Genomic DNA, 66,368 nt, shown 5'->3' on the forward strand with positions numbered 1-66,368 from the left:
ATGCCGGGCAACGCAGGGGAGTGCTCAGGACGGGTGAGGGTCTGAAACCTGGGCACCTCTCAAATGCCAATTCATGCCCACAGGCCTCAGCAGCTAGATCCTCCAGTGTGTGGAGCTCGGCTGGCCTGCTTTTGGCCCAGGACGGTGGGTGGATGGGCCGCCCTAAGCAGGGGCTCCCAGGCATCTCCCCAACCTCAGGCTTCTCACAGTCTGATGTTGCTCATTCCTGGGAAACACAGAGATCTTCCCTTGGGATGGAGGGAGAAGGAAACAGAAGGAAATGAAGATTAGCAGACTTGAGGCTGCATTTGTTTTGAAATGACACGGTTTTTAAAGTCAGTGACTAGCAGTAAGGAGAATTCAAGAAGGGGCTGTGTCAGACCTCAGCCTATGGCGGTTCTTCTCTCCCGGTAGGTATGGAATTCTGAGGGTGGCACTGTCCTCCTGTGTCGTACTCCAGGGCCCGCCCTGCGGAGGCCAGAGCCCCTCCATACCCCTCTGTCTTGAGACCACTCCCCTGGGATTCACAGGCCTTCCTTAAACCACGTCTAGCTTCTCTGGGCTTCTGGAAACCACAGGAGTGGGGGTCTGGAACCAAGGTTTCAGCTCTGAATTCCAGGCCCAACTAGGAAATGACCAACAGATCTTCTGGATTCCACATGAAGGTCTGAGTGGACTGCCTGTGGTGGCCTCTACATGGCATGGCCCTGGGGCACAGCTGCTCTGCAGCAGAGAGAGGTGACACACCCTTGGACCTCCCCTCCCCGGCTCAGCTGGCTGGCCGAGTCCCCCCAGGCCACCAGCAAGCCTGTGACAAGAATTCTGAGGCCAGCTGCCCTGAGTCAGACTGTTTTTCAGAACATGTTCGTCCACAAGAGCCAGCCCTCAAAAACGTCTTTAGTGTCTAAGCGGAACGTTGGGTGAGAACAAAATAAGCACAAAAGTGTCAGGCACTTTCTGCTTAGAAATCGGTGACAAGTCCATGACCCTGTGACCCCATTAAGGACCTTTCCTGTGATTTGTCCAGGACAGCACCTCCCGCCCCACCATGGGCCCGGGACATGCATCGTGTAGTGAATGTGGTGTTTGGGCAACGCGGGGGCTAAGTGGCAAGTGACCACCCTTCTCCTGGGGCCTTGGGTGGGGCTGGCCCAGCTGACCTCCTGGGGAAGGGGCTAGGCCACAGTGTCCATCCCTAGGGGCTGAAACGGGAGCAGAGGGGCCTTTTGGAGCCTGGTCCAGGGTCCCAGGGCTGTTCTTCCCACAGGCCCCGCCTTGGGGGCATGTTATTCCAGTTTACAAAAGCGGGGACAGGGTGGGGGGAGTGCAGAAAATGGAGAGGCAGGAGAAAGGCGTCTGCTGTTTTGTCTGTTTTTCGAGCCTTCTTGTCCCGGGGTTCCTGGCTGAGTCAGAGTTCTTCGAAGGCAAAGCGGAGCTCTTTTGAGGTCTCCCCAGAGGAGGCCCTGGGGGGGCTGCAGTCTCTGCAAGGATGTGCTGGCCCTGGGGACAAAGGAAATCAATTCTGGGTTCCCCTAGCAGCTAAGTGATCCGCGGCCCCAAAGCGATTTTCACAGCCCGAGATGCCCAATTGTATTTTCCAGCTCATTAACCCTGAGCACAAAGCGCCGTGTCCCCAGGCCCCAGCCCGGCTTCCACTCCAGAGCCCAGGCAGACTGGGATTCCACCCGTCCCTCCCCGCCTGGAGACCAAGCTGCCCATTGTCCCCGAAGGTACCGCCTGTTTATTCAGTCCCTTTGAACACTTCTCACACACTGTGGGCAAGCCTGGGAGAGCCCTGCTTCCCCCTGACACCCCCAGCCATGGTTAAAGGAGCCAGGCACCACAGCAGAGACTGGGATGCAAACTTCTCTAGTGAAGGTGCTGGGGTGCTCCAGGCGGGGCTGGGAGAAAGCCTTCCGGTGGGGAGCAGTGGCCCAGGAAGACCCCTCTGTCTCTCCCTCAGGTGGGGTTTGGAGTGTCTGCCTTCCCAACCCATACTACTGACCTGGCACCCATTCGTGGCGCATTCATCCATGGTCCTTGAGGGCAGGTCCCTTTAACAGTGAGATGGCTGGGGGTAGGGGGAAGCCTGGTACCTGGCAGCAACCAGTTTGGGCCACTTCTTCCTGCAGCGCCAGGAAAAGCAGTAAGGCCTCGAACTATGGAGGTCTGCCTTCTGCCTTCCCTCTCCCCAAAGGTGGAGGCTGCCTCAGGACTCCTGGCTGGGACACCAAGCTCCAGGCTGTCACTTTCTCCACGTGGCCATCATCCCTCTGCCCAAGTGCCATCGACAGACGTCCATGAACTTCCCAGAGTCCTCATAGTAGGTTTGCAGGTGACTTGGAGGTAAGAGGGGACCCGGAGCACCCCAGTCCCTCCACGTGCTTCCGGAATAAAACCCCGACTCACAGCCCAGGACCCACCCTCTCTCCCCAGGTCCCACCTTTCCCCCATGCCCACACTCCAACATAGGGCCTCCTGCTGCCCTGCATCTTCCTCTTTCCCTGCTGCTCCTACAAGTCCCTCCTCAGCCAGAGGGTCCTGACAAAGGGCTCTTCCCCAGAGAGACCTTCCATGTGCTTTGCGTTTTCCAAAAATGGCCAGAATAACACACGCTCTTTCATCCCCTAGACCAGTGATGGGCAACCTTTTGAGCTTGGTGTGTCACACTTCGCCAAAAAACTGAGCATAACTCAGGTAGTGTGTCACTTTGAGGAAAAAACATTATTTCGCGATATTTATAGTTTAAATAACATAAATGTTTCATCCTCGGCATGCGGCCGCCTCAGTGGCCGCGTGTCATCAGAAATGGCACTGACACGCGTGTCAGAGGTTCGCCATCACTGCCCTAGACTCTGGGTGGGCCGTTGTAACTCCTGGGAGGATGCTGATGGAGAGACACTAACAGCTTCTCAGGCTTCCATCTGGCTCGCTCCGAGCACCCTGGCTTCTCTTCTTGGAGCACTGAGGACCCTCCCTGGAGTCCCGTGGCCCCTCCTCTGAGCACCATGGCCCTGGCCTCTGCCCTCAACACCTCTCTTTTTCCAGCTTTCCCTTTCCTCCTCCCAAGTCAAGGCCTGTACAAAGGCTGCCTGCATGGCTCGCCCCCAGAATGGACCCTTAGCACTGCCTTGCTGGCCTCCCTATGCTTTCTGCTCCGAGTGATGCAAATGCACCAAAAATTGTAACTACATGGAGAAATAGAAAAGACTTTTTTAAAAATCTCTTTAAAAGATAACTGACCATTTAAACAAATGACATCGATCAGTGTGGGATTTATAACACATAGAAGTAAAAAGTCCGACAATAGCATCAGGCTCGGGAGGGAGAAATGGAGATCCCAGATACTATTGTAGAGTTCTTGTACTATATACAAAGTGGGATGATATCACTGGCAGGTATGTTGTGATAAACTGAAGATGTATACTGTCAACCCTAAAGCAGCCACTAAAATAATAATAAAAGAACTAAAGCTAAATAAGTCAACAACAAAGGAGATATGTTAAAGTAAAAAAATATTCAATTGATCAAAAAAAGAGAAAAGACTGAACGGAGAACAGATGGGAATTTATAAAATAATTAGTAAGGTCATGGGTTTAAACCTAACCATATCAATAAGCACACAAATGTAAATAGTCTAAATACCCAATTTTTAGAGAGAGAGGAGGGAGAGGGAGAGAGAGAGAAACATTGATGTGAGAGAGAAACATCCATTGGTTGCCTCCCACATGAACTTCGACCCAGGAAAGAACCCATTACCTGGATATGTGTCTTGACTAGGAATTGAACTATCGACCATTTGGTGCAAGGGATGGCTCTCAACCAACTGAGCCACACCAGCCAGGGCATGAAGAACTCTTTAAAGATAAAGACACAACTATGTTTAAAGTAAAAACACTAAAAAGAGAAACCATGCTAACGTGGTCAAAAGGAAACTGGAGTCTCTATTCTAATGTTAGACAAAGTTGACTTCAGAACCAAGAAATTAAAGCAATAAAGACTACTTTATGTTGATAAAGGAGTCAGTTTGTCAAGAGGGCCTAACATTCTTAAACATTTATGAACCTAATAATGAATGAAGTAAAAACAAATAGAACCATAAAGAGAAATAGACAAATTCACAGTTACTATTAAAGATTTCAATACCCCTCTCTCAATAACTGATGGAACAAGTAGGCAGAAAATCAGCAATGATACAGTGACAGGTGCATATCGACCAACTTGACCCAAGTGACACTTACTGACCCCCCCCCCCCCCAAGCAGGACAACAGAACATTGACTAATACAGGCTATATTTGGGGCCATAACACAAGTCTCAATAAATGTAAAAGGACTTATGTGAGACAAAGTGTGTTCTCTGACATGGAAGTAAACTGAAAATCAATACAGAAACATCCCGGGAAAATTCCCAAGTAAATACACTTTAATCCAGGGTCAAAGAGGAAATCAAAGGGGAAATTCATATTTGGAATTGAGTGAAAATGAAAACATATCAAAACTGTGGGATGCCACTAAAGCAGTACTTAGGGGGAAATTCATAGTACTGAATGTTATATTAGAAAAGAAGAAAGGGTTTGCTGTCATTTCAGGGGCACACCTGGGATGGGGATGGGCACCAGCCTGAGCATCTACAAGCCTCAAGAAGGACCAGCTGTGCCCAGCCTCCTGTCCACACAACACACCTGGCTGGCCTGCTCCTGGGCCCTGCTCTTTGTCCCACCTGGTAGCCAGGGACAGTGTGTAGGCTCCCTTTACACATGGGACATGGGTTTTTGAGCCCAAAGCCACCATATGACAGAAGTGGGGTCCCTTCTCACCCCTACCACCCCGTGCCCCACCTCCCCTCCCAGGGTCTCTTCTGGCCATCCCCCCATCCCCAGGGGCTGGAGATACTGGTGTGCTGGAGGCTGTTTGTGCTGAGCATTGGGTCTGTGTTCTCATGACCAACCCGCCTCTTTTCCCCCCAGGGACTCTGCCCCACCTGCATCCTTCCTCCCTCCTCTACTTCCCTGTGGTGCCATGCCAGAGAGAGGCTTGGTCAGCACCGGCCCAGCCTTGCTCTCTTCAGGAGAGTCAGACACTAATTCAGACACCCACAAGGAAGGGCAAGCCTGATGAAGGTGGGCACCCATGCCTGGCCCTGACACCCCATCCTTCCCTTTTGCCAGCCAGGCCACAGCTCAGGCACCCACTCACCCACCCAGACACCACCTTCCCAGAGTCCTGAGCGGATGTGGGGCAGGCTGGGCAGCTGGCTGTCATCCTTATTAAAATTCTTCTTCAAACACTCCCGTGAGTGGCCTGCTAAAGATAAACTACCAGGAGGGAGACCTTCAAAGAAAATGCTTTAATGATGCAATTATCTTCAATCAACTCAGAACATCTTTATTACATTAGTAAGGGGCAATCCATCTTGGAATATAGAAAGAGCTGATCCTGCAGCAGACACCAGGCCTGGCCCTGGAGCCGGTCTGAGGGCCCCTTTCAGCCTTGCTTCTACATTTGCATGGAGAAAAAAAAACTTTCTAATTGAATTTTTCTGGCTGAGCTAGACGGTTACACTGTCCCCCAAAGCTGGATTTCATTAAAGCAACTTTAGTTTCTCAAAAAATAAATATAAATGGATTTAGGTTGCTGTTTCTGTGTTCTGGGATATTAACAAGATAGGAAGTCGTTACCCGCTAAACCCATCTCATGATTTATTCTAAAACTCAAGGAGAGATTGCGGAGTGACGCCTCCTCTGTAGCACTCAGGAAGGTTTTAAACCAAAGATTGGACCAGTTTTGGAAAAAGAATCCGAGTAAGCACAGGTTTCTCTTCCGAGCCAGGTCCCCGGTCTCACGACGATTTCCCGAGCAAAAGCGGGGCGAAAGAGACAGAAGGTGAACCCAACACCCAGAGGCAGACTCCGCGTTCCTGACCAGGCGCCCCTCCAGGGTCCCCAGCCCGGCGTCGGAGGCGGGTAGGAGGTTGAGCCCAGTCGCCTCCCCCGAGGTCCCCACCGGCTGCTCCTAGAACCCGGCCGCGGGACAGGCAGTGGGAGGGGCGGCCCCTGACCCCGAGGACGCTCTGCCGCTACAGGTGCAGGAAAAGCACTCAGAGGCAAGGGCACCTCGGCCCTACTTCAAGGCGGTGGAATGGAGGAAGCCCAGTTCCCGGTCTGCGTGAGGGGTCCGTCAAATGGGCCCCCAGGGTGAGCAGAGAGCGCCTGGGCCCAAGTGGGCACGTGCCGAGGGTTCCAGCTTGGGGTTGGGGTGCAGCGGGAAGAACAGCCGGCGAGCGACGGAGAGACGACGAGGCGGGAGGCGCCTGGCGCCACGCTCTTCGCTGCGCAGGATCTGCGCGCGGTCAAGGGCGGGTGCTCGGACCACGACTTCGCCCCGTCGCGCCCGCTGTCCACTCTTCGGAGTGGGGAGGCTGGGGTCAGCTCCGGGTGCTCCCGGGGAGTCTCAGCAGCCCCCAGGACAGGAGGAGCGTGGGCCGGGCACGCAGCGCTCCGGGAGAAGGCGGCGGGCACAGCGAGAGCGCCGGGGCGCGCCAGGAGGGCTCCGGCCCGGGATGGACGCGCGGGTGCCAGGCGGCGGCCCCGCCCCCCCATCCTTTCCGCCCCCGGGGTCAGCAAAGCCAATGGACGCCTGGGCCATGCGACAGCGGCCAAGGCGATTGGACAGCGGCTCATGAAAAGGACACCGCCTTTTTATAGGGTACGGAGGGCGGGGTCGCCTCCGAGTCCCAGGCAGCCTGCCCCCGCGACGCGCCGGCCGGGCCCCGCAAGCCCCGCGCCCGCTGGCTTGCGCATGGCCCCGGCGTCGCTCGGCATGAACTCCCCTGGGCTCAGGACGTGTGGCGGGGACCGCGCGGGGCCCGGCCCGCTGCCCTTCAGTGTCGAGTCGCTGCTGGAGGCGCAGCACCGGCTGGGCCCGGAGCCCGCGGAGCCCCGGGAGGAGAGGCCGCGGGGCGCTGCGGAGTCCCGGGCCAGGTTCCCGCCGGCCGCCCGCTCGTCCTCCCCACGTAAGTGTCCCGTCGCACGGTCCCGGGCCGCGAGAGAGCCCGTCTGGGGCAGCTCGAAGGACCAGGGCGGGAGGGGCGCTGTCGCTTCTAACTTGGGAAAGTAACCAGCCACTACCCGCCCTGCCTTAGGGCCAAGAGAGAAGCCAGCCCACCCGGGCCCTCGGGCGCGCGCACGCCCCGCAGCCGTTCCCGCGCCCCACACAGTTAGCCTCTCGCTCTACCTGGGAGCGGAGGGGGCACCCCAAAGCCCTGAGGCTTCTTGGAGCCCCGGCCGTCCCCAGGACGGTGAACTTCCGCTTTGCCAAGCCCTCATCTCTGCGCTCCTCGCCGTTATTGAGGCGGCCTCCAGCACAAGCTTCTCGCCTCTCCAAGTGGGCAGAGTTCCCCTCCTCCCTGGGGTGCGGGGCCGTGGATTTGGGGAGCAAGAGCCCGAGTCCACAGTGGCCCGCCCCTACACGCACCGTCTCCCCGGTGCCTTGCTTATCTTACCCCCGTGGCATTTGGGGTCTCGTCGCCTCTGTGGGCGCGATCACAGAGCCGGGGAGGGGATCCAAGAGCGTCGGAAAGGGGAGCGCACAGCCGGCGTCTGAGTACCCAATGTGTGCTTCTCTTTCCTCCCAGGCGCCCCCAGTCCTCCACCCTGCACCCTCCGAAAACACAAGAACAACCGCAAGCCACGGACGCCCTTCACCACCGCCCAGCTGCTGGCGCTGGAGCGCAAGTTCCGCCAGAAGCAGTACCTGTCCATCGCCGAGCGGGCCGAGTTCTCCAGCAGCCTGAGCCTCACCGAGACGCAGGTGAAGATCTGGTTTCAGAACCGCCGGGCCAAGGCCAAGCGGCTGCAGGAGGCCGAGCTGGAGAAGCTGAAACTGGAGGCCAAGCCGCTGCTGCCCGCGTTCGCGCTGCCCTTCCCCCTGGGCACCCACCTTCAAGGCTCCCCGGGCGCTTATGGCGGTGCTGCGGGCACCCTGCCTCAGGTGCCAGGACTCTTCGCAGCGCCTATCACCGCTTACGGCGTGTATTACCTCTCCTAGGGGACTTGGGCACACGCCCTGCCAGGTGGTGGCCTGGGGGGCCGCAGGGGAGGGAGGCGCAGGACCAGGCGAGCTGCGCACCCCAGTCCTCCAGGAAAACCCCCTGCGTCCCGTTGGTCTTTTTTTGTTTTGCTTTTCAGGTTTTTGTTGTTGCTGATACAATGTTATAATTGATGCCTCAAGCCTATTTGTGGGTATCTGACAGCTATTTAAGGACTTTAAAAAAATCATGTTCATTCTAGACACTTCCCTGAAAGACAGTGAACATAGTTTCATACGTTGTCCTCGAAATGGGCCGGGTCGAGCTTCCTATTTTGTACAAGGCAGCCAATAAAGTATTCTGAAGTTTCCTCGGTGAGACCTCCCTCCCACGCCCCTGCTTCGGTAACGGGCTCCTCTCAGAAGGATTCGCCAGACTGTCTTGGGGCAGCAAGAAACGGATTCCCGCAAAAGAAATGAAAACAGTTTGGTGCCAGGACTGCTGAAATGAAGGGCACTGATTACTAACTAGGTGCGTTACCATCGTGGCAGAATGGAAACTTGCACTCGTAGTTTAGGGGATTTTTTCTGTATTTTTTATTAGAGCCTGGGGTAAGGTGCTGTCTGTGGACTGTGTGTCTGTGTATGTGTGGGATGTGGGGGTGTGTAGGGGTGTGTCCACGCAGAGAGGCAGGATGGCCACGGAGCTGCAGATGGGCATGGAGAGCATGCCCTGCCCGCTGGGCTCCCCAGGGATCCTAGACTGGTGCTAGGCTGGGGAGGAGGAGGAGTTGCTAAGGCTCAGGGTCCATACAAAGGGCATTGGCTAACTCGGCCAGGATGGCCAGGGACCTGCTGGTCATCCTGCTCTGCTTCTTTGCAACACGCTGTCAGTTCAGGTCTCCATGGCCCGAGGGAGGAAGGTGCCGGTCTGACCCTTCCTGAGGCTTCTCCCAGCTGCCTCAGCTCTACTAGGCTCTGCACTGAGACTGTCAAGGTGCCTGGGGCGGGTGGGAGCCCCCTGGACCCTTCAGCCTGATCCTCGCTGTGGGCAGCCCCCTCCCGCCTTCACCCTGCCTCCCAGGACCCGGAGGTGACCAGAGGGAGGGGAGGCCGGGCCCCTTTCCCTAGGTCGCTGGTGCTGCTCTCCCTGGGCCTGCCCGCTCAGTTTTACTCACTCAGGGGGCTGCTGAGGTGCTGCCCCATAGGGAACAGCCACGGAGAAGTGGAGAAGTCCCAGAAGTAGTGATGACAGTGCACTAAATTGCCTATGACTGGCCATTATTCTCCCTGTGTTTCTGGAAAATGATAATTCACGATGGATTTTAAATGGAAACTAACCCAATTCTTGAAGTAGAAGCTGCTGGAAATGAAGGCTGATAATGAGAGAGGCATCACATTCCACACTGCCATCCCTCCCAGGCCTGTGCCCATGGGGCTGAGCTGTTTAAACTCAGAGCCCAACTCCAGACAGGGTCTTCAAGGACAGACCCACCCTGTAAATACACCAGAGAAGGCGGTGGGCCGTGGCACAAAGGGAGCTTGAGAGGGGCTGAAGGGCCTGAGAGCCATGACCCATGACCTGACCTGACCTGACCCATGTGCCTTATGCCTCACAGAGCATAGTCGTTGCTTTTTAAGGCTACTCAGAACCTTGACCCTCTTCTCACATCTGAGTTTTGTGTTTTTTTTAAGTATACTTGTATTGATTTCAGAAAGGGAGAAGAGAGAGAGAGAGACATCAGTGATGATAATCATTGATCAGCTGCCTCCTGCACACTGGGGATCCAGCTGCAACCTGGGCATGTGCCCTTGACTGGAGTCGAACCTGGGACCCTTCAGTCTGCAGGTCGATGCTCTAGCCACTGAGCCAAACCAGCTAGAGCACATTAGAGGTTCTTAAAAGCACCCCAACCCTACGAGAGAGGAGGCCTCTGGAGGGAGGCTCTGCAGGCGGTCCCCATTCTGCCAGGTCTACCCCCATAGCCCGTATTTGATCAAAAGAGAGCTGACCCAATCGGGCCAAGCAACAGTGCTAGAGCATAAGGACTTGTTATAACTGGGCTCTTCAGCTCTCAACTGAACTGCTCTTTTAAAAACAAGATACATTTAAGAAAAGAAAAAAAAAAGAGAGCTGACCCATTGTTTCTGTCCACGGGCTACCTTCAGCATAGGTCTGTGTTCCACATGCCTGCCCAAACCTGCTTCTCCCTGCTGTGGCTCCCCATGCCCCTGCGGCGTGCTCTCTCCTTAGCCACCTGGTGACCATCGATGAGAGGACTGCAGACTCTCATCTGCTCTGTTCCTGCCAGGAAGACACCAGCCAGGCACTCGAGCTCTGTGCCAGCCCCTTCCCTCTGCCTGTGGCTGTCCTTCCTTGGGGAGGCTGACCGCCCTGCCCCAGGCGCCACCTGTCAGTCTTCTCTGTCATTGCCCTCTAAACAGGTTTGCTCAGAGCTCAGTAGAGGATGACCCAGGATCTCTCCAATAGGCACAAGTTCTCACTGATGGCACCCTGCCCACTCACCCCTCCAGAGGTGCCAAGACTTCATAAATCTTCCTGAGAACTGCCCTGGCCAGGTGGAGCGTTATCCCGCACACCAAAAGGTTGCAGGTTCAATCTCTGGTCAATGTTTCTCTCTCTCTCTCTCTCTCTCTCTCTCTCTCTCTCTAAAAACAAAACAAAAAACAACAACAAAGAAACATATCCTCAGATGAGGATAAAAAATAATTATAATAAATAAGTCTTTCTGAACGTAATTACTGCTCATTTCCCTGCTTAGTTCAACCATATAGAAATGATGACTAGAGACCATAAATAAAAAATATATGCTTTATAAAGAACATCTGCAGGATGGTCCCTTCAGAGGGAGGGGGGTGGGAGCAAAGTCAGTGCCGAAATCTGTGGTCTCTCTGCTGATACTGTTAACTGGCGTCACCCCGCCATTCCCCAAAGGACCGAGACATGAAGGGTGGCAAAGGCCCGCTCTCTGGCTCAGTCGTCACTGGTGCTTATTTCTGTTCTTGGTACTTTTAAATCCTCGCGATGCACCTTGACCAAAACAGACGGTGGAAGGTATTCTGAAATGGAAGAAATCTTCAGACTAAAGAGTCATACCTTTTACCAACTAACAGCCCAATTCCTAGAGCAGTCTTTTCCTCTTCTTCCAGAATGCTCTTTCCCTCATGGAACATTCCTAATGGCGGCTCTTCCTTCCTGCACACTCTGCTCTGGGGCCCTGGGGCAGCTCCTTACTGCAGCTGGCCAGTGCCTCTGACCGGCTTCCTATGGGGACCGGCTCCCAGCAAGCTCTCCAGAGCTGACTTCCTGTCACCCTCCCTGCACTGAAACCCTAACTGCCCACTGGCATCTGGACTCATTCACTGGCCAAAGTCCAGGCAGCTGTGCGAAGGCAGCGAAGGGACACGAGTCCTTTTCACATCAGTCTGGATTCCTTGGCGATTTTTTTCATTTGTCCAACATTTCCCCCAAATTAGATCTGAACTCAAGTTTAACCCAATGGAAGTGCAGTTACACTAGAAAGACGGACTCACAGTTGTAACCTAAGCAATTACAAATGAGCTTCTCTCCATCCAGAAGGAAAGGGGGCGGTGCTCCGCATTCCTGCGCTGCGGGGCTTCCAAGAGCAGTAAGCCAGACACTAAGTTACCCTCGAGAACGAAACAGCCAGACTCCCAACTCCCATAGAAGCTCACAGAGGAGCAGCATCTCTCTCTCCCAGCACGTTCACAACCTCAGAGACGCAGCTACTGACCTGTGGCGGCAGGTCCGCTTCTCACCCACGGGTTCTGGGGGTGGCGTCACGTGGTCAGAGCAGACTTCCATGGTGTCCCCATCATCCCCCACGGCTTCTGTTGGCACTTGCACGGCAGCCATGGGAGTGGATGAGCTGTGGGAAGCAGAGGGGCTTACAGGGCTCAGCCGTGCTTTGGGGCAGCTCAGTCCCGTCTACCGCAGAAATTAATTCACCAGAAAGAGACTATTTCTTTTCCTGCAGACATTTTATAACTATTTTGGCATTGTGTAATTTTTAGGCTACCAGAATAAGGAGAAGGATTATAGCAAGGTCAAAAGTGAACATTATGATGCCACTTTTTTTTTTTAAATATTTTTTTAAATATATTTTATTGATTTTTTACAGAGAGGAAGAGAGAGGGACAGAGAGTTAGAAACATCGATGAGAGAGATTCATCGATCAGCTGCCTCTTGCACACCCCCTACTGGGGATGTGCCCGCAACCAAGGTACATGCCCTTGACCGGAATCGAACCTGGGACCTTTCAGTCCGAAGGCCGACGCTCTATCCACTGAGCCAAACCGGTTTTGGCAATGATGCCACTTTTTATAAATTTAGGTATAACAATTTCACTTTGCCTTTAAAAAAATTTTTGTTGTTGTTAATCCTCACCAGAGGCTATTTTCCATTGGTTTTTAGAGAGACTGGAAGGGAGGGGAAGAGACAGAGAAACATCGATGTGAGAGACATATATCGATTATGTGTGTATATACTCAAAAGGCTTCTCTGATTTCCAGGGGTGGCCACACATACCCTTTGGTTTTCTTTGGTTTATCAAACCGGAAGTCCCCAGGGTAGAGGTGATGTCTCACCAGGTGGTCCTTCCTGTCTTTGCTGGTCTTGAACTTCTCTGTGCAGCCTTCCACCAAGCACTGATACTAAAACAGAAATGGTGTCCCGCCATCCACAGGGATGGGGGCTGGAGAGGGAAGGTGCCCCTGGTCCTGCCCCACCCAAGAGCTGAGAGCTCTGACCCTTAGGCAGACAGCTCCAGTCCAAGCCCCTGATATGACTGCATCACCCACCATTTCCTGCCGCTCAGACAGGATCTGGAACAAGGAATCGTGCCACTCCAGGATGTGGATGTCCAGCAGATGTCCCGAGGGGAAGGCCCGCTTGCAAAAGGAGCACACGTTTCTGTGCAGAGTGTGGTAGTGATGCTCATAATCCTCCAGGGTGTCGAATACCTGGCAGCAGCCGGCCATCTGACAGGTGAACTCAGGCACCCTGGCAAAGGAAACCACTGCTGGCTGACAAAAAAACATTAGGCTGTTCACAACTTCCCTTTAAGTGGTCTGATAAAGCTCGGAATGTTTCTTTCCCAATTCCAAATCTTGCTTTCTTTTTTATAGCTTTTCTTTTACTTTCTTTTTAAAAAAATTATTTATTGATTTTTAGAGAGAGAGAAAGGGAGAGGGAGAAAGAAACATCAATTTGTTGTTACACTTACTTACGCATTCATTGGTTGATTCTTGTACGTGTCCTGACCAGGTTCCCCGAAACCTTGGCCCATAGGGACGATGCTCTAACCAACTGAGCTACCCCGCCAGGGCCCAAATCTTTCTTTGTTGAGAAGTTAATTTTCAAAGACCAGCCAGGTAGTGGAGAACTCAACAAAGCGGGGCTAGGACGGTGGTTCAAGCAGAGAGCGCGGTGACAGGTCACCAGGGAGGGGCAGGACTGGGGGCCCGGGAAGGGGACAAAGTGGGGGGCGAGGAGAGGCGGCGCTGGGCGCAGAGCAGCTCACCTGGGCCTCTCGGGAACCCCGGCCACCCCCGTAAGCACGTCCTGGAGGTAGAGGTGCCGCTGCACGTCCCCTTCCTGCAGAACACGGTGGGCGCACAACTGAAGGTCCCGCCCACCGGGCTACGACCCGCCCCGCCTTAGCCCCGCCCCCGCCCGACAGCTGTAGGCCCCACCCCGCGGAGCCATAGGCCCCGCCCAGGCCCCGCCCAGGCCCCGGCCCCACAGCTGTAAGCCCTGCCCCTAGCTCGACTGACGCACCTCAAAGAACTCATGCTCCCGCGGGAAGCGTACCAGGCGCGCCGCAAAGCGGAAAGGCGCGGCCCCGGCCGCGGGGTCTCGCTCCACGGGCAGCGGCTCAGCCGCCCCGGGCCCCGCCACCAGGCGGGCGTGCAACGCGGGCGGCAGCTGCATCGTCCAGTTCCCCGCGTAGCCACAACCTGTCGGCCACCGTCCGCGAGCTGGCCGGGGCCGGACGTGACGTTGAGCGCCACTTCCGCTTCCGGCTCAGGCTGCGCGGCGGATTTCGGCGGGTGTGGGCAGTGGCGCGGCGCTGGCGGTGAGTGCAGACGGGCGCCCAGGGGCCGTGCGCGGCGGGGCTGCCCTCGGACCCGACCCCAGCCCGTGCGGAGCAGAAGCCGCGCTTTGGGGCAGCTCAGTCCCGGAGCGAACGCCACGGTCCTTCCCAGATCCTAGTGGTGCAGGGTTCCTCTTGCAGAGGCTCACACCCCGGTCCCTCCCGGGCCGCTGCCGGTACCCGCGCCCGCACGGCTTTGTCTCTGGCTTCGGCGGCCTCTGGGTCATTGTCTCCAAACCAGTCACCAAAGAGGGTCCCCAGGAGACTCAGGCTTTACTGGAAGTCTTTGTCTAAAGGCCTTCAGTGGCTTCCATTACCTTGGTCCTGTGTCCTTCTCGCGGCTGGTCTGGCCCTGCACGCTCCGCCTGCCTTTCCGTCTCCTGCAGCCGCTCAGCTCCTGAGCTCACGGTGCAGAAATCGAAGGAAGTCAAGCAGTTACCCGATTAAAACGTGATAGATAGACACATGAGGGACGCAGGTGTACATGAGACTTACTGTGGAGGGTGGACCAGGTGCTCACAGACTCTGGCTCAGGATGTTTCAGCATCGAGCACAACGTGCGCATGTATACGAGCAAGGGCAAGCGGGGCTGCTTTTCTTTAAGCAATTGAAAATATGTAATAAAACTTGGTCATTTCATTCTGGAAGTGAAGGTTGTGGCTACATCGCCAGCTGGTCATTCACGTGCCCAGGAAGAGCACTGGACAAACCCAGACTTTTCATCACTTAATACTTTTTCTGTCTCTGAAAAAGCATTAGGGTTATTGAGGTTTTTCACAAGTTTTCAAGTGTTTTTCAAGCCCTACTCCTGTGGCTCAGTTGGTTGAGCGTTGTTCCATGCACCCAGAGGTCATTGGTTGATTTCGGGTCAGGGCATATATACCCGAGTTCTGGCTTGATCCCCAGTAGGGGGCATGCAGGAGCCAGTCGATGTTTATCTCTCTAAAAAAAAAAAAAAAACATTAAAAAATGTTTTTTCAAGCCAATTTGAGAAATTAGCTTTGAACTCTCAACAGAGACTCACTTTCCTCCGTGTTCACCAGTGTGCGTGAAGTAGGCGTCTTAGCCCACTAAGGCGGCGGCTCACGCGTGTGGAGGAGGTAGATTTTGTTCCCGCACAGAAGTCTGTCCATTTGTTCTGACTGGAGAGAACTCTGGAGTGTCACAGAGGTCAAGTGAGCCATTGCAATTAAATGTTCTTCCGAGTTGCATTTAGTATGGATGCTGCTGATGTTTAGCATCCTGGCCTCTTGTGCCTTCCAGTCACCATGACAACCAGGGGTCCCTCAGGGGCCCTGCCTCCAGGTGAGAGCCCCCATTCTTGCAGGAATTGTTCCCAAATCCACAGAGAACAGTGGGCACCTCAGACATGGGGACAGGAAGATAGTTTTTAAATAAACAATCATGATCTTCAGAAGAGCTCTCTCAACCTGCTTGTGTCTGGGGGAGGTGTGTGTGCTTGCCGTGGTAAACACAATGTCCTTGCCATTTACATGGCCAAAGGATCCTGCGTCCTGCACTTACAAGGACAACCCGCAGAAACCACATGGAATGTGGGGAAACTAGGTCGCCAGGGGGAAGTTCTGTTGTCTTCTCTGTTTGCTGGGTTTGCAGCGCCTGGTTCATGGCCCTCTGGGAGTAATGAGGTAGCAGTGGTTTAGGGCGTCAGTGAGTCAGATCCAGTTTCCCTACTGTAGAACCAGCCATTTCTCAGGTAAAATGCACATTTGCAGTTGGTTGGCCTTTTGCAGTAACGGTGACATTTGACCTGCTTTTTAAATAACTTACTGTGTGCAGGCTTTACAGGAACTGCATTTCATCTCTGCAGTAGCTCAGGGAGAGTATACCGCTCACCCCTCCTTGGAGGGAGCTGGGTCAGGACAGGCTCAGCCAGGCCCCGCAGCCTGCGCCCTGCTGCTGCTTGCTCCCTTCACGCTGCAGCTGTAGTTACTGTCAGCGCCTCTTGTAGCAGCTCCTGCGCTGGCAACCTGGGTTCCAGCTCGTGCTGACTCTTCTGCCCTCACGTTTGGAGACATCTGCACCTGGCCAGTGTTTGGTGCTTACAATTTGTGAACTGTAATTACATCCGGAGAACTTGTTTTCCACCCCCCAAGATCACAGTTACAATTAGTATTCATTGGTAATTAGCTGTGGAGTGTGGGCTGGGTCGGCTCTGCTTGGTGTTTTGTTTGACTTATGGTGTCTTCACTGCAGCTGTCAGCACAGTGGCTCCTAACCTCTTTTGGGTCACAGAGCCTTTGAGGATCTATTGAAAAAGCCTCTCAGGAAATTCACAGAGAGACTTGACTGTCCTTGATAACAGTTCTTTTGTTCATGGATCTGAAGTTAAGAACTTTACGTGGGTAGACTGAAATGTTTATGTGAAGCATGTAAAATTTGCTCATTTTTATTTTTTTAATCTATAGTTAATTACCGCTGTGTGTTTATTCACTCCCCCCCCTTTTTTTTTTCACAGAGAGGAAGGGAGAGGGAGAGAGAGCCAGAAACATCGAAGAGAGAGAAACATCAATCAGCTGCCTCCTGCACACACCTCCTGGGGATGTGCCCGCAACCAAGGCACATGCCCCCAACTGGAATCGAACCCGGGACCCCTGAGTCCTCAGGCCGATGCTCTATCTACCAAGCCACACCAGTCAGGGTATTCACTCCCTTTTATCAGCACTGTTGATGGTGATGGCTAACTGGGCCAGTCATCAGTGGGAGAACAAGCCGCCATGCAGGCCACTACTGTCCCCTTGGGGATATCTCAGTTATGACTTTGATGCCAGAGGGTTCTGTATCTAATGGTGAGACCCTGGGACATCTGGTTGCCAGGGTAGACTGAGCTGAAGTAGAATCCCACCCAACTCAAATGCACAGGAAATGTGTAGCAATTTTCCCCAAAGCTGCTGCATATATAGGCAAGCTTGGGCAAGAGGAGGAAATGTCCTAGGTACCAGAGTGCAGAGAGCACGCAAACCTGAAACAGCGCAGGATTTGAGAACCAGGTGTGGGCCTCGTGGACTGGAACAGCTTGAATACCCAAGCTGGGACAGGGGGCAGTAGTTTAGGCCTGTGTAGATCAGGTCCCCTGGGTCTGCCCAGCCGAGACAAGAAAATTGTCTGCCAGCCACTGGCCCAGAGCCCTGGGTGGTGATGTCACCCAGGGTGAAGGAGGGCCCAGGCCTTGGAGTCTACACTGTCTGCACCTGCAGGCTCGGAGCTGAGGAGTGGGCCTACAATCTGGCTGGAGTGTGGATTGCCAAAGGGAGCCTGTCCACTGGAGACTGTGCCTGTAAGAAATGACAAACCCTAGCAGGGAGCGCCACCTGCAGGGAGAGGAGAACTCCAGTGAGACCTACGGGGAGTAGACAGCCGGCTGTAGGTGGTTATGGTGGCCTACAAGGGGCATCGTGTGGCCCACATGGTGGTTTTGTTTCTCATAGACCTGACATTGGCCAAAATTGGTTGCTTTAAAAATTTCTTATTAATAGGGTTTGTTTTATAAATAGCTTTCATCCTATCTTTAGGAGAACATACTGTGATGTCTCAGGGCCAAAACTATGAGTGAGTTTCGGATTCACCACGATGTCAATGAGCTGCTCAGCTTGCTGCGTGTCCATGGAGGGGATGGGGCCGAGGTTTACATTGATCTCCTGCAGAAGAACAGGACCCCATACGTCACAACCACTGTGTCTGCACACAGTGCCAAGGTGAGTGCCCGTCCCCGCGCTGCTCTGTCACTGGTGAAGACAGCCCGTCCCCGTGCTGGGCACAGAGCCCACCTTCCTGGCTCCTGGGTGGCCCTAGCAGTGCCAGTGATGATGTCCGACAACATGGCAAGTGCTTTCCATGGTCCAAGTGTCTGCTCAGCTCAGTGCTTCTGCTGACCCCGTGGCCACACTGAAATCTCTTTAAAGTGTATTGTTTTTCTTTATTCAAAAAATATATGATTCAGAATTATAGATCTGCAGTAAAAGGTAACTTTGAAATCTTTTAAAAAACACATTAAGAAGCTTCAGTTATTTAGCCAGCTTAATAGTGGCACAAGGATAATTAGAAAAATTCACTGAGTCCTGGCCAGTGTAGCTCAATGGTTAGAACGTCGGCCAGACACTTAAAGGGTCGTGGGTTCGATTCCTGGTCAAGGGGGCGGGACATACCCGGGTTGCAGGTTTGATCCCTGACCCCGGTTGGGGAATATGCAGGAAGCAACCAATTAGTGTGTCTCTCACATTGATATTTCTCTCTTTCCCTCTCCCCCTCCCTCCTTCCTGCCTTTCCACTCTCTAAAAATCCATGGAAAAAATATCTTTGGTGAGGATTAACAAAGAAAAGAAAAAAGAAAGATTCACTGAGCACATTAATTTAGGAACACACATTACGTTTAATCTATTTCAAAGGGAACATTAAAAACCAGTGAGAAAACTTAACCCCTGAACCAGTACATGATGATAAATTCAAGAGGGAACAGAGGAAAATTGAGGCATAAGCTACCAGGGGAAAAATTCATGGTTATTCTGTGACATAAGGCTTGGGAAAGGGAACCTTGGAGGAAAATGGTTTCACAAATTATTTGAGGAGTCTTCTTAGTTTTATTTCAGCAATATACGATTATTATTTAGCCTACCTAATTTTACTCCATTTGGTTTTTTGTGTTCAATTTTCTGGAAGTTCTTAGTGATTGTCACTAAATCACTTGTGTTTGTTCTTTTGAGGTTAAAATAGCAGAATTTTCTCGTACTCCAGAAGACTTTCTGAAGAAATATGATGAACTGAAATCGAAAAACACAAGGAACCTTGACCCACTGGTGTACCTGTTGTCAAAGCTCACGGAGGACAAAGAGGTAACTCTGTCGTGCTCAGGGTCAGGCACATCAGGGAAGGCGCGTGGGGAGCTTGCCTTGTGGGCAGTTCCGGCGAGTGTTGTAAGCACACAGGTTTGCACGGTAGAGATAACGCCTCATGAGCCTGCTATCGCGGGCGCCCCTCCTGTTGCTCTGCCTGCCTGTCAGAATGAAAATAGCTCAGAGTGGTAGACAGAAACACGGGAAGTACTGACAGTAGTTACTTCGGGGGCGGAGCTTTTTTGTTGTTGTCTTGTGCCATGTTTTTTGTTAGTTTGAAGTTGTGTACTTGATGCTAAGAAAAGCACATATCGAGCTGCGGGAGCCATGGCACATGGGAGCGCTCAGGAATGCATTAGGTCCTTCCTCCTGCTTCCCAAGCTCAGGGTCTATTCAGGGGTGCAGGCGCACCCTCCAGTGCCAAGGACAGGTAGGGGGCCAGTCGTGTGTAGAGAAAAGGCAGTGCCCCTGGGAATGGAGTTTGGGAATTGGCTGTTAAAGCAGCTGTCGTGTCCCTCCTTGTGAGTAGAAGACTTGAACCTGGTGGCAGGAAGCATTGGGAGAGCAGACTGCAGCTTGAGGACTGACGGGAGCCCCTGCTCTCACGCTTCATGTGGTCATTGGGGCTGGGAAAGAAGGGGGTGGGGTGTCGGTGCCAGGCAGAGTGCGGACGTGTGCGGCCCCTTGTCATTCAGGGTTCTGTGTGTGCAGACTCTGCAGTACTTACAGCAGAATGCGAGGGAAAGAGCCGAGCTGGCAGCCACGGTGACTGCCAGCAGCACCACCAGCTTCAGCGCCCCTGCCACGGCCTCCAGGATCTCCATGCAGGAGCTCGAGGAGCTGAGGAAGCAGCTGGGCAGCGTGGCCACGGGCTCCACGTTGCAGCAGGTACGGTGACCCGCCGCCCACACGCCCACACGCCCACACTCACTGCAGCGGGGCAGGGAGCGCCAGCAGGGGGTGCACATCTCCTGTCATCTGTTAAAGATGAATCTGAACACGGAGACGCTGATCGGGACTAGCGGTGTGTGGACAGGATCCTGGGCACGGTGAACGCTCAGGAAGGTTCTGTCCCACCCAGGCAGTTGACTTCGCCTGCTGCAAGGCACTTGTGTGGGTTCAGCCAATGCAATTTCCATTTCCCTCTGCTAATTTTTAACCATTTGTTCTTTTTAAATTTACACTTTATAGACACTTCTCTCTAGATCGTTTTCTTCTATACTTACTGCCCTTTCGTGCTTCTGAGTTTATGTACTGCCCTCTTCTTTTGATGTAAGTCGTCTGCTCACAGCATTGCCTCTGGCCTTCAAGCCCCACAGAGCTGTGTCCCCGTGAGGGTCTGAGCTTAGTATGTGCTTGTTGAGCACAGCAGCTGTGAAGGGGACAGTGGCCAGCACTGGTGGGCATGTGCTGGTGCAGCACCTCACAAAGCCCTCACACCGACACCCCGTGTGACAGATGAGGAAACTGGGTTTGCACCTGCCTTTCTCACTCCTAAGCCAGTGCTTCTGAAAGCCACCTCCATGGCCCTGGTCATCTTCTGGCGGCCAGTCCCTCAGGAGGACACTGCCCTGTGCATGTGCCTGGAGCCAGCCTTTCCTAGTGTGGCCCTCTCCATCTGTCCCTTGTACCCAAGGGCTCAGATGGGGCACCCCTTCTCCAACCATCTGTCGCTGGGGCCATGTCTTCACCCAGCAGCTCATGTCTAGCCTCTGAACTGCCAGGAGAAAGCACAGGTGTTTCCGGGGGTCAGCCTGCCCTGGTGAGGTGCCCTCACTGCCCGTGCTCCTTAATATGTGGGCCCTGCACAGACCGACACCCTGTCAAGGGCCTGGGTCTCCATCTCTTTTGCCCCCAGCCCCTGCATGGTGACGGGCTGGGAGTCATTTCATTTATACACGTACTTATCGAACCCTCGTGCTCAGTGATGTTAGTTTTAATTGTACTAAAAGTATATCTTTGTTCTTCGCTTTTAAAAAAATTCTCACCAGTCTCTGGAACTTACAAGAAAGATGCTTCGAGACAAGCAGAACAAAAAAAATTCAGGCCAGCGCCTCCCCGTCTTCCCTGCCTGGGTGTACGAGAGGCCCACGCTGATCGGGGATTTTCTGACCGGCTCAGGCCTAAGCACGGACACAGCTGTGCCTATAGGTATGTGAAGCACTTACTTCTAACTGCCTGTGTGGTGACTCCATGGACAGGTGGCCACGGTGCTCAGAGCCCATCCTGTGCCCACAGGTAGACAAGTGGTGTGGTGTGTGTGCTGCCAGCATGTTTGTAACCTGCAGATGTGGTGCCGTGTGATCGTGCTGCCGGGCCGTGGTCTCGGGGACCCCAGGGTGGCTTGTGTATGGGCAGCAGGGGTGATTCTCAGGGACACCTTTCTCCTGGTGCTGCCTCTAGCTCCCCATCTGTCCCAACAGGTGTCAGGGAGGACACTGAGGGTCCTTCTGGGGCTGGGAGCTGCCTGGGCCCTGAGGCATTTGGTGGCAGCCCTACTCAATGGCCTGGGACTGACCTCAAGTCCGTTGGGTGGTATCCCGTTGTGTGTTTATGATAGAAATTGTGTTTTAAGGTCTTTAAGGAAACCTCCCTTTTATCCCAGAGCAACCAGACTTACCGAGTTGTAATAAACGCTGCACGCAGACCCCATGGGACGTGCTTTTCAGATTCCTGACTGTCCTTTTAAGTGCAGGCAGGTCCCTGCGTGTAGAGGTTTCTGCCTGCCTAGTGCTTTCAGGCTCCAATGGGCTCCCAGCCTGCCGAACGGTCAGCGCTGTTCCTCCTGGTGGTTTGGAATCTCAGCCTTTGGTGCCCCGATGGGATCAGTTGAAGCCAAATGAACAGCTAGTTCTTATATCGTAGTTATTTGAGGAAATTACAGAGGAGAACGAGTGAGAGCGTGACTTTCAGCAGGTAGATTAGGTCAGGAGAGAGGCAGTGGGAACGGGGAGCTCTGAGTCAAGGCGTGTGGCCCCAGCTGGTGTTTGCAACCCACAGGCTCCCTGCCCCTGGCCGCCCAGGAGTCGGCTGTCGTGGAGGACCTGCTCTACGTGCTGGTAGGTGTGGATGGCAGATACATCACCGCCCAGCCCCTCACCGGGAGACAGAGCCGGACCTTCCTCGTGGACCCCAACCTGGACCAGTCCATCAGGGAGCTGGTGAACAGGATCCTCCCAGTGGCTGCCAGCTACTCCACTGTGACCAGGTAGGCGCTGGACACCGGCCTTCTCGGGCACACTTGGCCCGGAGCGTGTGCCAACCAGCTTCACTCCTGGCACGATGTGAAGGGCCTGGGGACAGGTGCAGGGAGCCCAGTCTGGGCCTGAGAGCAAGCACAGAATGTCTAACCTCATCTGCAAACGTAGCTCGCAGCTTCTCGGGTGCTGGATACTTCCTTTCCTCGTAGGTTCATCGAGGAGAAGTCCTCCTTCGAATACGGGCAGGTGAACCACGCGCTGGCGGCTGCCATGAGGACCCTGGTGAAGGAGTACCTGATCCTGGTGACGCAGCTGGAGCAGCTGCAGAGGCAAGGCCTCTTGTCGCTGCAGAAGCTCTGGTTCTATGTGCAGCCGGCCATGCGCACCGTGGACATCCTGGCCTCCCTCGGTACGTCTCCCCCAGGCTGGGAGAGCCTTGGGGGCGGGGCGGGGTGCATGCAGGCGGATCCTGTGGTGGACCACTGAGATGTGAGATGAGATGGGTAGTGTCGCAGGAGGGACCCCTGGGCCAGCTTGCTCGTCATTCGTGTCTTGCTTTTGTCACCGTGGTTGTGAGGCCAAAGCTGTGGAGCTTCAGGTTTTACTGATTCGCGGGAGGAAACTGGAAGCTCTGGTAAACTTTATGTGCAACTACAACTTTGGGATGTATCCCATAAAGAGCACCTGTCCCAGGAGGAGGTTGGAGGCGAGGCTCTGCGTGGCCTCCCCTTTCTCTGCACTGAGCACCTCTTCCCCTTGCAGCCACCTCGGTGGATAAAGGTGAGTGTGTTGGGGGGTCCACCCTGAGCCTCCTCCACGACCGGAGCTTCAACTACACAGGTGACAGCCAGGCGCAGGAGCTGTGCCTGTACCTCACCAAGGCCGCCAGCGTGCCCTATTTTGAGATCCTGGAGAAGTGGATCTACAGGGGGATCATCAATGACCCGTACAGGTGGGGCTGGGACGTGGGGTTGGGGATGTGGAGGGCGGGCAGGAGGTTCTTCAGCTTATTCTATTGTGTGGTGCACATGAAGGACCCAGATTGGCCTCTGAGCTGCCTTTGTGTGGGCTCCTCAGTGTGACGGATATAAATGCATACGACGAAATATGTCAGCTCACAGAGTTCTGTTAGGTTGAGATTTATTTGTCAGAACATTTTACACTCGATTTTAGCCAAAAGGCTGAGAAGTGTATTTGTCAAAATACCTTTTTTTTTTTTTTAATCCTCACCTAAGGATATTTTTTCCATTGATTTTTTTTAGAGAGAGAGGAAGGGGGAGTGAGAGAGAGAGAAAAACATTAATTGGTTGCCTCTCGCATGTGTCTGAACAGGGGCCTGGGACAAACCTGCAACCGAGGTACATGCCTTGGCCTGGAATCAAATCCAAGACCCTTAGGCCCATAGACTGATGCTCTGAGCACTGAACCAGATGGTCCAGGACTTGTCAAAATATCTTTTTTTAAGAAATATATATTTTATTGATTTTTTACAGAGAGGAAGGGAGAGGGATAGAGAGAAACATCTATGAGAGAGAAACATCGATTCAGCTGCCTCCTGCATACTCCTGGGGATGTGCCCGCAACCAAGGTACATGCACTTGACCGGAATTGAACCTGGGACCCTTCAGCCCGCAGGCCGATGCTCTATCCACTGAGCCAAACCAGTTAGGGCTTGTCAAAATACCTTAAAAATAGACTTGTGGTCTAAGAATAGTCTCTCTACTAATGACCCAAATAAAAGCTGGTGCGATGGGCTGAGTAAGGAATGTGATTTTGAGGTCCTGGTGCGTAGATGATATTTGAGACGGGATGTGAGGTGTCTGGGCTCTGGTGGACAGGAAAGCGTCCCCAACATGTCCTGTTACCACATGCATGGTGGGAGGAAGGGCTGGTTCCGTTGAGAGGCAAATCAGCCTCCCAACCTGCTCTTGACCCCAGCTCTCTCTGGCCCCAGGTCACCTCGCTACCCCAAGTGAGGTTGGCAGGTTTGATTAATTCACAGTTGAGAATTAACGGTAGTGAGACTGTGCTTGGCCTCTGTGGTTGGCCTCCATGGTTGTGACCCAAGATGCCTTCCTGCTTTCAGCGAGTTCATGGTCGAGGAGCACGAGCTGCGGAAAGAGAAGATCCAGGAGGACTACAACGACAGGTACTGGGACCAGCGGTACACTGTGGTGCAGCGACAGATCCCGTCCTTCCTACAGAAGATGGCGGGCAAGGTGCTCAGCACAGGTGATGCCTGGGGTGGGGGAGGGGGAACAGCAGGCCTCAAGAGGGGCCCATCCTCCCGGACATGCCGAGTGTCCTCTGTGATTGTGTCCTGGGGGTGGGCAGGGGTGGGCAGGCAGGCGCTGGGCTGTGCAGGCTGTGTCTGATTCCTGTGGTCTGATTGACTGCATTTGTTCCCCGAGCCTCAGAGGTTGTCTCAATAGGTGCCTCTCCTTCCTCATAGCTATTGCACTTTTAGAACTCTGCTGCTATTAAAGGAAAACTTTCTCACAACACTGACTCCAGACTTACACACCAACACCCAGGTCCCGAGTTCTCTGTGGGCAGCAGCTGGGTGTCCTGCAATCTGACTCAGTCCTGACACTACCTGAGGTACTGCAGGCCCCATAGGTTAAGGGCTCAGTCCCTCAAGACCAGGCGTCCTCAGACTACGGCCTGCGGGCCACATGCGGGTGTTTTTGCCGTTTTGTTTTTTTACTTCAAAATAAGATATGTGCAGTGTGCATAGGAATTTGTTCATAGTTTTTTTTAAACTATAGTCCGGCCGAAACCGGTTTGGCTCAGTGGATAGAGTGTCGGCCTGCGGACTGGAAGGTCCCGGGTTCGATTCCGGTCAGGGGCATGTACCTTGGTTGCGGGCACATCCCTGGTAGGGGGTGTGCAGGAGGCAGCTGATCAATGTTTCTCTCTCATTGACGTTTCTAGCTCTCTATCCCTCTCCCTTCCTCCCTGTAAAAATCAATAAAATATAAAAAAATAATAATAATAAAAAATAGAAAAAATAAATAAACTATAGTCCGGCCCTCCAACGGTCTGAGGGACAGTGAACTGGCCCCTGTTTAAAAAGTTTGAGGACCCCTGCTCAAGACTGTCCCACTTCAGATACCAGCCATGAGTCCCAGGCCACCAAGTTGACTACAAATTGGGGATTCCCATGATCCCTCCTCACGTTTGATAATTTGATAGAGCGGCTTACAGAGCTCAGGGAAACAATTTAGCAACTCAGTTTCTGGTTTATTATAAAGGATTTGATAAAGGATTCAGATGAACAGCCAGGTGAAGAGGTTTGTGGGGTGAAATCTAGAAGGATCCCCAGTACAGGAGCATCTGTCCCCAGAGAGCTGGGGTGCACCACCTCCTGGCAGGTGGACATGTTCACCAACCCGGAAGCTCTTCAAACCCCTTTGCTTAGGGTTGTGCTGAAGGTTCCATCCTATGGGCACAATTGGGTAAATCAGTGGCCACTGGTGATTAGCTCAATTCCAGCCCCTGGCCCCTCCCCAGACATAAGGGCGAGGCTGAAAGTTCCAGCCTTCTCATCACCTGGCTGGTTCCTCTGGCCACCAGCCTCACCGTCAGCTCTCTGGGGGGGCCTGCCAAGAGTCACCCCATTAGCATAAACTCAGGTATGGGTGGAGGGGCTTCCGAATCACAAGGTTACACGGGTTTTAGGAACTCAGTGCTGGAAACGGGCGAAAACCAAGTATTGGTGGTTATATCACAATATTGCACACATTACAGGGAAAACCATCAAGGACACAGGCCCACTGGGTTCTTAGTCACCCCACTGGGGCAGGAGCCTTATTTAGAGACGTGAATGGGGAGTGACTGAAGACGGGCTGGCAGCAGGGTCTGGGCGTTTGGTGAGCGCGGGGCTGTCTGGGACGGGTTGGAAGATGATTTAGAAGCTGGTTCTCAGGGCTTCTTGAGATTGCTTCCATGCTCTCGATTCAAGAAATCAGATGTAAACAGTCACGGCAAACCACTGCTTCTGACCTCGGCTGGTGACCGTGGTGTCGCCACTATGGCTAGAGCAGGCTCAGAGTTGTCCTCACAGTCCATTCTGTGTCCAGTCCTCTAGCTTGTGTGTGGCCACAACTTGTATGTACAACAGAATTCTTAATTTTACCTCCATCTCTTTTCAGGAAAGTATCTCAATGTGGTCAGAGAGTGTGGTCATGATGTCACCTGCCCAGTAGCCAAAGAGGTCATCTATACACTGAAGGAGCGAGCATATGTGGAGCAGATTGAGAAGGCATTCAACTACGCCAGCAAAGTCCTGCTGGACTTCCTGATGGAGGAGCAGGACCTCGTGGCGCACCTGAGGTGTGCGCTTCCGCCGTGTTAGCGCGGGCACATGTGCAGAAGGTTTGGCTAAGACACGGAGCTCCCAGCAGTTCCATCTGTCGTTTTACAAATGGGCACACGGCCAGGTCATCTCCAGTCTTACTGCCTGACACCTGTGGACACGTCCTTCCCAGCCTGCTCCCTTCCCGGGGTCCCCAGGTCCCTCCTTGGCTCCCACAGTGACCCCTCTGCACCCCCCTCGTTGGCCTGCACTGACCCCTTTCTGGCAGCTATCCTGCAGGTCCTGGCACAGTGGTCTTGTGCCCCTGCCTGAGAGAGCTGCTTGTTGCAGCTCATCATAAGTGACCACAGTCATGGCGCTTTGTATGCATGTGGCCGGAGCCCTTTGCATGTGGCTTTTTCTTGTCCGTCACCTGCCACGTTTCTCCAGAGTTTGGGCTGGTCTGCATGCCCCGTGGTCTCACTGATGTCTGCCTGTCTCCTCTCCAAGGTCCATCAAGCGCTACTTCCTGATGGACCAGGGGGACTTCTTTGTGCACTTCATGGACCTCACAGAGGAAGAGCTGAAGAAGCCAGTGGATGACATCACGCCCACACGCCTGGAGGCGCTGCTGGAGCTGGCCCTGCGCATGAGCACCGCCAACACAGACCCCTTCAAGGACGACCTCAAGGTGGGCCTTTACCTGAGAAAGATGGTTGAAATAAAGCCCCGGAGCCTGGCCAGTGTGGCTCAGTGATTGAGTGTCGACCCATGAACCAGGAGGTCATGGTTCCATTCCCGGTCAGGACACATGCCCGGGTTGTGGGCTTGATCCCCAGTAGGGGGCGTGCGGGAGAAAGCTGATAGATGATTCTCTCTCATCACTGATGTTTCTATTCCTCTCTCCCTCATCTGAGACGATCCTGTTTTTCCCCCTTCATTGTGTATTAAACTGATTTCTGTGGGTTGAACCATCCTTGCATTTTAAGTCCCACTTGGTCATGGTGTGTAACCCTCTCACTGTGCAGCTGGATTCAGTCTGCAGTGTTAGGGATGTGTGCGTCCCTGGTCTTCAGAGACTGGCCTGGAGTGTTCCTGTGGTGTGTGTGGCTTGGTTCCCAGGTAACACTGGCCTCAGATTGAGCTGGAAGTGTTCCCTCTTCTTCAGTGTTTGGAAGTGTCAGGAGGATTGGTGTTAGTTCTTTAAACATTTGGTAGAATTTTCCATTGACGACGTCGCAGTCTCCTTGCTGGCTGCAGGTCTGTGCAGAGTGTCTGTTGCTTCTCAGGTCAGGTTGGTCATTTGTGTACCTAGCATTGGTGCTAGAACTAGCTTTCATGATCCTTTTCATTTCTGTAAGGTTGACATTTCTGTAATGTCCCTGCTTTCATTTCTCAGTTTCTCATTTGAGTCTTCTCTCCCCCTTTTTTAGTTAATGTGGTTACAAGTTTGTTAATTTTATTGATCTTTCAAAGAACCAATTTTTGGTTTCAGTTTCTCTGGATTCTTGTTTTGCTTGTTTTTCTTTTTAGAGAGAGAGAAGCCTGGATTTGTTGTTCCACTTATTCATGCACTCATTGGCCGATTCTTGTATGTGCCCTGACTAGGGATGGAACCTACGGCTTTGGTTAATCAGGATGATGCTCTAATCACTGAACTATCCGGCCAGAGTGAAAGTGGTTTTATTTTTGAAGCAGTATTTATTGAATGGTTGGTATTTTTAAGCCAGCCTCCAAGATTTAGAATCCGTCTTTAGGAACTTACCTCAGTCTTGGGTTTGCTTTTCTAGCTGATATGCACGGGTGGGGTAGGGGTCACGACTTAATGCTTTTTTTCAGTAAGTTGTTTTAAATTTTTTTAAATGAAAATTTTTGTGCTCGCTTCGGCAGCACATATACTAAAATTGGAACGACACAGAGAAGGTTAGCATGGCCCCTGCGCAAGGATGACACACACATTTGTGAAGCGTTCCCTATTTTAAAAAAACACACACTTTTTTCAGTTACAGTTACCGTACATGACTGCACTGCCTTCAGGTGAGAGCACAGCGGTTAGACAGCTGCACACTTTACGAAGGGGTCATACTCCATGTTCTTCTATTTCTCTCCCCCAAGATTGACCTGATGCCTCATGACCTCATCACTCAGCTCCTGCGGGTTCTGGCCATTGAGACCAAGCAGGAGAAGGCGATGGTGCAGGCCGACCCCACGGAGCTCTCTCTGAGCGGCCTGGAGGCCTTCTCTTTCGACTACGTGGTCAAGTGGCCCCTGTCGCTGATCATTAACAGGTGAGTGGGTCCCCGGGCAGCAGCTTCAGTGAGTAGTTTGCAGGGAGAAGGATCAGATGTGCCTGCCTGCTGCATTGTTTGTAGCCATTTGTGTCCTGTGGGGGTTAACTGGCAGCCTGGTGGCCCGGATGTGGAACTGTGTGTCTGACAGCCGGAGCCTCGTTTATGATGTCAGGTGTCGGTGGGATCCCACGCCCTCTCCTCCACAGGAAGGCCCTGACGCGTTACCAGATGCTGTTCCGGCACATGTTCTACTGCAAGCATGTGGAGCGGCAGCTCTGCAGCGTCTGGATCAGCAACAAGGCCGCCAAGCAGCACGCACTGCACTCCGCCAAGTGGTGCGTTCTCTGTCCACACGGGGAAGCGGTCCTAGGATGCACACCCATGCAGTGCAGGGCTATTGCTGACCACCAGGTGCACCGGCCCCGTCCCCCAGCCGCCTGCACAGACCTGTGGGCCTGCCACCACGCCCTGTCTGGGCGGGAGCCCTCAAAGGACCGTGAGCCTCCTCCCAGGGTGGGGACCCTTGTGGTTCAGCACTCCACCTATTTAAGCCTGAGGCACTCTGCTTGCTGGTCTGTGGCCCCAGGTGTTGCTGTGCCTGTGTCTGAGCCTCAGGAGCTGCATCATTGTGCTCAGAGCAGGTGTATCTGCTGACCACGTGCACACGCTGGGGCTGGGGTTGGTGGGGAGCAGGAGGATCTTGTACAGGTGCCAGCTCCACAGCGTGTCTTGGATGTCTCTGTTCACCCAGGTTTGCCGGCGCCTTCACGCTGCGACAGCGGATGCTGAACTTTGTTCAGAACATTCAGTATTACATGATGTTCGAGGTCATGGAGCCCACCTGGCACATCCTCGAGAAAAACCTGAAGTCCGTGAGTTCTGACTTAACTACTGTAACACTTAGACTCTGCAGCAACCAGGGCCCTCACATTGCAAGGTCCTCAGAGAGGAAGGTGCTAGGGTGGGTGTCAGGGTGATGCCACCAGCGAGGCCTCACTCAGAGCCTCAGTTTTTAAATGGAAATAACACGGACATGCGCAAAGCCAGGGCTGAAGCCCCGGGGCACACGTCAATCTGGGTGTGCTCCCTGCAGGCCTCCAACATCGACGACGTGCTGGGGCACCACACAAGCTTCCTGGACAACTGCCTGAAGGACTGCATGCTCACCAACCCCGAGCTGCTCAAGGTCTTCTCCAAGCTCATGTCCGTGTGCGTCATGTTCACTAACTGCATGCAGGTACGTGCCAAAGCCCTGCCCACCCTGCTCCCTCTCTGTCTGTCCGTCCGTCAGGCAGCAGGTGCTCCTGAGTGTCCTTCTGAGCCCACCTGGCCCGTGGGCAGGATCCTGGCTGCAGGTTCTCTGTCCTGGCCTGTTTCTGAATACCTTGCAATCCTTTTGTCAGAACTTACTTGATTCCATTTTTATTGGGCGTCTGTCAAAAGCAGTGGCTCAAAAGCAGTGGTACCGAAAACAGTGTCAGGAGGCAGAAGGGGTGATGTGGGGGTTCACCAGGGCTGAAGGCTGCTGAGACATCTGAACTAAGTGGGAAGGTGGAGTAAGAGCCTGCGATGTGATAGCTGATGACAAAGGGGTCAGGAGTAGGTGAACTCGATTTCACAGACATTTAGGAGCCATGTTGAATTGCAAACTGGAGAACACCATGAAAAGCAAGTGTTTTCAGAAAAATAGGTCCATAAGCCTGTGACGGGCAGACTGGAAATGGTGTTGGCCCGTCGGCAGCCTCCCAGAGGGCCCACCCTCTGTCCTCGAGTCTGCAGATGTCCGGTGTGCAGGGGGTGTTTCAGTGGGAGCACATAGGTTGTAATGAAAGGTTTTTTTCGGGCCCCCAAGAGGTTTACACAGAGCATGAAATTGGACGATGAGCTGGGCCGCCTGACTCTGGAACACGGCACGATGCAGGGGCCGCCCACCGAGGCCGAGCGGGCGGAGGAGCGTACCCGGAAGGAGCTCGCCAGGAAGGTGCGTGGCCTCGGGGGTTAGTCCAGCAAGTCCTCCATTTTCCTGAGAGATTGGACAGTGGGAGGATTCTAACACTTAAAAACAAAACCCGCTACCACCCTTTCATTTCTGGCTTTTGTTTGATTAAAAGACAACCATCTTAAAATTAGGTTCCAAACACAAGCCACAGAAATCCGCTCACCCTCGAACCCCAGCCCGGCTGAGCACCAGGGTGAGGCCAGCTTATCTGCACAACAGGCTGTAGGGCTGCCCTGCAGAACCTGGCGCTCAGCAAGCGTAGGTTAGAGTTTACTTACCTGAAGGTCAGGCCGCTCTCAGATGCCAGGATGTGGGTCTGTGTGTGGGAGGGGTCATGGGTTCAGCTCTCGTGGTCCCTGTTTCGTCCCCCTCACGGGCAGGAGAGAACACGGACTGTGCTGGAGTCTGAGCTGCACAAAGAAAACCCTGGTGCCCTGTGGGCAGGAGGAGAGGCCCACCTGCCCAGGGCGGCTCCATCCTGTGGTCTCAGGAACTTTTTTTTTTTTTTAAATAAATTTTTATTGATTTGAGAGAGGGAGAGAGAGATAGCAACATCAAAGATGAGAGAGAATCATTGATCGTCTGCTTCCTGCACGCCCCCTAGTGGAGATTGAGCCCACAACCTTGGCATGTGCCCTTGACTGGAATCGAACCTGGGACCCTTCAGTCCGCAGGCCGATACTCTATCCACTGAGGCAAATCAGCTAGGGCGGTCTCAGGAACTTTTATGATGCCCTACCAATACCTTTTATCACTTGGAAACTTCCTGAAGTCCATTCTTCTATTGGAAGAACTTAAATGGAAGGTAAAGGCAAGCTGGGCTCCTGTCTTCCAGCACCTGGCCGAGCATGTGGACACGCCGCAGCTGGCCTCCAGCTTCGAGGCCACCATCAATAAGTTTGATAAGAATTTTTCAGCCCATCTACTTGACCTCCTGGCCCGGCTGAGCATCTACAGTACCAGCGACTGCGAGCACGGCATGGCCAGCGTCATCTCCAGGTGGGTGTGGGCAGCTTTGCTGTCGTGGGCACTGTCCCTGCCCCGCGAGGCCCAGGTTCCCTCACTGGCTCCCTGCTGTCTTCTCTCACCTTCACCCGCTCGGGTCACCATGGACAACGTGAGGCCAGTTCTGCTCAGGCCTGAGGGTGTCTGTCCTTGGCCTCCTTATGCTGCTGCTGGTCCCCCGTCACTCCCTGAAGTGACAGCACGCATCTGTCCCCTGGTGTGCATTCCCCAGCACGTGGCAAGCTGCCCAGCAATGCCCCCACCATTGGTCCGTGTCCACGGGCCTAGGTGAGCCTCACTCTCCGTGGTGCCCCTGGAGCCAGGACCCACGGAGGACCCCCTTCAGCCCTCTACCTTCCCCCAGCAACAGTGTCACCCCGAGTCATGAGCAGTGAGATGGGGGCCGTGGGAGGATGGGGATGGAAGGGTGTCCCTGCCACCTATTGCAGGGGTCTTGTAGCCACCGCAGGGTGGGTGCCCACACACTCCGGCCCTGCCCTCACCCTTCAGGCTCGACTTCAACGGCTTCTACACGGAGCGCCTGGAGCGCTTGTCTGCAGAGAGGAGCCAGAAGGCAGCCCCCCAAGTGCCGATGCCACGGGGGCCCCCAGCACCAGCGCCCAGAGTCGCCGTCACTGCCCAGTGAGGCCCTCGGAGCCCTGCACCCACCACAACTGAAGGGACGGGTGGGCTGGTGGGTGCTCTTGCGGATAGCGGAGTTCGGGGTTTCTAATAAACTGTTCCTGAAGGACGTGTTGGTGCGCTGTTACCATTTAAGTGCGAAGTCTGAATGTTACCTGTGCTCAGCTTGTCTTTCTCGGGCCGAGCAGCCTCCCAGACCAGAGGGGCGTCTCCGGTGGGGTGCTTACCTGTGAGCCGCTTAAGTAGAGCAGGGGCACTTTAGGGGATTTTGTTTTTTGGCCTCAAAGAAAAAGGCATTTGAGCAACATTAGGATAATGACCAAGGTGCCTTGGGGTGAGACGGGCTGGGCTCCCTGGAGTCTGCCAGAGCCCCTCACACCCTGGGCTGGGGTTCGCTCCTGGCGCTAGGGGGCAGCAGCTCCTTGTGCTGTCGGTGAGTTGTGATCCGTGTCCACTGATCCGCAGCCTGGGGCTGAGGCTGAGGCTGAGGCCGCTGTCCCTTAGGACTGCCCCCAGGACAGCCCTGAGGGGGGACATGCCCGCCCCAGCCCATTCCACAGACCTGGCTTCCCGTCCGGCAGTACCTGCCCTTGCTGTTCCCACCTCCCCGGTTGGCAATAGATGGCACACCAGCCTGAGGATGCTGCTGCCACGAACACCTCTGGGCCACTCTGCTGGCTCTCATGCGTGTCATTTTTGAAATTCAGTTTGAACCACCTGCTCCAGGTGGCGTCCTTGGCACCTGAGGAGGAAAGAGACCAGAAGCAGCCTGGGCACAGACAAGGTCCCTGGGGTGAAGGTGGGAGTGGCTCTTGGCCTGGGCTGCTGCCCTGCAGGGCTAGGCAAGCCACAAACGGTTCCTCTTGGCAGGTTGTATAGATGCCATCTGTGAGCAAACAAGCTTATCTGCCAACCCCGTTGCCAGTCTGGTGTTATGCAACTTGGGGACTGAGCAGAGGAACCCCCTGGCTCTCGGTGGGGGACCTCCTGCCTGGCCCTGAAGCCCAGGTACTCTGTCCCCGTCCTGGGCTGCACCTCCAGGCTGCAGGTGGTGGCACGCCCAGCAGCACCTGCCACTGGTTGAGGGGACCAGTTAGATGCGTCCTGTGGCTGGGTGGAGGGTCCTGTGTGACAGGAGCCTCTGGGCCCTCATGGGTCCTGGCTGCTACCACGAAGTCCCTGCCGGTGAGCTGCGCACAGGCGTCTGGTCAGCTCTCTGTAAAGCCTCATGGTCACGGCGGACACGCTGCTTTTAAACTTGTTCTGTGAAACTACTTGGAATACGTGACGAAGGAACAGAAGTAAAACTGCGGGGGGGCTTGCGGTTCACATGCATTTACCAGTATAACAGTCACGAGTGAGCTCAGGGACAGCCCCACGGGCCTCCGCAGGGGCCCGCTCGGTCCAGACCTGGTCGCTGTGCCCACACTGCTGCTGTGGCCAGGGCTTCCCTGGCACCTCTGTCCAAGATGCCCCCAAAGTCTGTGCCAGCCCTTCTGCCTTTTCCTTTATGCCATTCCCTCTGGGGGCAATAATGGTCCATTGAACTTTAACCTCCGATCTGGAACCACCTGTGGACACCACCACCGCTTGAGTCCCTGACATACTCTCACCCCAGCATCCCAGGGAGCATGTCTGGGATGTGGGCAAACGCACTTGGCTCAGCTGCAGGAGGCCTGGACCCCCAGCCTCCGTGTCAGGCCAGAGGGGGTGGCCCCATCCAGCAGGACAGGGAGTGCAGAAACCAGGGGGAGGTCCCAACGGGCAGGCTGCCTCCACTGCTATTTGGGGACCCCCAGAGCAAGGCTGGGTGACCCCCATGGACAGGCCCACCCGGAAGTGGCCTCTGCACAGAACAGAGTCTGTGAAGGTGAAGTGGGTGGCATCCCAGGTGCCCCCTCCCCAGTGAGGCCTCTGGAGCCTGGGTGGATTCCATGCTGCTGCAGAAGCTTTCTGTTCCCCAGGAAGTCAGGGTATCCCCCACCTTCAGACTCACCCACCAGAGACAGCCTTTCACACGCCACCTTCCCAACCAAGGCCCAACATTGCAGGGAGGGGCTCAGAGTAGTCTGTTTGCCTCCCGCTCCCTTAATTCGGTCCACACTTATGAAGCTTTTCCATGTGCTGGATAGCGGGCACCATCCAGGAGCCCCCAGGGGACCAGCAGTGGCCACAAGAACACCAAAGAGCATGGGGCAGGAAGGATGAAAGGGAGGGGCGGGGCACCCTGAGCAAGGTGCCCCAGACCCCGCCCCTCCCAGCATCCGGAGGGCGGGTCCTAGTGGGTAAAGGCTGGTCTGGGGCGGGCCTCCCAGGAGAGCCTCAGGGCCCAGCGTTGGGACCAGACGCGTTCCACTGATCGCAGAGCCACATCCTGCACACACCGCTGACTTTGGACCCTGGATCCCCACGTCCTGCCTGCGCCTGCTGGCCCCTGGACCCCCCATCTGTGCCCTTGGACCCCAGACTCCCGGATCTCCATTCAGGCCACAGGATCCCCATCCACACTCCACCACCCTCCCCTCATCTGGATCCCAGACCTCCACCCGCACTCCCGGACCCCTGAGTTCCGATACACACCTTGGCCATGCTCCACCTCGGGCTCTGGCTGCTCAGCGTGTGGTGGCTGCAGGGTGAGTGCTGGATGTGGGCTCTGGCCAGGTGGAGGGAGCTGCTGTCGCCTGGCCTGTGCCAGCACTGTGCTCTGCGCTGGTCCCGCTGGGAGGGGACAGACTGACCTTAAAAAGGGAACTGAGGGAAACCCGTGCCTGGGTCATTGCTGGGCTCCTAGTGGGAACTGGGGCTGGGGTAGAGCAGTGATTGCCCAGCCCTACCCGGACCCCCACCCCAGGAAGGAAGGGAGGACTGAGGAGCAGTGGCCTGGAGCTGAGAGGGGGAGGTCTAGCCACATGGGGACCTGCCCCCTCACCCTCCTCCCAACCCTCCCCCCTCCCCCCCCCCCCCCCCCCGCTCCCACTTGGGGAGGACCAAGCATGCTGCTGGCTCTGGCCCCCAACTGGCTCCCGGAACCTCCTGTCTGGATTCTGTGGTGTCCCATCCCCACCCTGGAGGCAACCAAGAGAGTGGCTGGGGCCGCAGGACTGAGTTGGGCGCCCCAGGGCCTCTTGAGCCTGGAGGTTTGCAAGATAATGGTCACAAGACACCTGTTAATACCTTAAAAGGGGAAGGAAGGACTGGGTCTTGGGTGGCTGGTCTCCAGCACCCAACACAGCCTGCCCTGCCGCCTGTTGTTGGCTGTGTGGGAGCTTGTTGTGCCAGGGAGGCCGGTCAGCTCCCGTTAGACGCAGTTACTCGGTTACTTGTAGGTTCCTGGAAGGGCTGCCTCGGGACGGGGTCTGCCTGGCCCCACCTGCTGGGGGTCCTGTTGTCTTCCTGATGCCAGATCCAGGCCTGGTCCCCACTCTGTCTCCCCTGGGAAGGGGCCTCCCAGGGCAGGGGGTGGTGCCCTGCACACCTGCTGATGCCTCTCTTTCCCTCAGTGGCCGCCCCCAGCCCCCCCTTGCCCCACGTGGAGCAGTACGAGGTGGTGAGGCCCCAGCGCCTGCCAGGTCCTCGTGCCCGCAGAGCCCTGCCCTCCGGCGTGGTGAGTCTTGGCCGGAAAATGGCCTGGTGGTGGTGTGGGGGGGTCCCTGTCTGGCCCCATAGTGCCCAGTTAGAAGATTATAGCTCCTGTGTGTCCCAGCCGGTTGTGAGGGGCCAGCCTTGGGGCTGAGGGCTTTGGGGCAGACCCCTGAGGGGGCTCACTGGCCCCCTGGGCTCCGCATCCTGGACCCCCCTGTTTTCTTGGTTCAGGACCTGTCCCCGGAAAGTGTGAGTGACGTCCTCGGTGCTTGTTTTGGCTGTCCTCCAGGCCTCACCTTCCGGCACCTGCCTCTCCCTGTGGGCACTCCCCAGTTTCGCTCAGCAGTGACAAGTCCAATTCCTCCTCAGACTAGAGGGGTGGCTGGCTCCCCAGAGCCTGTTGCATTGTGGTTGCAGGGACACCCTTTCCTAGGGGCTTTGGGCTGAGATACCCAGAGCTGCCCGGGGATCATTCCTAGAACCCATGTGGGGTGTGCAGTGTGTGTGTGTGTGTGTGTGTGTGTGTGTGTGTGTGTGTGAATTGGATGTGCCTGCCTGTGTACTGGGGGTAGCCCTGTCCTGTCTTTGGTGTCTGGGAAGGACACTAAGCCCCCTGGACCCTTACCCCACCCTGAGGGCAAGGTGCATGCTGTCCCTGACAAGGAGCGGAGGGGCTGAGTCTCATGAGGGGAGGGTACAGGGGGGAGCGGCTGGAAGGGCTATCCCACCCACAGCTCCTTTGCTGCCTGTAGGGCTACATCTCCCCTCCCCTTGCTCCCTGGGGAAGGGGCATTGTTGTCATTGACCTTGTGTGGACAGATAGGGAAACCGAGGCCCGAGGCCTGCCAGGACCCCTGCATTACAGCCCAGCCTGGCCCAGTATCCTTCACTAGCCTGATACTCAGCGACCCCTAAGGTCCTCTGAAGGGCTTTCGGGCTGGGGGGCCCTGGCCTTGGGCTGCATCCCTGTCAGCTGAGCTCCACCCCAGGTTTGAGATGGGCGCAGCCTGAGAGAAGGCACCTCACCTTAGACCCCTCCTGTTTTCCTGGCTCAGGGCCTGTACCCAGAGAGTGTGAGTTATGTGCTTGGTGCCCCAGGGAACACCTTCACCCTGCACCTTCGGAAGAACAGGTGAGCGGGGCCCGGGCCTGCCCAGCACACCCGTGTCCCAGGCATCCTCCCTGGCAGTTGCTCCTCCATGGAGGCAGGTGGGGCCCAGTGAGCTACAGTGGTTCTTTCCTAGGGACCTGGTGGGCTCGGGCTACACGGAGACCTACACGGCTGCCAATGGCTCCCAGGTGACCGAGCCGCTGCAGAGGCAGGTACGGCCTGGTGGCCCTCCCCAGGGTGGCTGGGGGCTCCGGGAGTGAGTCCTGCAGAGCCCTCATGCCCGCCTCCCGCAGGACCACTGCTTCTACCAGGGCCACGTGGAAGGCCACCCTCTCTCCACCGCCAGCCTCAGCACCTGTGATGGCCTCAGGTGGGCGCTCCAGACCTGGGCACCGTGGGTCAGAATGGCAGGGCCCCAGCACACGCCTCGCCTTCCAGGGCAGTGAACTGAGGCTGAGAATAGAGGGGCCAGACTTGGGGACACCTTTGTGCACCTGGGCGTCTGGGCTCTGTTGACAATGACAGGTTCCCGACCTGCAAGGCTCCCACTGGGCCCTGGACACTGTCCGCCCGCATGTCCCAGGGCCGAGGGGGGGCCTCCTGTCCTTCCAGGCTTCTGTCCCTCCCCGGGCAGCATGCAGGGGGCGGGGCACTGATTCGAGCCACCGGCTCCCCTCTGCCCACAGGGGCTTCTTCCAGGCAGGCTCGGCTGTGCACCTGATTGAGCCCCTGGGTGGAGGCGGGGAAGAGGGGCGGCACGCGCTCTACAAGGCACAGCACCTGCGGCAGAAGGCGGGGACCTGCGGGGTCAGCAACACCAGCCTGGAGAGCATGCTGGGCCCTCGGACCTTGGCCGCCTTCAGGCCCCGGGTGAGATGGCCCTGCCCGGCTTCATCCCTGGCCACTTGGGCCTGCGTGTCTCCGGGACTCCCGTGCGCTCGGCGAATGAGGGTGCTGCCTGCCATCCTGATGGCCAGCGGGCCTGACTGCCCGGCAGCCGCGGAGACGGCTCCTTAGTCCGTGCTGGCACCTCCTAGGCCGGTTCCCCAACACTGAGCAGGGGGCCCTGGACATGGTCTGTGTGAAGACTGGGCCGAGGGGAGGGGGGCTAAGCTGGGGCCGCTGACCAGCTTCTCATTGCTGTTTTGCAGAACGGGCCACTCGCCCGAAAGACCCGCTACGTGGAGCTGTATGTGGTCGTGGACAGCAGCGAGGTGCCATGGCCAGGGGGGTGGGCAGGAAGGGGCGGGCCGTCCATGGGCTGCTGACTGAGGGTCTGTGTCATCAGTTCCAGAAGCTGGGGAGCAGAGAGGCTGTGCGCAGGCGGGTGCTGGAGGTGGTGAACCACGTGGACAAGGTGCTGGCTGTTTCTACCGGGGCTGGGGGGTCACCCAGGGGCTCCTCCCCCAGAAGGGCCTACCAGGACCCAAAGCAACACAGGCCCGTTCTGGACCAGAAATCACCCAGCCTGACAGAACCCTGGTTGTCCAAGAGGAGGAGGCACCTGGAGGGAGGTGTGGGTGGCCCCTGACCCGTGGAACCCTGTCTTCCTACAGCTTTATCAGGAACTCAAGTTCCGCGTGGTCCTGGTGGGCCTGGATATCTGGAACTACGGGGACAAGATTCAGGTCAGCTCCGACGCCAGCATCACGCTGGAGAACTTCCTGGCCTGGCGGGCACAGAACCTGGTGGGGCGGCACCCCCACGACAACGTCCAGCTCATCACGTGAGTGGGCAGCAGGCGACGGGCAGGGAGAACAGCCATCGCCAGCAAAGGGCTGTGGGATCGAGGGGGGCACGCAGGGGAGTCCACCTGCAGACACTTCTCTTGCTTGCAGCGGGATCGACTTCGCCGGGACCACCGTGGGACTGGCCAGGGTGTCTGCCATGTGCTCCCAGAACTCAGGGGCTGTGAACCAGGTGCGGAGGGGTCCAGCCGGGGTGGGGTGGGGAGCCAGGCTTGGAACTTGAGCTGAAATGCATGCGGGGGAGACCTCAGGGCTCAGGTCCACCTGCTGGTCCGCAGTCTGTCCCCATGAACACCTGACCGGCTGCCTCTTCAGGAGGGTGCATTGATGCTTTGTGTGTTTTTTAATTCCTCACCCCGGGATATGTTTTTCATTAATGTTTACAGAGGGAGGAAGGGAGAGAGAGAAACATTGATCCCAAGCACCCCGACTGAGGATCGAACCCAAAGCCTGGGTGTGTGGCCTGAGCGGGAAGCAAACCCACAGCCCTTCAGTGTGCGGGATAATGCTCCAGCCAGCGGAGCCGCTGGGTGACGCTTTATATTTTAACCCTTTGCACTCGCTTGCTTTTTTCTCAATTCCTTTATTCTAATGCTAACCGTGTTGAGTCACACTCGACATCCGAGTGCAAAAGGTTAACAAGTGTTAGCAGGAAGTGATGCCGGCCCTGCTTGGGGCAGCAGGGCCGGCAGGAAGGTCACTGGGCCGAGTGGGCACCGTCCAGCACAGCCTCTCTCTGCAGGACCACAGCTCGAACCCAATCGGCGTGGCGTCCACCCTGGCCCACGAGATGGGCCACAACCTGGGCATGGACCACGATGAGAACGTCCAGGGCTGCTACTGCCCCGTGCCTCGCACCAACGGCGGCTGCATCATGGCAGGCAGCATCGGGTGAGGCCCCCCCGGGTCCTGACCAGGGGCCCCCGCAGAGCAGGCTCTCCTGAGGTGCAGGTGGCCTGCCCGCTGCCCAGCCTCCCCCTGAAAGACACCTCTCCCCACAGTTCCACGTTCCCCAGAATGTTCAGCCAGTGCAGCCAGGCCGACCTGGAGACGTTCGTGGAGAAGCCCCGTATAACCTGCATCGAGAATGCTCCGGACCCCGACCGCCTGGTGGGCGGCCCCGTGTGCGGGAACGGGTTTGTGGAGCAAGGAGAGCAGTGTGACTGCGGCTATCCCCAGGTACAGGGTCCGGCACTGCCCCCTCTGCCCTGCACCAGCCCCGGGTCTCAATCCCGCAGGTTAGGGCGTCCTTCCTGACCCGCCCAGGCCCTGCATGCCCACGGCCAGTCGGAACACACCCCTACCGTCTGACACCCACTCCACCTGCAGGGGATCTGTGGGAAGGCCCCAGCCCTGATGGGGGGTCATGGAGGGAGGTGGGCCCCAGGGCCACTGGAGCCAGTGCTCAGACCCTCGGCCTTGCCCCATCCGTCCCCCAGGACTGTCGGAACCACTGCTGCAACACCACCACCTGCCAGCTGGCCGAGGGGGCCGAGTGTGCCCATGGTGCCTGCTGCCATGAGTGCAGGGTGAGCACAGGGCCCCTTCCTGACCCCAGCCTGGCTGTGCCCCCAGGTCAGTGGGTAGAAGGGGCCCCAGGGATGGTGGTGATGGAGAGCAGCCTGGGGCCTGCTGTTCCCCTGGTGAGCTTCCCTCTGCTGGGCCAGGTGAAGCCGGCCGGCAAGCTGTGCCGCCCCAGCAAGGACAGCTGTGACCTGGAGGAGTACTGCGATGGCCAGCGGCCCTCTTGCCCGGAGGACGCCTTCCAGGAGAACGGCACGCCGTGCCTGGGGGGCTACTGCTACAACGGGGCCTGCCCCACGCGGGCCCAGAGGTGCCAGGACTTGTGGGGGCCAGGTGAGGCGGGCAGCAGGTGACCCACAGGCCTGGGGCTGGCTTCGGGTCCCATGCTGGAGGACTCACCGGCTCCTGGCCTGCAGGTGCACGGGTTGCCTTGGAGATGTGCTACTCCTTCAGCGTCTCACCAGGCTGCAAGAGCAGGGTCCGCCATGGTGCCGACAGGTGAGCATCCAGCCAGGCCCCACTCCCCACAGGTGGGGTCTCCCAAGAAAGTCCTCTGCACAAAGGAGGAGGGGCCTGAGTCGGGGGTCGGTTGGGCCCACCCTGCCTCCCAGGACCGTCAGGCCTGATCACCCTGCCCTTGGGGGAGGTGGGTGGATGCCCCATCGGTGAACCCAACAGCCCATCCTAGGGGCCTGGGCCTCGTCTCCTGGCAGCCCCCTAGGTCCCCACTGAGCACGTCAGCGTGCACGGAGCAGGAGACCATGGAGGAACTCTCTCTGTTCACAGGGCCGGGTGCGAGTTCCTGCTCTGCGACGGTGGGCAGAAGCCTCCAGAGCGAGGCTCCTGCACCTTCACCTCCAGCTCAGCCACATGCCAGGCTCTTAACCTGGACGGTGGCTCTGAGTTCGAGCGGGTGCTCGAAGGCACCAAGTGTGGTGACGAGAGGGTGAGTGACTAGACACAAGCCTGGCTGTGCCCCCTGAGGCAGTCAGGCCACGGGACTCCATGTCCCCGACGTGTGTCCCACATGCACACTCAGGCGGTCCAAAGCAAGGCGGTGGCGACGGGGGGCTGTGTGTACGGATGGACCCTCTGTTCTCAGTAGAAACTTAGCGCACGGGGCGGCACCCGAAGAGCCATTCTGGCTAGCGTGGTTGGAAGACCTTCCCGTCTGCACGTCCCCCCAGAGGCCAGGGCGGGGGGCAGTCCTCTGTGCCCCTGGTGGTCCGCCTGCCAGCGGAGGGCTGCAGACAAGGCCTGCCGGGCTGTGGTGGCGCGGTGGCCGTGGCCTGCCCGCCCCTGGAAGCTCACCGGCAGGTTCCGGGCGGGCTTCCGCTGGGGGGGAGAGCGGGGGTCCGGGGTTGAGACCGACTGCCTAACGAGACACCCCCTGCCTTCCAGGTGTGTTGGAAAGGACTGTGCCAGGACTTCCACGTTTACCGGTCCAGAAACTGCTCCGCCCAGTGCAATGGCCACGGGGTGCGTGGGCCTTTGGGTGAAGGAGGCTGTAGGCCACGCTCAGGGCGAGCCTGGGTGGACAGAGGGCAGGGGCCTGGAGCTGGCGAGGATCTGTGGGCCCCGTGTGCACCCTGAGTTCCGCCTGTGGACACAGGGGCTGGGGCTACTGCTGTCAGCGTGTGTGACAGCCAAGGACACCTGGACGTAGGAGCCAGGTCCATGGACAAGCCCAGCCTGTCCCCATCAGTCATGGCAGAGCCCTCGCAGGCCTCGGCTGGGCCTGGTGACTCCGGTGTGGGCACTGGGCGATGCAGCACAGGCGGGGTCCGGGCCCATTCCTGACGCCTGGCTGTCCCGCAGGTGTGCAACCACCAGGGGAAGTGCCACTGCCAGCCGGGCTGGGCGCCCCCCCACTGCACGGAGCTGCTGGCCGAGCTGCACACAGGTAAGGGCCCGAGGCCCCCTGGGCCTCACACCCACACAGCCCGATGGGGCGGCGGGACCGCCTGGGCCGGGAGAAGGGAGCTGCGTGCCCCCAAACCATGGTGCATTGTTAAAGCGTCAGACTTGCAGGCCTGGGCATCCTGCCTCACGGGTCTAGGGCAGGGCCTCGAGCCAGGAACCCCACCTCCGCCCCACAGGAGCAGGGTCTTCGGATGGGTATGCGGCTGCAGGGGAGGGGCCAGGGCTCCAGTTAGAAGCGGCCCCAGGAAGGCCCCTGTCTGCCCTCTCAACCCCCACTGCCCACTGACACCTGGTCTCCTGTTCCCCACAGCATCCGGGAGCCTCCTGACGAGCGTGCTGGTGCCTGTGCTGCTCCTGGTGGCCCTGGCACTCGCTGTGGTGGGCGTGGTCGTCTACCGCAAGGCCGGGAGCCACATCCGAGGGAGGTGAGGGTGCCCTGGTTGCACAACATCCCCGTGCAACCAGCACGTCCCCTCCCCGCTGTTGGGAAACGGCCCTGCTGCTCGGGAGGAAGGAGAGAACCCACAGCGGGTCCCCGAGGGCCTCTCGTGGGGTGGGAGCAGGTGACAGGCGTTGGTGACAGTTGGGGGGATGGTAAGCCCAGAGAGAGGGTCCTGGACCCCCACGCACACCTGACCCTGGTAGGTGTTGGCACTTTGGGGATAGCATGGGCTCAACAGCCGCCCACCCTGTGGGGACCTGGCCCCCGTGCCGGCCGCAGAAACACACGCACGAGGCTGCCTCTCCTTTTCGAGTGGCTGTGACTGGCGCACCATGTGGGGGGTGGCAGGTACTGAGGCCAGGCCAGGGGACCTCATGCCCAGGGGACCCCACATCCCTGGATGGGACCCTGAGGCCAGGATGCACTGACTCATCTGACTTTCTTGGCAGGAACGTGGCACCCAAGACCGCCATGGGGCAATCCAACCCCCTGTTCCAAGAGGGGGGCTTCGGGCCAGCGAAGGGCATGGCTCCGGCCCCCACCATGCGCTCCCCGGAGCCGGTCCCTACCATGCACACCATCCACTCCGGCCCGCTGCCCCGGCCCACGGCTTCCACCGTGACCCCTAAACGGCCAGCCCCTGCTGTAAGCACCAGCCGGCTCCCCAGGCCACCTAATCCCTGGGCTGGGCGCTCCACCAGGGCCTTAGAGCAGCAGCCATGGTCACCCTGTTGGAAGGCAGGAAGGAGGCTTGAGGATGGGGGGTCTGAGGACCCACACGAACTGATGGCAGAATTGGCCATTGAACTTGAATCAGGTGTGAGGGCTCTGAGGGCCTGAGGTCAGTTTTGAGGGCCAGCACCTCAGAGCGTCCACACGGCTGAGCAAAGGGAACGCGCAGGTCACATTCGGGCTGTGGGCCCTGCTGGTGGTGGGGCAGAGCCGCCACACGCACACCTGGGGCTTTAGTCTCCCTCTGGGAGGGGCGGAAACCTCAGGCCCTGAGCTGGGAGGCTGGGGTGACGGCGAGGGGCGATCCAGGCTCACGGCCCTATTCCCTGCAGCCTCCAGCCACCATGTCCAGCCCACCCTTCCCAGTCCCCATGTACACCCAGCAGGCCCCAGCCCAGGTGAGTCGTGGTAGGGCCCCCAACCAGGCAGTCTAGGTGGCGAAAATGGGGTCCCAGGAGGTGGGGGGTCCAAGGGATGGATTTGGGAGGCTGGGACCCCAGGGTGCGGCCGCCCCACTTTCAGAAGGCTGATCACCTGGGCCCAGTGAGGACATTAACCCGGGGCTTGGGCTCCTGACTGTTCCTCCCTCCAGCTCAGACCTGCTCCTCCCACCAAGCCCCTCCCGGAGCGGAAGCCCAAGCAGGTGAGAGGACCTGGCCCCTTGGCCACTCAGTAGACTCCCTTGGCTATGCTTTTTCCCTTCCCCTCTGGCCAGACCCCCAACCTCCCGACAACCCAAACCCCACAGGAGAGTGTGGGGTGCTCTTCTCTGGAGTGCCCCCTGCCGGCCTGACCACCTTTAGGCTTACCCCGGAGTCTCTCTCACCACCCACCTTGGCCCTGAACCAATACCAGCCTGTGCTTCTGACAAAGTGGGCGTGGCAGGAACGGCCAGGCTTTCTCCACCAGTCACCACCCGCTCCTGGGACAGGCTCCACCCACCAGGTGTCCTGTTGTCCACCTGTCTGTCCATTACCCAGGACATTAACTCATACAGGTTTCTCCCTGTGGCCTCGATATCTTGGAGGTACTTTGAGAGATGCAATTCGTATAACTTTTTTGTTGTTAACCTTCACCAGAGGGGAGAGTGGAAGGGAGAGAGGAAGGATGAGAGAGAGAGAAACATCAATGTGAGAGAGACACATCTATTGGTTACCTCCCCCACGCTCCCCAACCCGGGCTGGGATTCAAACCTGTGACCCTTATGTGTGTGGGCCAACACTCTAACTACTTACCACACTGGCCAGGGCTCTATTAATTTTTAAACTGACCCACATGGATCTCCCTACAACAACCTTCACTATGGTGCTTGCTTAATAGATTTTCTCTATTGCTTTCTTTTTAAACTTTTTATTTAGAACTAATTTTAGACTTACAGAGAGTTACAAAGATGGTCTAAGAAGGGGTTTTGACCAGCCAGATGGGGGCCAGGGTAGGCAGAGATTTCTGGCCCAGGAAGTGGAGATAGCCAGGCAGAGGCTGTGAGGAACCGGCTGCTCACTACCGTCCTTCTGGGTTATCAAAAACTACAAATGCTGGGCCCCACCCAGGCCTCCTGGATGCTAGGGTGTGTGGCCAGGGCTGAGCATGGCTGGGCCAGGCCTGATCAGCCTTCCACCTCCCTCCCGAGTCCCACCCCGTCACCCTGGGAAAGCTAAAATGAAAAAAATGCCAATTTTAGTTGTTAATTCTTGGTTTTGAACTTCCAAGACCCACATTCCAGCAGTTTTTAAAGCTTCTTATTGGTAAAGTTGGGGTGGTGTAGGGGAGAGGGCAGCCATGTCCTGCTGGTTGGGTTTCATTCTGCAGGTGGGTGCGGGGTGGGACTTCTCTGTAGAGAGCTCAGCAGAGAAGCCTGCGGGCCGGTCTGGAGCAGAGCAGAGCACCTGGGAAGACAGTGCTGTGCCCAGGCCGGGACAGGCAGGTGTCATCCACTGTCACTGTGTCTGCTTCCTCCCAGGTGATCAAGCCAACCTCCGTGCCCCCAGTACCACCAGTCAAGCCCAAGGCTGGAGGGGCCAACCCTGGAACCACTGAGGTGAGCCCCCCCGCCCCCCGCCCAGAGCAGTGTCCACCTGCAGGGCAGTGGAGCAGGCTGGCCAGGGCACTGCCCCGAGGTTACACTGTCGGCTGAAAGGAGAAATGTTAGCTGTGGGTATATTCTAACCTCTGCTTCAGACTCAGCCATCCCACTTTCCAGGGATGGCTGCTCCACTGGCTGATCATTTGTCTTCACCTACTAGTCTAAGTACGAGCGTCTGTCCTTTATCCAGTGTCAGCCGTGAGCACGGCGGCCGTCACTGTTATGGTTGTGTGCAGGGGGCCATCATGTTGTTGGCTGAACTAAGAATTAAATTTTTAAAAATATATTTTATTGATTTTAGAGAGGAAGGAAGAGGGAGAGAATGATAGAAACATCAATGATGAGAGAGAATCATCGATTGGCTGCCTCCTGCACGCCCCCCACTGGGGGATCAAGCCCACAACCCAGGCATGCGCCCTTGGCCGGAATCGAACCTGGGACCCTTCAGTCCGAAGGCCAACGCTCTATCCACTGAGCCAAACCAGCTAGGGCTAAGAATTAAATTTTAATAAGTGTAAAAGGAAATAAGATTCACTTGTACTCTTTGTAGCAGGTGGTTTTTATTGTTTCTTTTTTCCTCCTTCAAGGGAGTTGGCCCAAAGGTTGCTCTGATGCCCCCCGTCCTAAGGAGATGATGCCCCTGGGGGCACCTGCACACCCGTCTGCAAGTTGTTGTTCATGTTGAAAGAACCCTGTGCCAGCCCCTGCAGTGCCTCTGCCCAAGCCCTGGGTGCCGTTCCGGGCTGGGCCCACTATGGAAAGTCCCAGCAGAAGAGCTACCTCCTTGTGGCCAAGGTCTTTGCTTCAGCATCCCAGGGTCACAGCCTCTCGGTCAGGTCTCTGCTGGGGTTCCTGACCTCTCACCCACGTTGGCCACCTCAGCTCCGCCAGGCTGGGGTCAGCTGCTGTGTGGCCTGCGTAGGGGTGTCTCTGGACTGCACTGCTGTGCCCTCCAGGCCCCTCTGGGGGGAAGGCCCGTGTGCTGTGCTTCCCAGGAAGACCTCCCCTGCTGGTGTGCTCCGGCACCCCCAGACTGCAAGCCCCTCAATGTTCGTTGCCTGTTTCCCTGCTATTTAAGAAAAAGTATGTTTTTACAATTAAATTATTGATCAACTTTTAAATGACTGGAGATTTTTATTGGGTGGAATTTGGAGGAAGCCAAACAATGTGGAATTCAATTTGTAACAGTTAAGGTTCCAACGCTTGTTAAAATAAAATGCACACTGTACAAGGACGGCGACTTTTCACCTTCTTTGCTCTCTGACGTTATCATATACGCCCCCGCCCCTCAAACTGAGCAGTCTGGGTGCACTGACGGCAGGGACGTGCGGGCAGGACCCTAGGCCCCAGCCCAACCACTGAACTCCACCCTCACCTACAAAACTACCCCCCTTCCGGCTCCGCCCCCCGTCTCCCCGCAACGGCCCAACAACCCGCCCCTTCCGGCGCCGTCTCCTAGCAACGGGCAACAATCCTGCAGCCATGCTGGGCGCCGCCGGACCGAGCCCCCCGGCCCCGCCGCCGCTGTCCCCCCACGCGCTCCGCAGCCTTTACGCCTGGCTGGACCGACTCCCGCTCAGCCGGCCCAAGCGCCACCTGGCCCGGGACTTCAGCGACGGCGGTGAGGGAGCCACGGGCCCGAGGCGGAGCGGGAGGTGGCCGGCCGGACGCCATGGCCCAGCTAGGGCCGGTGCCTCGCGAAGTGTCCCAGCTCCCCGGGCTCCCTGCAAAGTGCTGAAGCCCCCAGAACAGGGTGTGAGGGGCGCCCCTAAAGGGATGCGCAGGACGCGGGCAAGATGGGGGTATTGACGCCGCGGGAGGAGGAGGAAGGCGGCAGCGGAGAGAGGCCGCGTTGAGCATTCAGCCGCGTTACTCGGCAGTTCCCCTCCTCCGTCCGGCATTCCCTGGGGCGGGTGGTGCAGACTCGGGGTTTTCTCCAGCACCTCTGAACCCAGCCCGGTGTCCACACCCCTGTCCCTGGAGCACCCACACCTTGGAACCAGTGATCGCTCCCCCAGGACTCCGCTCTCTGTCCTCATCCACCTCGGGGCCATGGACACTGAGGATGGAAGTAAATCGGGGTTCCTAGCCCGGCGGGCCAGGCTCACCGTGCGCCCTCCACCCCCACGCCCACCCCCAGTGATGCTGGCGGAGATCGTGAAGCATTACCACCCGCGGCTCGTGGACCTGCACAACTACGTGCCCACCTGCAACACGGACCAGAAGCTCAGCAACTGGAGCACTCTCAACAGGCAGGCCCTCCGCCTCCCTGCCTTTTCTTGTTGGAGCCCCCAGCCCGCGCTCAGGGGGTGGGGGACTCCCTCTCCCCCACCCTTCCTGGTCTCCAGGACAACTTCTCAGGCTGTCTCCTTGCTATGGGTTTCCCTGACGCCATGCCAGTATCCGTGTTCCTGTCTGTCAGAATTTCACCATCAACCTGGGGGTACCCCACCAAGAGGACAGCCCTGGTCAGCTTGAGACTCACTCACTAGGGTACTGGTCCTGCCCTCTGACCGCGTGTCCAGCCTATGCCGACCACACCTCTCACTCAACAATAATTCAGGGTGCAGGGCTCTGCTCCAGGCACAGCAGGCATGGCCTCTGCCTTCACGGGGCTGAGTCTAGAGGGAAGACACACAAAGGAGATGTGTCAGGTGTGATGAGTGCAATGGAGGATGAGGCAGGGCCCCTGAGCAAGTGACAGAACAGATATGGGTGCAAAGGGGGTTGCAATGGGGGCAGGGGGCAGAGTCCCTGTGGTCACCGAGGGGTTGGAGCTGGATGGGGAGGGTACTTGCATTCAGAGCCACCAGGGGTCCTTGGAGACTGTGCTGAGGACCCTGCTCCTAGCCTGGGGCTGAGAGGCACTGCAGGGTTGAGGCCTATTTCAGAGGCTGTGCGGGGGGGGGGGGGGGGGGGGGAGGTGGTGGTGGCAGCTGCAGGCAGATGTGTGCTGTAGTGGTGATGAGAAGCCAGATTCTGGGCATTGGAGGTGAACCTCAGACTTCCTCAGAGCAAAGGGTGACTCAAGCAGGAAGGTGACTTCTACCGTGCCGTGCCCCGGGGACGCTTGTCGGGGACATGGTGGCTCAGGCTGGAAACAACAGGCCTGACCACACAGGGCACCCACTATTCTGTGGGGTGGCTGGGAACGAGATGGCCACAGGGCCTCTGCAGGTGCAGGGCGAGGAGGAGCCCTAGTCCCAGCGTCCCCTCCGAGGAGAGCCAGGGCGCACTGCTCTGAGGGCCACCCCTCCCCCTTCCTTCACAGGAAAGTCTTTCACAAGCTGCGTTTCTGTGTCTCAGAGGGGGATATCCGAAAGGTGGTGGCCAACACGCCCGGGGCCATCGAGCCCATCCTGTGCACGCTGAGGGAGAAGGTGGTGGACGGCGCTGTCCGCGGGGACCCACCCGGCGCCGGCGTACTTGTCGGTGCATTTGTACGTACCGCCTCTGAACCCGCCGCCGGCCACGCTTGGACGTGGTCTCACGATCTGCCCGTGAGAAATGAAAGCAGGCAATCAGCGGTGATGAAGCCCCTGGTCCCCTCCCTGGCCGACCTGGGACAGTGAAACGCACTTTTCACAATGCTCGTCCCCAGGCCGGCACAGGCCACCCCCCCTCCCCGGGCCCCTCCCTCTGGGGCTGGGAAATGCAGGGAGGCAAGTTGGCTACGAGGTCTGGGATGAGGCCTGCTGGGCTGCAGCTCACGGTCCAACCTCTGAAATCCTTGCAGGACCCAGGAGTTTCCAGTGCGGATGCTGATGGACTGTGGGTGGGGCTTGCGACCACCCCCCACGCCGGTAGTACCCAGACCCCTGATGTGGGAAACAGCCCCCTGAAAGGGGCAGCGCCATAGAGACAGGCGTGTGGTGCCCTCGAGTTCACACACCTGCAAGGGAGGGCAGGTGTCCTCAGGTGACTCAGGGCCCAGTGGGGCTGGTGGCCTCCAGGAGGGCAGCTCCTCGCGCTGAGGGGCTGAGAGGGGCCCTGATGCCATCGCCTCCTGGGCTGCAGCCTCCTGAGTGGGAGCCCCCGGCTTCTGTCCAGGGCCCACGCAGGGCGGCTGTTGTTCAGTGGGCACATTTCCAAACGGAAGCCTTTTGGGGACATCCAGGCTGCACCCCGGGACGGCATAGGCCGGGCCGGGCCCACACGGCGCTCTCTGTGGGCTCGGCCTCACCCTGTGTGCTGCTGCCGGCTAGGCGCCGCTCTGACGCAGGGACCTGAGTCGTGTCTGCTTGTCTCCAAGGCCTGCCGAGCTCCCCAGTGCCTTCCGGCGTGAAGACCCTTCAGAGCCAGAGGGCTTGGGAGAAGACGGGACACTGTGCGTGCCGAGGGTGGGCCCCGTCTCCTGAACCCTCTGCCATTGCACCCCAGCCACCCTTTCCTGCCAGCTGCCGGGTTAAAGGCCAGGTGTTTGCCTTTCAGTCGGGACCCAGCCGGTGGGCCCTGGGAGCACCTGGACACTGGGGTGCAGCAGCTGCTGGAGGAAAAGGAGCAGGCGCTGGCCATTCTGCAGGAGACCGTCAAGGTATGGTGACCGGGGTGCCCCTCCGTGCCCACCCCCCAGGAAGCAGAGGCATTGGTTGTGGGCATTATGGGGAGGCACTGCTTTCCCTTCTATGCAGCTCAGACCCATAGTTGGGGGCGGGGGGAGGGCGGGTATGGCGATGATTGGGGCAAGCAGGGTCTCTAACCAGGGAGAACCCACATTTAATTTGATTATTTTTTATTTAAAAAATTTCAACTGATTTTAGAGAGAGGATGGGAGAGAGAAACATTGGTATGAGAGAAACATTGATGGTTGCCGCCTGCACACCCAGACCGGGGTAGTGCCTTGACCAAGAATCAAACTCACCACCTTTTGGTGTACAGGGAGAGGTCCCAACCCACTGAGCGCCACTGGCCAGGGCCTGATTATTTTTAACTATGGAATATTCAAAACACATCCAGAAGCATAGAGAAGAGTCTAGTGCCCCCTCCCCAAGAACTCACCATCTAGCCCCCCCAGTTACCAAGCCCCAGGGCCCACATTCCAGGGGCTGCAGACAGTTACAGGCGTCGCCACCCAGATGTGATGGGCAGCAGGCCCAGGACCCAGTCAGGGAGCAGAAGGTAGTCCTCAAGGTGCAGGCCTCGCCCCCAGGGTGCACGCCTGTTCTGAGAGCACCAAGGGTCTGCAGTGGTCCTGAGTTCAGGAAGTGCTCAGGCCCCTCGCTGCCAGACAATGACCACCCTGTGAGAGCACAGGTCGCAGCTTCCGGCCTGAGACAGTGGGGGTGGGAGGGGAGTGGGGGTGGGGTGGCGGTGCAGGCCACAGCAGTCAGCTCAGAGTCCAAGGGGCCGGCAGGAACTGTGATGACAGGGTGGTTCCCCGGTCCGTGTCCTGGTCTTGGTGAGCTGTGTTCTTGAGAATGCAGGACGTGACATCACTGTGTGGTCTGCCTTTGCTGAGGGACAGCAGAGAGGAAGTGATGAGATGTGAAGCAACCGCCTCAGGAGGTCTGACATAGCCCGGGGCTCTGGCCCACATGCTGACAAAGTGGATTATAACCGTGTGCTTTGTGAAACCCAGAGCGGGAAGCAGCTCTACGTGCCATTCAGAATGTTGCCGGCTATTTCAGAGGATATTAGAGGCTATTTCAGGTGGGGTGACAGGTGCCCAGGGGGCAGCAGCTGAGGGCCTGGGCATGGGGGGCAGGCAGGCACCTGTGTGTTGGCCCAGGAGGAAGTCTGCACAGTGGGCAGCCTTGGGCCGCCCCTGCCCTTCACTGCATGTTGCTGGGGAGTGGGCACTGGGGGAGGGGTGTGGCCAGGACACGGTAGTGTGGACAGCCACTGGGTGGCCCACGCCCCCCTGGGCCCACGGGAGCCGTCTGTGCTCAGCCGGAGTGTGGGCCGGCCGCTGCTGACTCCGCTCTGCACATGGCGTTGGGGGCAGATGAGCTTTCTCAGATCCCCTCTTCCACTTGCCTGTGCGTGTGGCGGGTCTGCGCTTCCGAGAAGGGGCGGCTGGTGACGTGGCCGTCCCTGATGGAGGAGGCTGGGGCGGCTCCTCTTTCTTCACGAAACTTCTCTTCCTGATAAAACGAGACTTATCGGCAGGTTTTTAAAAAATGACTATTGGGTTACACTGGTCAGTAAAATCATATAGGGTTCAAGTGTACAATTCTACAACACATCACCTGCACATGGGCATGCTCTTGACTGTTAACGCTTAGAAGTAAACCTGGCACACCGTCCATCTGCAGGGACTGCACAGCACTGACAACGGGCCTGCGAGGTGGGAGGAGGACCACCCCTCCCCTGACTTCCGCAGGGCCTTCCTGGGTGTCCCCCTTAATGGCCTTGGGTCTGACTGGACACTCAGCTCGGGCTGAAACTGCCCGGCGCGGCAGGTGGGCGGGGCGAGAGATGTGTGTCTCCTTGAAGGTTTTGCAGATGAAGGTGGTCAGGCTGGAGCACCTGGTGCAGCTGAAGGACCAGCGGATCAGTGAGCTGACCAGACGTGGGATTGAGCCCCAGTGAGCAAGAGGCCTCAGGGAAAGGCTCCCCAGTCAACTAGACCTGGAGCTTGAACCCACACGGACCTCGCCCAGACCAGATGTGGCCGCACACCGTCCAGCAGGCTGAGGGACATCTTGTGCAGAGAGCCGGGGGTGGGCAGCAGTGTGCGGAACTCACGAGCCTGGGGGCCAGGGCCTCGGGGCGGCACGCTGGCCCCTGGCTGTGTCGTCTGAGGTTTGCCCCACCCCACCGCCAGCTGAGTTTGGAAGTGAAGACTTGGGTCCGGTTGCCTGGAGCCTTGAGGGGTTTTGTCATCATTGTGTCTGTGAGCATGGACGGGTCCCCCTCTCCCGGGCTGGCTGGCGGTGTCCTGTGTCCACCCACCTGAAGTCCTGTGGGAGACCCTGCTCACAGGAGCTGGTGTCCCCCGGCTGGTCCAATCTGCCGGGGGCCATGAGGGCGGGGAAGAGCCGGCAGGGGCTGTGCTGGCCACCCTCAGTGGGTGGTCCTAGGTGCCTTGCTGCAGTCCCTTGAGATGGACGGGTCACCCTGCTTTGCTCGGGGTGTTGGGGATCAAGGAGGAGCTGGGCCTGCAGGCTGGGCCCCACCAGTCCTCATGGAGTCTGTGGCCCCTGGAAGGAGTTTGCCCCGGGCCCTGCCTGGAGGATGAGGAGGGAGGTGCCAGGCAAGCAGCCTCTGGCCCTGAGATGGGGGCTCCAGGGCAGTGCGTCCCTGTGGCCAGGATGCTCCCAGGCCCTGAGGCTGGCTGGGGGACGGGCACGGGCTTCTCTGTCCTGGCATCCAGGCTTCCCTGCTTCTTCCACACCCAGAGTCGGGGGCTGGGGGCCACCCCAGTCTTGGTTCAGTTCCTGGATTCCACTGTCTCATTGCCCCCCCCCCCCCCCCACACACACACACACACTCCCAATGGCCCAGAAGCAGCATCAGACTCAGAACCACAAGCCTCCGGCAGGGTTTCAGCCTGAGTCATACAGCCATGTACACACTGAGTCAGAAGGCGTGTCGGGTCCCACAGCACAGAGCTGCAGGGCGCCCAGGACTGGGTCCCAGGGCCTTGTTAGGAGGATGGGGGACAGAGGATCTGCTTGCCCAGCCTTGAGACTCAGGGGTCAGGAAGGCTCCTGGCCTCAGTGCGGGGATCAGGCCTCCATGCGTGGGTGGTGGGTGTGTGAGCCTTGGTTGGCGGCCCAGACCCTCTGGTTGTGGGGATCTGGGCTACAAACAGCACCCGGTGGTCCCTGTGTTGGGAGAGGGAAAATCCACCCAGAGATGGGGGAGGGGGCTCCCACAAATCCCAGCTCCCAGTGGCGTGGCAGCTGGGGGAGGGGCAGGAAATAGCTGGGGAGGGCTTAGCCCAGAGCTCGAGTCAGGACAGGTCCAGGCAGCTTCACGCCCCAGACCAGGCTGCCTCCCCGAGAGAAGCCCAGGAGCCACGATGTGTTGGGGGCGGTTTGTGCCCTCCCTGCAGCCTCCGTGTACCGCCAGGGGCTGCCCTCGGCTCCAGCGCCCAGACAGGCACGGACACACGTGCACACTGGAAGCAGGAGGGCCCACACCGGGCCTCATGCTGAGCAGAGGCTGCGTGTGCGCCGTGTGCTCTCCAGGGCGTGGCCTCCAGAGGGGGGTTTGGGTTGAGGCAGGGCAGGGAGGGCCCCGAGGCTGCAGGAAGGAGGTGGGGAGGGTGGGCAGCCCGAGGACTCCCAGGCCCCCTCCGCCATCCAGGGCCTGCCTGCCATTCCCCAAGGGCTGGGGTTTGGGTGGAGACAGAAGCTGGAGTTTGGGGAATTGGCCTCAGGTGATGAAAGTCCCTGGCAGGGACCTGGGAGCAGGTGCTGAGCATGAGGTGCCTGGAGGCCAGGGACTAGGAGCACTGCACCCCAAACACACCCCAAATGCAGGCCCGGGCTTGCTGGCTGCAGACAAGCCCATAGGCGGACTCTGTGAGCCCCGGCCTGCTCCAGGCCAGCTTCAAGGGGGCTCGGCCTGGGGCTGGAGGTGGGGCTCAGACCTGGGTCTCCAGCCCCCCAGAAGGAGACGTCCTGCTTCAATGGAGGTCCAAGAAGCTGACTCCCAAGTTAAGAAGCAGCTGTGAGTCACACTGGCCAGTGCCTTTCCCGTTTCACCCTAGAAAGAACCTAGCCTGAGGGCAAACTGAGGACAAAATCTGAAGCCAGTCCCTTCCCGTCCTGCGCTTGGACTTGGGTTCAGCGATTACTTGGAGAAGTGCCCAGGCTTAGGAGGGAGTGAGGGCCGACCCCTCGACTGTTGCCCCTCGGTGACATAGGTACCATGGAAAATACTAGAACCTAGTGACTGTCAGCAAAAGAGATCCCCGGTGACAAAAACCTGCCTGTTCCAAAGATGAGGCAGCACAAAGCTGGCGCAGATGCTCCGAGGGCAGGAGCCGGGAGCCTTCCCCAGGGCGGCTCCTGGGGGAGTCAGGTGGACAGGCCCTGGAGCGCCGAGGGCCAGTGCTCCACCCTCCTCCACTCCGACCACACAGCTGCTGCCCTCGGGCGCAGCCGAGTCCTTGCGTGTCCAGATTCAGGTCACTCACTCCGCTTCCTCTTGCTGTAAACCCCGCAGAGAGGAAGTGGGAAGTGAGAGCCAGCTCCCCACCCCACGCCCCAGTCTGGACAGCTGAGAGTGGAGGTGTTCTTTAGCTGGGAGGCGGGTCTTTTTGCCCGTGTTAGACATTTCACAATTGAACAATTATGAGGGGATATTAGGATGCACACAGGTGTGAATGTGGATGGTGATCAGAAACCCACTCCCCGCTCCAAGCCCAGCTGGCAGGCCATGGGCCTCCCCCTCAACCCCCAACCCGGGGAGCCGGGGCATGGAACCCACTTCCTCATTTGAGAAATGGGGAACAAAAGTGCCCTAGAGTGGCCGGTAATGTCTGGCTGGGGTGAGCCCGGCCACACCCACACCGCCTAGGAGCCCGGACGGGCTGGCCCAAGGGCGACCCCATGTGGCCGGTGTGTAAATCTCGCCTTCTTGATCCTTGAACAATTGGCAACACCTGGAGCTTTAAAGACCAGCAGCCTGCCCTCCTCCTCAGCGGGGCAGGAGAGGACTGAGAATCCCTCTTCAGCCCAAAACCCTGAGTGAGGGCGGGCGGTGGCCCCAGTGTGGGCACACCCACGGGACCCCTGGTGGTCTCTGCTCCGTGGGGCCCCCTGATGCTCCAGCTCCTGAATTTTGAAACAACTGATTCGACTTGATACTCGTGCACCCAGGGTTTTCATCGCCAGGTGTGTCCTGGAGAGAGCAGGGGCTGGGGAAGCGCCGAGCCAGCCCGGGCCGGACACACGCCGTTGGGGACACACCTCGAGGGGCTCCAGGCCAGGCGGGCCCCAGGACTCCCTAATGGCTTCAGTGACGGCAGAAAAGTCAGTTTTTAAAGTGTTTTTATTGATTTCAGAGACAGGAAGGGATGGAGAGGAAGAAACATCAATGATGAGAGAGAATCACTGGTCCTGCACGCCCCCAACTGGGGATCGAGCCTGCCACCCGGGCATGTGCCTGACCGGGAATCTAACTGTGCCAGGCAGAAAGTGATTTCAAGCAGGCCATGTGGGCCAGGGATGTGGAAAGGGGGCCCTCCCTGCTGGGCTCCGCGCTCAGGAAACAATGATAGCATGAGCGCTAGGTGCACGCCCTCCAGGGGCAGAGAGCGCAAAGGGCAGGATGGAGGGGTGTAAAGCGCGGCCTGGTGGGGCATGGAGGTGGAGGAGGGGAATAAAATAGATCCTGACCCTTAAGAGTGGGTGGCCGGGGTGCCCACCAAGACTGACTGAACGAGAGGACGGGGGTTGAGACAGAGGAGCAACAGGTGCAAAGGGCCTGGGGCAGAGAGCCAGAGGTCAGGGGGTTCACGGGGTGGTGTGTGGGCTGTGGTCACGGTGGGGTGGGGGGGAAACACTTTGCCCTGAGGAGGGTGGGAGCCTTGGCGGAGGCCTGGCAAGCGACAGGCTTGGCAGGACCATGGTGGCCACCGTGTGGAGGTGGCCTGAACGCAGGGAGACTCAGACACCCGGGAGACAAGGCCAGGAAGGAGCATGTCTGTGAAACCCACGGCTGCCGCAGGCCACATCCTGCCCGCGGGCGCCCAGAGGGGAGGCCACTGTCACAGGAGGGGGCGGCGGGTGCACGCCTGCGTGATGGCGGTGAGATGATGCCGTAAAGCAGGCTGGCGGCAAACCAAATGGTTAACAGGGTTCCCGTGGTGGCAAAACGGTGATTTCTTCTCTGTATTGCAACTTCCATAAGAGCAACACGTGCTCTGTAATTGGGGAAAATGGGAACCCTCGCTGCCTCCCGCCGGTCTCTGGAATCCGGTTCAGCTGAGGGCCTCGCAGCAAAACACACTCCTCAGGTCCCATCCAGCCAAGTGGCCATGGACGACCACCTCGGAGCGTCTTCACCCCCTCCACCCCAGGAAACAGGACCAAACAGCCCTGGGTCAGGCCCAGGGAGACTGAGGACCCCCGGCCCAGACCCCTCTGCCCCTCCCCACCCACGTTCTCAGGTGTCTTTGTCTCCGCCCCTACCCCACAGTGTCCCACATGGTAGGTAAAGTGGCACCTGCTCTCCGTGACCCCACTCCATCCCTCACCCTGGTCAAGTGGCCGCCCAGGCAGACGGCAGGGCTGGAGGCCAAGGATGGTGGGCAGGGGACGGCAGGTCAGAGTGGGGGCTGCACGGCTGGGGTGGCGGTGAGGCTGAGGACTGCGGGTGGACAGGGGCTGTGGCACCCGTGGACACCCACAGTGGCAGTCACCTGGACATGCTGACCTCACCCCAGAGCCCCGGCCCAGGGTGGCACTGTCAGCCTGCCCTCCCTGCTCCTGTGTGCAGTCCAAGCAAGGCAGGTGGCCAGTGAGTGCTGACCCCTCTCTGGTCTCCAGAGGAAAGCCCCGCCTTCAGGGAGGGTTTGACCCTCCCCACACCCTGCCCCTCTGCCCCATGTCCCCAGCCACCCCAGGCCAGGCCCTCCGTCTGCTCCTGAGCCCCCTCTCCAGACTTGACAACTGTCAGCATTGCCCCGATTTGACCCAATCTCCCGTGGGGAGGGAGAGAGGCGGGGAGAGGTCCTGCTCCCCCAGGGCCCAGGCCCAGTGGCCTCTGAGCGTCTGTCCTCACAGCCCCTGCCCGCTCTCTACCATCCCAGTCCACGCAGGGCCCAGCTCCAAGTCCACCTTCCACACCCAGGGTCCTCACCCACACATGCGTGCTCACAGTCTTCCCCACTAGGGTCCTCACCCACACATGCGTGCTCACACACTTCCCCACTAGGGTCCTCACCCACACATGCGTGCTCACACTCTTCCCCACTAGGGTCCTCACCCACACATGCGTGCTCACACTCTTCCCCACTAGGGTCCTCACCCACCCATGCGTGCTCACAGTCTTCCCCACTAGGGTCCTCACCCACACATGCGTGCTCACACTCTTCCCCACTAGGGTCCTCACCCACACATGCGTGCTCACACTCTTCCCCACTAGGGTCCTCACCCACACATGCGTGCTCACACTCTTCCCCACTAGGGTCCTCACCCACACATGCGTGCTCACAGTCTTCCCCACTAGGGTCCTCACCCACACATGTGTGCTCACACTCTTCCCCACAGCCCGTGGGCCCCGCTCTGCCCTCCAGCCTGGCCACGCAGTGTCCTCTTTGTGACCAGTGCTGTCCTCAGCCCTGGCAGCCCAAGCCCAGCCCCTTCCCCAGATCCGGGGTCCACTGAGCCTTCCCAGCCCCCACCCAACTCAGAGGTAGTGAGCCCATGTGGGCCACGGGCTGGGGCTTGCTTCCCGGGGAGATGGCACCCCAGGTCCCCCAGCCCAGGCAGGCCAGGTGGCTTCTCCGCCCACTAGGACAGAGGAAAGTGTCTCCTCGGAGAGACCTTGAACCTGGAGGATGTCGGTTCTGACCCTGGCTGGCCCTTATCCCCAGGAACCGAGCTCAGCCTGCTAACCCGGTTCCCCTTCAGCAAAGTAGGGGAGCCGGGACCAGGGCCACACAGGCCCGGCCAGTGCCCAGGTGGGCAGGGGTTGGCTGGTCTCTGGCTGAGCCCCACTCCAGCATTCTCAATTCCTAATCGACGCCCCAGGCCACGGCAGGGGCCCTGCGGCAGCTGTGGAAACCCTGGGGGCAGCCAGCCGAGGACCTGGGCTAAGCCTGGTGGCTGGACCCCAGAGGGAGTGGCTAGGAGAGGGGCAGGCTCAGCATGCGTATACATGTGTGAGTGTGCGTGTACGTGTGTGAGGGTGTGTGTACATGCCTGTGTGACAAGCCAGCGGCCCAGGTTGTGGCCAGGTGCTCAGATGGTTCCCCCCGAGGTCCAGGCCGGGGCTGCCAGGTCAGCAGTCCAGGCAAAGCGGCTCTGGTTCTTCCAGAAGGTGGGGGCTCCCGAAAGGCCAAGGTGCCTGGGCAGGGCGGCTGCACAATGGCCTTGGCGGGCAGAGGAAAGTTCCCAGGGCCGGTGAGTGTTCCTGATACGGCCAGGGAGAGAGAAAGAAAATATCAAGAAGCCAATGTTATCTCCCCAGAGGGAGTCACGCAGACCAGCCTTGAAGCCCTGACGCAGAGGCAGGGCCTCCCAGGGCTCAGGCTTAACTCTTTGTCCTTCTCTCCCACCCCTCCCACGGGCCCAGCCTGTCCCACCCCGGAGCCACGGGGCACGGCCCCCCACCCGGCCAATACCCCAAACTGCCCACCTGGAGCACAGGTCTCAGGGACCCAGCACCCACAAAGGCTTTCCACAGGACCCTCTGACCCTGGTCACACTGGCTGTACTGCCTTCCAGAGACAGCCCCAACTTGGGCCCCTGCCCCCGACCTATCTCAGGCCCCTGTACCCCAGCTCAGGCCCCTGCTCCCCAGCTCAGGCCCCTGCTCCCCCAGCTCAGGCCCCTGCTCCCCAGCTCAGGCCCCTGCTCCCCCAGCTCAGGCCCCTGCTCCCCCAGCTCAGGCGCCTGTACCCCAGCTCAGGCCCCTGCTACTCCAGCTCAGGCGCCTGTACCCCAGCTCAGGCCCCTGTATCCCAGCTCAGGCCCCTGCTCCCCCAGCTCAGGCCCCTGCCCCCCCAGCTCAGGCCCCTGCCTCCCCACCTAGCTCAGGCCCCTGCTCCCCCAGCTCAGGACCCTGCTTCCCCAGCTTAGGCCCCTGCTACTCCAGCTCAGGTGCCTGTACCCCAGCTCAGGTGCCTGTACCCCAGCTCAGGCCCCTGCCCCCCCACCCCCCAGCTCAAGCCCCTGTACCCCAGCTCAGGCCCCTGTACCCCAGCTCAGGCCCCTGCTCCCCCAGCTCAGGCCCCTGCCCCCGACCTATCTCAGGCCCCTGTACCCCAGCTCAGGCCCCTGCTCCCCCTGCTCAGGCCCCTGCTACTCCAGCTCAGGTGCCTGTACCCCAGCTCAGGCCCCTGCTCCCCCTGCTCAGGCCCCTGCTACTCCAGCTCAGGTGTCTGTACCCCAGCTCAGGCCCCTGCCCCCCCCCCCCCCCCCCCAGCTCAGGCCCCTGCTACCCAATCAGGCGGCTGCTCAGGAAGCCTGGTGCCCAGGTGCCCAGGAGCCACAGGCACCTCTGACGTTCTCCCAGCCCACGGGTCCCCTTCCACATGCTGAGGCCTGGGGTCCAGACCTTGTTTCCTGTCACTTCACCTCTCTGAGCACAGTCCTCTCCAGATTTGACAAATAAAAGTTCAGGATGCCCAGTTCAATTCCAGTTCCAGATGAGCGATAATTTATTATGAATATGTCTTCTTCGTCGCTGAGCTGTGCTCCACGTGGGCCTGCGGGTCAGGTGGGTGGGCATCACCCCTCTAGGAGAGTGGGCCTGGGGGCCGTCTGGTGGGAGGACGTTCTTGTCCGGTCCATTTGGGGCCAATGCTTCTGTTTCTCTGGGGGAGACCCCTGGGCGTGGAATTGCCAAGTCACAGTCACAGTCACATGCTTAGTCTATGGCTCCAAAGGGGTTGGCCATTTTCAACGCCCGCTTTGCCAGGTGGGGAAACCGAGGTCAGGAGAGGAGGTCTGCACAGCATAGCCGGGTGAGTCCCGATCCAGGCCGCAGCTGCTCTGTAGAGGGGCCACTGACCCTGCCTGGCCCGTCCCTCGGGTGGAGAGCACAGTGGGCAGTAACCTGGGGCGTAGTGAACGCCAGGGGTGCAGGGCAGCCTGGGAGCCAGCGCAGACACCGAGGTCTCCGTGTCTCACAGGTCGGGGGGCCGCCCTCTGGGAAGGGGCCTGGAGAATCCACCAAGGATGGAATGGCAGGGGGCTGGCAGCTGAGGCCTGAGCTAAGCAGACAGCTGTGGGAACCCCCCTCCCCCCGGCCAGGCATGGAGCAGAGAGGGAGTGCCGAGTCCTGAAGGCCACCCCTTATCGCCCGTCCGCGGCAGCTCCGTGCCAAGCACGTCTTCCCAGCGTCCACAAGGATACTCTGTCTCATGGGCACGGGGAGGGCCAGGCCGGGCATGTGTGATGTTGCAGGGGCCACTCTTGGGGTCCACAGGGCCAGGGTTTGGCTGGACCCAGCAGGGAGCCCTGCCCCAGCCACATTCATTTTATAATCAGGAAAAGAAGTTTAAGAAAACAAAGCTAGGCCTTGGGGCAATTCAGGGCCCCCTCCTCCCCACCCCCTCTGTCTCTGTCTCCATATCTCTCTGGACCAGGACACAGAGGCCAGGCTTCCTGGAGGTAGGGGGTCTGTCTGGAGGCCCCATGAGTGGTGGGCAGGGCCCCATGTGAACTGGAGCCGTGTCCCCCATCTGGCCTCTGTAATCTGGCCTCCACGCCTGCCCAGCAGGACCATCCTCGTGACTTGGGGAGGGGGCTCTGCTCAGTGTTCCTGCTCCACACCGCTCCTGGGAAGTCTGGCCTGGGTCCCTGGACAGGTGCAGCCAGGCTGTGTGGCCCAGTGTTGGCACTGAGCTTGGAGCAGGGCAGGCGTGAAGGCACACCGGCTGGGGCCTCCTGACCTCAGCTCTCTGGGCTGAAGCGGTCCCTGAGTCCATCCTTCACCTCCCAGATCCGCAGAACAGACATGTGAGGGGCTCAGGCCTCTCCAGGGTCCACAGGGTCCCCCCAGCCACCTCCTCCATCTGACCAGCTACACAGGGCACCAGCGGGAGGGACCTGGACACAGAACCCACCTGTCATGGCCTGGCCTTCGGGGAAACACAAGACAGTGGGTCCGGTCCCCTCCTCCCAGTGGGTGGGGAGTTGTTCACGCCCCCCCCCCCCCCCCCCCAGGACAGTCCTTGGCTCCTCAATTTCAAAGGGAAAGGCAGCGGCAGAGGGCTGGCTGATTGCCCCGTCTTTGTCTTTACACCTCTCTGGATTTTACAAGTGCTTTATAAGCCACATTAATTTTATAATCAGGAAAAGACTAGGAAAACTAAGTGAAGAACTAGGCCTTAGGGCAATCCAGGGCCTCCTCCCCCCACCTTCTGTCTCTCTGTCTCCCTATCTGTCTCCCTGTTTGTCTGCCTCTGGCCTCCTTCCCTCCTGCAGACCCTGGGCCCCAGGAGCCCCAAGGTCAAGAACAGCAGCGCTTTCCCAGGCGCCCTGGAGACAGCTGTGAGGGGGAGGACCACTCACCTCACCCCTCTCCCCACGGGGCTTCACTATCAGCCCAAGACTCAGTAGAAGGTTCCCCTCTAAGGCCTCAATGAGTGTGGGGAGTGTCTGTGAATGTCAATAGGTGAGTGTGCAAGCGTGAGTGTGTTTTTGTGAGCGAGTTGGGAGCATGTCTGAGCTCTTGGAGAGAGGCCTCGCTCTCCCCCCATCACCCACAGTGCAGTGGGACACCCCTCTTTGTCTCCCACCCCCAAGCCTCAGGGAGCATCCAGCCCAGAGGTCGTGCGTGGCCCTGAAGGCTCCTGACCCACCGACACATTAGTCTCTGCCCCCATCACCCACAGAGCAGTGGCCTGAAGTCCCAGTCCGTGTCTGGGGAGGCCAGTCCCTCCCAGAGGACCCACACAAGCCCCTTGCACTTGCGAGGGCAGGGTAGTCACCTGTTGTCCCGCTCAGCGGGGTCTGCAGTTTCTCAGTCACACTCCTCCACCCGCCCAAACAGGGGTCCAGAGCATCGTGGGGTCTGTGTCAAGAAGGCCTGGGTGTGTTCATGGGCCATGGATGGTAACACCCTCGCCTGACTTCCCCCACCTGTCCACTTGTCCCTCCACCTGAGGGGCCTGTCTTTGTCCACCCAGAAGCCCACGGCTCCATCAGAGATATGGATGCAACAGCCCAGTGAGCCCCCAACCCCGCAAACGGGGTAAGAGTCTGAGGGGCTGCTGCTGTACACAGAGAGGCACGTGGACACACACACACACACACACATACTTCCACACACAACAGGACCTGAGCTGCCTGCGTGGGGCACCTGCCTGGCGGGTGGTGGTGGTGGTGGTGTTGTGTGTCTGTATGGGCTCTCTGTCGGCAGCCTTGGGTTTTAGCTCTCTCAGCCTGTTCCTGCATTCTCACCCTCGAGACTGCAGACACCCCCAGGGGCCCTGGGAGCAGAGCGGGGAACACATGGCAGGTGATGGGGGATAAACTCCCCCCTGATCCTCTGGGCAGACTGGGGGGAGCGGTGGTCCTGGGGCTCAGTGCCCTGGGCAGGGGTGCTGCTGTCCCCGGGCTGGGAGCAGGGAGGGGAGGGGATGGGAGAGACGCCAGCGTGCATTTTCCGGCCCTGACGCAAGCAGTCGCAAGTTGGGAGATAAGTGCCGGAGGAGGGCGGCCGGCCAGGGCTGGCCCCGTCCCAGATCCCTGTTAGCAGCCCCCAGGATCCGTGGGCCTCCCCACCCGCCCTTCCGCTTGCCCGGCGAAAGGCGCAACTCAGCACTTTGCTCAGAGCAGGGCTTTGTGCCCCGCTCTCGCAGGTGCGGGGGTGGCCGGGTCCTTGGCCGGCACAGCCTGCAACCACATGTGACGGCCGCTGCCCTGTGAGCCCGGCCGCCAAGGTCTCCGTCTCGCATAAATGGGGCGCGCGGCCGGCAGGCAGCTGCAGAGCGCCGCGCCGGGCAGGCAGCTCTCCTCGGCGGCGGCTGCCCGGGACCTGAGATTGGAGGCCGGACGAGGTAAGGGGGAAGCTCGAGGCCTCCCTGCCTCCTCGCCTGGCACAGCTCACACTCACGGGACGCGCCGAGCTGCAGCTCCTCCGGCCGGCCCCGCAGGACCCTCGCCGGGACGGCCTCCCTGGTGCCCAGCAGCCACCCACAGTCTCTCGTGGTTCCTTTTTCCTATGCATATACTTCTTTGAGGGTCTGGCCTAAAGAGGTGTAAGGCATGGGAAAATGGGGCGGCGAGGTTCTCCTTCCGCTGCACCGGCATCCTGACCGGCCTCCACTTCCCTCGAATCGGGGCTGCGGGACCCAGAGCTCTTCCTTGCCCTCCTCCTCCTCCTCCTCCTCCTCCTCGGGCGGGGTGGTCAGTATCCCAGGATGAGCAATCAGGAAACGTTTGTTTTTGTGTGTGCCTGGAGGGGTGGGGAGGAGGGTGCAGGCCCCAACCCTGCCTGATCTTTGCCCCCAGGAGCCGGGTGGGGCAGCCGAGACCCTTCCCCGACTCTCCCTGCGGGTACGAGGCCACATGGGGCGGCGGACTGGGTCTCCGGTGGAGGTGAGAATGGCGTGAACATCAACAAGCGATTTCTGCTTCTTGCGCCTTCATTATACTTTTGTAATCACCAGCAGGAGTCGATGTTCTGACCAGAAATGTCAATAAAGCGAATTCCACGGGAAGTGTGGTGTTGTTTTGACAATCAGTTTAAAACAAAGTTGCGGCTGCTGAGTGCTGGCTTCCTCTCGGCTCCGTGGGTCGGGGGCGGGGGGTCACACTGGGAAGAGTGGTCTTAGGGAGGAAGGAATCAGAAACACACACAGGAGGGGAAAGAAAGGACTCCCACCCACATGGCGGGGTGGTTCCTGATGACCTTCCGATAACCAGGGTTGCTGGAAGCGGGACACTCCCAGGGCGCCTGCTGGCAGAAGGTGGGGGTGGGCAGGCCAGGAATGCCGAGGCCAGACCCCCAGGGCACAGCGCCCCCCAGCCCCCATCTTAACTTCCAGGTGAAGAAAAGGACAGAGGCCTGGGAATTGAGAGCTTAAACAATTGTCCGCCCACAGGCAGCAAATGGAGCGATTAGCTCTATCAGCCAGGGTCCTGCCCAGACGGCCTCTCCCCTAATCTCCCTGATAGGAATCGGCTCCTCCCTCAAAAGACCAGGTGGGGGGAGGGGTCAGCGCCGCAGGGACGCCAGGCCATGGAATAGGCCCTTTCCATCCTTCCTGGATGGGGCTGGGGGGTCGGCTATGCTGCTGAGCCCCATGAGGCTCTGATGGGACTCCTGAGTAAGAGGGAAGCAGGTAGGAGGGTACCCCAATGCAGGCGAGGGTGTTCCCATCCACGTCCCATGCACACACCCAGGCCCTCTGGACAGACCCCCGATGGTCCGGACCAGTTTGGCGGGTGGAGGAGTGGAACAGCTGAACTGTTGCCTGTGGGGACAGCTGTGGGCTGGCTTAGGCATGGCTGAATCCAGGATGCCGAACTCGCTCTCCATTTTACCCTGACAGCGACTCCTGGGCCCAGGGAGGGGCAGCATTCCCCTGGGTCCCTAACTGGCCTGTGGGTCACATGCTGCCCCCCAGCCCCAGGGGGAGCTGGAAGAAAGGCACCAGAGTCCCAACCAGGAGGTCAGGGAGAGCATTCGTGTCCCAGAGCGCCCGATGTGAAAGGTCAGTGTAGCAGGGGGCGTGCAGGGTCCCCCCAGTGCCTTAAGGGCTGCATCTGTTCGGGAAACCAACCATGCCCACTTTCCTTGTGCGGTTTATGGGGGGCGGGGGGTCTGAGCAACTTTCCCTGCCCACCCCCAGATCATGGCCTGAGCGACAAAGACTGGGAGGCTCGGGAGAGGGACATGTGCCTGGCCCTGGTAGAGAAGGGGTCCGCCTTTATTTTTTCCAACTGAAAAAACCTGTTTTCGACACCTTCGATCGAATAGATTACCTTCCATCAGGTGCGAACAGCCCAGCACAGAACAAGTCTACTCGCTTTCCATTCTGCTCACGGCGCCATCACAAACGCTTTAATAGCTGTCAGTCAAGGGGCAGCTGTAAAATGTCTCCAGCTGTAAACCCTCCAGAATCTTCTGGCGGGTCAGGGTTCCAGGTCCCCTCTCTGCACCAGCACAAGGCCCACACCAGGGTGTTATGGTGGCGCGAACGGACATGTGGACGGTCTCTCCAGGTGGATGCCAGGCATGCTCTGCGCACACCCAGTGCGTGTGTGGGATGGCTTGGCTTCTGACCCACCCCAACTGCGGGCTCCTGGGCTACCCTGCTTCCTCAAAGGGCATCTCCGGTCTCCGGCGGAACACACAGGCGCCAGGTTTTCCCGGACGAGGCCGGGCCCTGAGTGTGCGCCTGGCTCCCAGGATCTGGCAGGCAGCACACCAGAGGCTGGCTGCTGCTTGAGGCCCATGCCGAGGCCAGGGAGGCTTGCTCCCCTTGGCAGGGGTCCCAGATGGAGCCAGGGGGCTGTGCTAGGGCAAAGGGCCCCGGCAGGGCTGCCCATGGCTGCAGCAGCCGCAGGGTGCTGCGCATGGAAAGAAGTGGTGAGCAGAAAGCCAGGGGCGAGTAGACCGCTCCGGAGAGGGAGCCGTTCAGCTGTGAGTCCTGCAGTTGGCGTTTATGTTTCATTCGGCGATTCTGAAACCAGGTTTTGATCTGTGGCGAAAACAAGGTCAGAGCGGGCAAACAGGCTCGCCGCCCCCCCCCCCCCCCCCCGGCCCCCAAAGCCCCACTTGGCTTGCTGAGCCCAGGGGCCTCACCTGCACCTCCGAGAGCCCCATGGTCTGGGCCAGCCTCCGGCGCTCCTGGGGGCCCAGGTAGCGGTGGTGCTGGAAGGATCTCTCCAAGGTGCTGACCTGCTCCTCCGTGAAGGCTGTGCGGACGCGAGGAAGCCGAGTGCTGTCTGCCTCCTTGCTCAGCCCTGGGGGCGGGAGGGAGGAAGGGCGGGCACTGAATCCATTTGGCTACCAGGGACATGGGCTCAGGAGAGACACACTCCCCTTGCTCAGTGGGTGCCACAAGCTCTGTGGCGGAAGGTGACAGACTCAGTGACCCACATGCCTGGGGCCCTCCCTCCCCTCACTTTCTGTAACAGCCCTCCAGCGTTCTGCTGTCCCGCTCGGGGCTGACAACAGCTCCCCCGCCCAGCCACGCGTG

At 58.4% G+C, this 66,368-nt stretch overlaps 6 protein-coding genes and 1 long non-coding RNA gene across 10 annotated transcripts in view; 4 read left to right on the forward strand and 3 right to left on the reverse strand.

Annotated features, from left to right (window-relative positions):
• Positions 1–6,720: 6,720 nt before the first annotated feature.
• LOC307112942 (homeobox protein MSX-3-like) lies at positions 6,721–8,456 on the forward strand. Its single transcript, XM_079794104.1, has 2 exons — positions 6,721–7,013; positions 7,635–8,456. Exons 1-2 carry the CDS (start codon positions 6,800–6,802, stop codon positions 8,045–8,047), a joined length of 627 nt encoding a protein of 208 aa, XP_079650230.1. The 5' UTR covers positions 6,721–6,799; the 3' UTR covers positions 8,048–8,456.
• A 2,423-nt stretch (positions 8,457–10,879) lies between these two features.
• On the reverse strand, positions 10,880–14,100 carry ZNF511 (zinc finger protein 511). Of its 3 annotated transcripts, none has more exons than XM_079793692.1 (6): positions 13,881–14,100; positions 13,591–13,664; positions 12,869–13,070; positions 12,597–12,721; positions 11,803–11,937; positions 10,880–11,107 (listed from the first exon to the last, which is right to left on the reverse strand). In XM_079793692.1, exons 1-6 carry the CDS (start codon positions 13,998–14,000, stop codon positions 11,029–11,031), a joined length of 735 nt encoding a protein of 244 aa, XP_079649818.1. In that variant the 5' UTR covers positions 14,001–14,100; the 3' UTR covers positions 10,880–11,028. The 3 variants fall into 3 exon arrangements, with proteins under 3 accessions (XP_079649818.1, XP_079649819.1, XP_079649817.1); XM_079793693.1 differs by having other exon boundaries at positions 10,880–11,078; positions 13,848–14,100; XM_079793691.1 differs by having other exon boundaries at positions 13,848–14,100.
• On the forward strand, positions 14,005–32,553 carry TUBGCP2 (tubulin gamma complex component 2). The gene is made up of 18 exons (XM_079793687.1): positions 14,005–14,145; positions 17,694–17,876; positions 18,882–19,010; positions 19,722–19,898; positions 21,002–21,161; positions 22,011–22,218; positions 22,420–22,619; positions 22,973–23,162; positions 24,297–24,442; positions 26,365–26,545; positions 27,018–27,198; positions 28,623–28,795; positions 29,005–29,133; positions 29,550–29,670; positions 29,892–30,035; positions 30,651–30,779; positions 31,633–31,796; positions 32,313–32,553. Exons 2-18 carry the CDS (start codon positions 17,727–17,729, stop codon positions 32,446–32,448), a joined length of 2,718 nt encoding a protein of 905 aa, XP_079649813.1. The 5' UTR covers positions 14,005–14,145; positions 17,694–17,726; the 3' UTR covers positions 32,449–32,553.
• On the reverse strand, positions 23,244–24,283 carry LOC307112749. Its single transcript, XR_013814748.1, has 3 exons — positions 24,133–24,283; positions 23,895–24,098; positions 23,244–23,664 (listed from the first exon to the last, which is right to left on the reverse strand). It is a non-coding gene; the product is annotated as an uncharacterized lncRNA (long non-coding RNA).
• Positions 32,554–34,881: 2,328 nt separating the features above from the next.
• ADAM8 (ADAM metallopeptidase domain 8) lies at positions 34,882–46,816 on the forward strand. Its single transcript, XM_079793903.1, has 24 exons — positions 34,882–35,077; positions 35,945–36,048; positions 37,082–37,158; positions 37,271–37,349; positions 37,431–37,507; positions 37,824–38,007; positions 38,289–38,351; positions 38,426–38,494; positions 38,694–38,863; positions 38,976–39,057; positions 39,628–39,776; positions 39,887–40,064; positions 40,325–40,414; positions 40,553–40,742; positions 40,826–40,907; positions 41,196–41,355; positions 41,811–41,888; positions 42,228–42,312; positions 42,643–42,757; positions 43,224–43,419; positions 43,839–43,904; positions 44,099–44,149; positions 45,467–45,544; positions 46,177–46,816. Exons 1-24 carry the CDS (start codon positions 35,032–35,034, stop codon positions 46,222–46,224), a joined length of 2,517 nt encoding a protein of 838 aa, XP_079650029.1. The 5' UTR covers positions 34,882–35,031; the 3' UTR covers positions 46,225–46,816.
• Positions 46,817–47,069: 253 nt separating this feature from the next.
• Positions 47,070–53,151, forward strand: LOC307112808 (sperm flagellar protein 1-like). 2 transcript variants are annotated; one of them, XM_079793815.1, is made up of 7 exons: positions 47,070–47,210; positions 47,730–47,841; positions 48,861–49,011; positions 49,326–49,392; positions 49,842–49,929; positions 50,021–50,123; positions 52,025–53,151. In XM_079793815.1, exons 1-7 carry the CDS (start codon positions 47,072–47,074, stop codon positions 52,118–52,120), a joined length of 756 nt encoding a protein of 251 aa, XP_079649941.1. In that variant the 5' UTR covers positions 47,070–47,071; the 3' UTR covers positions 52,121–53,151. The 2 variants fall into 2 exon arrangements, 1 of the variants encoding a protein (XP_079649941.1); XR_013814755.1 differs by lacking the exons at positions 47,070–47,210; positions 47,730–47,841; positions 52,025–53,151 and having other exon boundaries at positions 48,957–49,029; positions 49,326–49,929; positions 50,021–50,850.
• Positions 53,152–65,486: 12,335 nt separating this feature from the next.
• The window catches only part of VENTX (VENT homeobox), a gene marked incomplete at both ends in the record, with an annotated part of 2,688 nt that continues 1,806 nt past the window's right edge, over positions 65,487–66,368 (reverse strand). The window contains 2 exons of the mRNA XM_079793277.1: positions 65,487–65,867; positions 65,972–66,132. Of these exons, the coding sequence (XP_079649403.1) occupies positions 65,487–65,867; positions 65,972–66,132 (542 nt within the window). The remainder of the gene's footprint in view (positions 65,868–65,971; positions 66,133–66,368) is intronic.

This window comes from Cnephaeus nilssonii, assembly GCF_951640355.1.
Source record: "Cnephaeus nilssonii genome assembly, chromosome: 16".
NCBI lineage: Eukaryota > Metazoa > Chordata > Mammalia > Chiroptera > Vespertilionidae > Cnephaeus > Cnephaeus nilssonii.

Bases quoted from the DNA above. Each gene is read 5' to 3' on its own strand.
- LOC307112942 (XM_079794104.1), top strand. From the start codon at position 6,800: ATGGCCCCGGCGTCGCTCGGCATGAACTCCCCTGGGCTCAGGACGTGT. The intron at 7,014-7,634 runs GTAAGTGTCCCG...CTTTCCTCCCAG, and splicing joins CGCCCGCTCGTCCTCCCCAC to GCGCCCCCAGTCCTCCACCC.
- ZNF511 (XM_079793691.1), bottom strand. From the start codon at position 14,000: ATGCAGCTGCCGCCCGCGTTGCACGCCCGCCTGGTGGCGGGGCCCGGG. The intron at 13,665-13,847 runs GTGCGTCAGTCG...CGTGTTCTGCAG, and splicing joins GGGAGCATGAGTTCTTTGAG to GAAGGGGACGTGCAGCGGCA. The intron at 11,108-11,802 runs GTCAGTAGCTGC...CTTCCATTTCAG, and splicing joins AAGCGGACCTGCCGCCACAG to AATACCTTCCACCGTCTGTT.
- TUBGCP2 (XM_079793687.1), top strand. From the start codon at position 17,727: ATGAGTGAGTTTCGGATTCACCACGATGTCAATGAGCTGCTCAGCTTG. The intron at 23,163-24,296 runs GTGGGGCTGGGA...TCCTGCTTTCAG, and splicing joins ATCATCAATGACCCGTACAG to CGAGTTCATGGTCGAGGAGC. The intron at 27,199-28,622 runs GTGGGCCTTTAC...CTCTCCCCCAAG, and splicing joins CCTTCAAGGACGACCTCAAG to ATTGACCTGATGCCTCATGA.
- ADAM8 (XM_079793903.1), top strand. From the start codon at position 35,032: ATGCTCCACCTCGGGCTCTGGCTGCTCAGCGTGTGGTGGCTGCAGG. The intron at 35,078-35,944 runs GTGAGTGCTGGA...TCTTTCCCTCAG, and splicing joins CAGCGTGTGGTGGCTGCAGG to TGGCCGCCCCCAGCCCCCCC. The intron at 43,905-44,098 runs GTGAGTCGTGGT...TCCTCCCTCCAG, and splicing joins CCCAGCAGGCCCCAGCCCAG to CTCAGACCTGCTCCTCCCAC.
- LOC307112808 (XM_079793815.1), top strand. From the start codon at position 47,072: ATGCTGGGCGCCGCCGGACCGAGCCCCCCGGCCCCGCCGCCGCTGTCC. The intron at 47,211-47,729 runs GTGAGGGAGCCA...GCCCACCCCCAG, and splicing joins CCGGGACTTCAGCGACGGCG to TGATGCTGGCGGAGATCGTG. The intron at 47,842-48,860 runs GCAGGCCCTCCG...CTTCCTTCACAG, and splicing joins AACTGGAGCACTCTCAACAG to GAAAGTCTTTCACAAGCTGC.